Genomic DNA, 72089 nt, shown 5'->3' with positions numbered 1-72089 from the left:
TGAGCCAGTGGACCCAGCTCAGCTGCACCTGAATTCCTGACTCACAGACACCCTGAGATAATACATGTTGTCCTAAGCCACTAAGTTTTGGGGTAATTTTTTACACAGCTATCTATAATGAATATAGCAGAGAGCTGAGAGTTCTATCAAATTAAGCATCATTTCTGGAATGGTTCAAGCCTTGCTACTCCCCTACCAATGCATAACACGTAAAATAACAATCTCATTTATGGCTGATCAGCACCTTTTCCTCTTTTTCTAGCCACTCTCAGGCACTCCATTTGTTTAGGGTCTGGCTTTGATCATTGTGGTACTGTGTTTGATCCCTTGAATCTTCTGGATCGTTTAGATAGCTGATAGAGCCAATAATCACATGGATCATGGTGATGAAGAAGAGTTACCACAGATGGAAGAGCATCTCATTCCCAAAGTTCTCAAGAATTTTATTGCAGTTCCAGAGTGGTGAAAGCATTAGACCAAATCCAGGGAGTTCAACTCAAGAATTGAAAACCTCCTGCATTATCTCCTTGACACCTGTATATCTTGTGCCCTCCAAATGGAAGGCACCATGCTAGGTCTCTAAGGAACACCCAAACAAATAAAATAGCCCCTGTCCTTTATGAATGTCCAGTGTAATCAGGGAGGTAGACATATACATAAACAACTCTAACATGAAGGTGGAGCAGACATATGAATGAAGTAATCTCTGGCTGCATCTGATTAAATGAAAGAATAGTTTGGGGAAATTATTTTCTATGGGACTCTCATAACTTTGGGACAACCATGAGAGGTGTTTTCTATTAATAGGATTTAACTTTTCTGGGGGAAGTTGAATAGGAGGAGGTTCAAATGCAAGATATTGGTATACTTCTGACATGGTGTAGCTTGAGCCACAATGTCATTTGATGATCATTGTATAACCTACAGAAAACCTGATTAAATGCCAAAGCTCAGGATGGATTCTGAATATAAATTGGGATTAAGCTCAATAAATATTAGAGAAAGAAAGAGTCATAAACTTTAAAAGATATTATCCCAATATATAATGAGTATAGTTTGCAATGGGAAATAGAATGGTAGTTAAGTATTGCCCAGGATATAGTATGATCTTGGAGCTGGCTTAATTAATGTCCTGTTTCTCCACTTTTAGCAACTTGTGAGAGCAATAAGTAAAATGTCATTGGCTCTAATTCCTGGAGCACAAAGAAATAGAGTTAAATATCATAAGAGCCCTCATATTCCCTGTTTTCCTTCTCCAAGGAGGCACTCAGGCCTCTCATGGATAACGGGCTTTGGCTATAAATTCCCATATGCTAACAGGATAAAAAGATAAAAAGCAAGGCTTTTTCTGTCCCTTTCCAAGGTCATATGCCCGCTACTTCTTTAATTCACTCTAGGATAGAGAATACTGATCATATTGGTAGAATCACTGGATGATGATGATTATTAGATCCTTGCTAGATGGTTGGTTTGTTTTGTGTTAAATTGTTATTCATATACCTCAGACCCTTTTTCCTCAATCTCATTTCTCTATGTGACTGGGGGGTTAGGCTGAGGAGGGCTTTGTTTGTTTGTTTGTTTGTTTTTGTTTTTTAGAGAGCGAAAAAGAGAGGGAGGGGGCAGTTAGAGAGGGAGAGAGAGAATCTTAAGCAGGCTCCACACTAAGCTTGATGCAGGGCTCAGTCTTATGACTCTGAGGTCATGACCTGAGCTGAAATCAAGAGTCAGTTGCACAACTGACTGAGCCACCCAGGCACCCCAAAGAGGGCTTTGGGCCAAGACCTGCCACAAGGATCCCAACTATCTTGCTGACACTCTTTCTCCTCATAACCTTCTTGGAAGTCCTATTGAGACTTAGTTGAGAAAGGGCCTCCATAGGTCCAGGGACTAATCTATAAGCTCTAACCAAGTATTATCATAGTTTTGAACTGGGGCAGAATGCTTTGGCCCCATTGGTGATTGACACCTTTTTTATCTGGCTATTGGTCCTTATGTATGAATGAATGTATGTATGTATGTATGTATGTATGTATGTATGTATATATATTCCTTCAGAACTTCAAATTTACTGTCATGAAGGTATTTAGTGCTGTGGAGTTTTAGGGAGCAAGGAAATTAATCTTGATAAGGAGATTTAGGAAGACTTCATGGATATACAATGTAACTCTTGAAGAAGTGGTAAGATTTGGTTAAGTGGATATGAAGACTCAAAGCATTCCAGCCTGTTTCAAGTTTAGCAGGATATCTCTAGTGGCCATGTGGAGACTGTATCAAAGCTGGAAGCAACTAGAGGTATTAGGAAACAGTTGTCATAGTTCTGAGATGAACCTTACAAGATATGAATAATGCTATACAAAGAGTGAGTGGTGTCATCAGAAGTGGCATGAAATGAGTAATTTTTTGATAGAAAGGACAGCATTAAAACATCTCAAACTTGTGATTTTAAGATAGATATTAGGTTAGAAGGACATAAACTGTGTTTAAAGCATTGTATCAGGCAAAGAAGTATGATGAAAATGCTTGGAAACCTCCTTTGAGGAGACTTATATATAACCTATTCATACAGAAAATACCAAGATGTTCAAAATGAATGAAAAGCACTTCTGAAATAATTCACCTTATAAGTTCAAGAGATGTGGTTCTTCCATTACCAATTTTGAATTGTAAAGAACAGCACTGAATGGAGATGGTGAAGCAGGGGAGCTGAGGATGAATGTACTGATATGCTCAAGCATGTTCAAGGACATGGAAGAGTACATTCAATTGGTGAGGATTATTTAGTTTCATTCCCGGGCATACTATTTGCCTATGAAGATTCAAAGCTGAATAATAAAGAGTTCTTATCCATAAAAACTTTACATCTAATGTATGTCATCTGGAAGAATTAAGTTCTGAACAACTTTAAGGAGTTGCATCCTCAGTTCATGGAAAGAAATGAGTTGCTTGTTCTGCTAGGAAAAGAGGATCCTTAAGTGGAAAGGTTATAGAAATGACTGAATAGATACCATTGGTAGGAGATGAAGTTTAGAGAGTAGAGGTCAGATTTTAGCAGATTTAAGGGTCAAACTGAGGTATTGGTAGAAATCTTGGTGACAGATAGGTCATTACACATAGCGTAGCAAGTGGTTGCTTTCTAATAAAGTCTGCAGAATGCTAAGAAGATTCCTTCTTAAACTAAGAACATCTTCTTTGAAATGGACCATTACTTTTCATAGGCAATAAACTCTCTTAAACCACAACTACCTTAGAAAAGCTGATGTATTAAACTGGCCTTCAATCATTCACACCTATACTGACACTTGAGATACTATAATGCTTTTTCTTAAATGAACTTTTTCAAGGTAAAGTGTTTTCAGAAACCAGGAGATGACTGAAAGAGAGAGAGAGAGAGAGAGAGGGTATTGCCCAAGAGAGATATCCTCAGGTGGGTACCTCAGGAGGGCTTATTCCATAAAGAGAGAACAGATTGATGAGACTGAGCAGAGGTGGATTAGAAAGTCAAAGAAAAATGGAAGTGAGAGATAAACCAAAGTTTACAGAAAAATCTCTATTGGAGGAATACAGAAGAAGCACCAGCCAAGATGCCTCTCCTTTTAGAATCATTATCCTGAAAGAAAAGTCAACACAAATGTTGCTAATTGGCCTCTCCTACCTGGTCATCAGTGATAGCCAACTAGTGAGTTGTTATCTCTGGATAGGGCAGGCCAGGAGAGCTATGGATGGTATTGGGCCTGGCTGGAAGGTCAGGAAAGAGAGAAGAAATAGGAACAAAATACCACATCTGGAGTTTCTATTAGAAGAGCAGAGTGGTCAGCAAAGTTTTTCTTTAAATGTCCACATATTAAATACTTTAAGTTTTGTGGGCCATATGATCTATGTTGCAAATTTAAAAAACCCTCTTTTTATGATAGTGTGAAAGCAGCTGCAGATAACACAAAAATGGATTAGGATGTTTGTATTCTAATAAGACTCAATTTACAAAAATAGTTTATAAGCCAGATTTGGCCTATAGGCCATAGTTTGCCAATTCTTGACATAGAACAAAGTTTCCTATTGCTATGTATGTATGTATGTATACTTAAAATTTAGAGATAGATGGATGGTAGGTAGATAGATAGATGATAGATAGATAGATAGATAGATAGATAGATAGACAGATAGATAAAGTAACCAAGCAAGGCCAGGTTCAGCACATCCCGGACAACAAGTAGTTATAGGTAAGGTGAAGAGTCGAGAATCAGGATGTAGGTATCAGATATAATTAGGCAGGATGGCCTAGAAGAGCTGCTATGTCTGACCTTTGTTAGGACTTCTTGTTCAGAATTCAGACATGCCAACATAAAATGGATGAGGATGGTGACCAGGGCAAATCTCAAGAGGAATATTTAAGGAACTGCTAAGGAGGAGAAAGGACTAATGTGGCTTATATGGAAAACAGCATATAACCATGTGTATGTATATGGAACTAACATTAAATACCCTTCTCTATGGACCAGAGCTGGAAGATATGACATTGGCTGAATACTGGGTGCAAAATGACACCATACTAGAGCATCCTGACCATTCTAACAAGCAGCCATTTCTCATGTCTCTATGTTCCTCTGCCCAGGAGTTCAGCCCCCTCACTAGAAGTGCATTTATTGATATTCCACATGGTTAATTCATTTCTAAATTTCTTCATAGAATTCAAAAGAGCAGTTTGATTTGGGACATTCCATTTATACTCAGAGAATGAGACTGTAATTCATCTTTTATGCCTTTCTGCTTCGCATGCCAAATAAAACTCAAATTGTCATTTTTTGTTCAGAACCGAATGCCATCTTGAAATTGTTTATTCTTATTATTTAAAATAATTTTTATTCTAGATGGCTTCTATCTCAAGTAAATAACACACATTTCAGAAATTAAAAGTCAGATTATTTTTTCAATTGAAATAATTTTGTCTAAGACAGAATGTTGCTTTTTCAAAAATGGAGGTGTCTCAATAGCTTCTATGTCTTTTTCAGAGAATGCTAGATGGAATGTTAGATAATTGTCCAAAATCAGAGTCCTAGTTCTAATTCTGCCCCTTACTAACCTGTGAAATGTTGGGGAAATTGCTTAATTTCATTTTGTTTTATTTCTTTGTGTTGCTTCTCTTTTTCATCCTTAGAGGGAAAAAGAGATATTAACTCGTACTCTGTCTGTCTAGTAGGATTTTGTGACAATCTGCTGAGTAAATGTGTGCAAAGTATGCTGTCACAAAACTCTATAAGAATGGTAGGTATTACTATTGATCGAGGATTTTCCTTAGTTCTTATTTGTGCCAGGAACTGTGTAATGGAAAAAGAATACAAAAATGAATTAAGACTAGTCTCTTTTCTCCAAAATCTAACTATATCAAATAGATAATTATGATAGCTAGTACTTTTACAGTATTCACCATTTAATCCTTACAATATAAATAAGTACAATCATTGTTCCAATTTTAAGATGAGAATTATAACACAAAGAGGGGATAAGTAATTTTCTCACCATCACATAATTAGTAAGTGGCTGAGCTAGGATTCCAGTCTAGGGTGTTTGATTCTACCATCCATATGCTTCACCATTATGCTATACTGAATACTAGGACTGCAAATACCTCACTGGAGGTGATTAGAAGGCCATTATTGATTTTAGAAAGCAAATAATTAGGAGAAATAAAAGTAGGAATGATCAGAAGGAATAAATGTTTCTCTAGTGTGTGGGTGTGTCCTATGGAACACAAGTCTCTCAGATGCTCTATGAAAAAATAATTATGAGTCAGAAGTTTGGAAAACATCTTGACCCTCATTAGAGTCTTAATGCATGTGAGGCTGGTGAAGTCCTGCTTAGAATTCCTGCAGAAAAGAAATCTATCTCCTTTTGTTTGATTCAGTGTTTCCCAAAAATATGTGTCCAGAAGATTCTTTTTCGCCAACCTAGTGAACTGAGTTCTGCTGAATATACAATGTCTTCTTGAAACACTGGTGTAGAACTTACCTTTAAAAAAGTCTGACATAGAATAGAAGGATGCTGATTTGAAAGAGCTAAATGAGAATGGGAAAAGTTTCTCACTGACAAGGGGCAAAGTAAGGACCTGCTGAAGAACCTGTGGGCCCAGCTGGTCTTACAAACCATCCGTTGCTCATCATGCCAGTTGGCAGAGTTATGAGGTCATCTGTAGCTACACTCAGCCGTTGTGGAATAGGGGCCAGAGAAAGTAGAAGTTTGAGTGATCCAGGAATCAAGACTGGCAAGGCAGATGAAGTAGAAGATAAGAAGAGAGGAAATGAATTTACTATTTACATTTTTAAAGGAAAAGACAAAAATTATTTCCTTCACATTGTGCAACACTTAAAGTAACAAGCCTATGGTCTTCAGAAATGTCATCAAAGAAGACGGAGAAACATGTGTTCATCCATTTTCAGGGAAAGATGGCCCTCTCCCTAAGTTAANGGGATCGTCTCCCACCCTGGAGTCTCCGATCCCGGCCCGATTTTATCTTCCCCGGTTCGCACTCACGTTAGAAGGCTCTCTCAGTGGATTCTGCGTCCTTTGTCTCCCAATCTCTCAGGTTTTGTAAGGTTTCCAATGGCTTCAGATCTTTTCTGTGTGATGTATGGGCGCGAGTGCAAGTACGGAGCTCCTTACTTCTCCGCCATCTTGCCCCCTCCTCCGGGTTATGACTAAGACTTTCAAAGCACTGGCTCAGTCACCTCTGCCGTTATTCCCAGTACTTGCAGTAACTGTACTCCATTATATTAAAATTCATTGATTCATCTTGGACTTTGAGTGTTTTATGTATGTAAAACTTTATAACATCATGCATTGGCCATTTGGAAAATGTTGGTTCATGGAAATATGCAGATCTTCCAAATGTTTATAATATTTCCTTATTCAATATAAAACATCACATTTATTAATATCATTTCATCCTGTTAGAAAAAGCCTTTAAGTTTTATAAAGCTGTCAAATTCACAATGGTCAAGTTTACCAAATTTATAATTTTTGCTTGAAAGCTAAAAATTTTTGTCATCAACAACAAATACTATTAGTATTTTGATTGAAATGGCAGGTTCACTTAAGGTGACCAACTGTGTCACTTTGCCCAAGACTGAGGGGCTCCTGGGGACGTGCTAAAGTTCCAGCACTAAAACCAGGAAAGTCCCTGGAAAACCTGGATGAGTCACCCTCGGTTCATTCATTTTTGAGAATATATCCATCAACTATTCAAGTCAAAGTGACTTGTGTTTGGCATTCTTTCCAGAAAAAAAAAAAAANCTAAAAAAAAAAAAAAAAAAAAAAAAAAAAAAAAGATATTCCAAAACAAAAGCCACTGGTTCAACTAACAAGTCAAATAAACACATAAGTAATTTTCTCTCAGATAATCATCACTCTTCAGTACGCCGTCAATATGCTTTGTGGCTATTTCCCATTTTGTCATGTGGAATATTAAAAGACATGTATTCAAGGGTTAATGTTTAATAAAGATATTAATTTATACTGCCCACTAAAGCCATTCTTAAATAAAACTGGCATTTTTATACTGTAAGCATGTAGCTGAGAAGCATATCCTAACTACCAGTAGTTTGGTGCACTGCCCTGATTCATGCTTAGGAGCCAGCAGTTTGTCCCACTATGGCTTTTGCACCATGTAGGCAAAAGTGAAAAAAGGGGAAGGGGCAAATAACGTCTTACTATATAATGAGTACAGGTTTGATCTAATGGATTGCCTGTCCACAAGGACCAATGAACCATGTTTTGGGAAGCCCTATCCTGGGGGCATAACCTTGCCTGAGGATCTAAGAATTGATTCAAGTATCTGCCTCCATGTGATCCCAGAATTACCATCCTATTTTCTTTCTCTCCAAGGATGTTCCCATAGTTTGGGACTGTTTTCCTTTTAAATTCTCAAAGCAACAAATTTCAAATATACCTTCTTTCCTTCTTCTTGCTAATAGACTGATGACCCTAGGCTCATACTTCTGAATGAAGTTATTTTCAGTGATTTAAAAGCCTTCTATCTTCATTATTCCAGGAGACTCTACCCCCTATGACTCCAACATGATTTTCTGGCCCACCGAGAAAAATCTAAAGAAGAGTGAACACAAAACAGAAATTTAATCTCCATTGGATCATCATCCTGCCTACATATTTTAATACACTCTAATTTCTTTTTTTTTCTTTTCTTTTGGTGCAAAAATGTGATTTTATTATAGCACGGGACAGAACCCACGGACAGCTCCACTGGGATTTTTTTCTTTTCATTTTTAAAAATTTTTAAATAGTTTATTGTCAAGTTGGTTTCCATATAACACCCAGTGCTCATCCCAACAAGTGCCCTCCTCCATGCCCATTACCGCCCTTACCCTCTCCCCCTCTCCCATCAGCCCTCAGTGTGTTCTCAGCATTCAAGAGTCTCTCATGGTTTGCCTCTGTCCCTCTCCCCCACTATTCCCCCCCTTCTTCTCCCCCATGGTCTTCCGTTAAGTTCCTCCTGATCCACATAACGTGCAAACATATGGTATCTGTCCTTCTCTGCCTGACTTATTTCGCTCAGTATAACACCCTCAAGTTCCATCCATGTTGCTACACATGGCCAAACTTCATTCTTTCTCATTGCCATGTAGTATTCCATTGTATAGATAAACCACATCTTCTTGATCCATTCATCAGCTGATGGACACTTAGGCTCTTTCCATGTTTTGGCTATTGTTGAGAGTGCTGCTATGAACATTGGGGTACCTGTGTCTCTATGCATCAGTACTCTTGTATCCCTTGGGTAAATTCCTAGCAGCGCTATTTCTGGGTCATAGGGGAGTTCTACTGTTAATTTTTTGAGGAACCTCCACACTGTTTTCCAGAAGGGTTGCACCAGTTTACATTCCCACCAACAGTGTAGGAGGGCGCCCGTTTCTCCACATCCTCACCAGCATCTATAGTCTCCTGATTTGTTCATTTTAGCCGCCCTGACCGGCATGAGGTGGTATCTCAGTGTGGTTTTGATTTGTATTTCCCTGATGAGGAGGGACGCTGAGCATCGTTTCATGTGTCTGTTGGCCATCTGGATGTCCTCTTTGGAGAAGTGTCTGTTCATATCTTCTGCCCATTTCTTCACTGGGTTGTTTGTTTTTTGGGTGTGGAGTTTGGTGAGTTCCTTATAGATTTGGGATATTAGCCCTTTATCTGATATGTAATTTGCAACTATCTTTTACCATTTTGTCGGCTGCCTAATGCACTCTAATTCCTTAGTAGTTGTAATCAAGGCAAAAAAACTATCATTGAAAGGAAAAGAATGGAACCATTTTCAAATTAGTGAAAGTGAGGCCCTTGGGTAGTTCAGATCAATGAGCATCCAATTCTTGATTTCTGTTCAAGTCGTGATCTCACAGTTGTTGGGATTGAGCCCCACATCATTGAGTGCCATGCTATCAGCTTGGAATTCTCTCTATTCCTCTCTCTCTGCTCCTCCCTTACTTATACTCTCTTTCTCTTTCTCTGGAAATAAATAAATAAATAAACTTAAAAAAATTAGTAAAATTCTGGTTTTTATTATATCACTACAGATATTAACAGATTTTATTTTGGACTGTAACACATACTTAAGACTTGAGATTGATATTACCAGTAAGAACCCTCAGTTGGAATTATAAAAATAATGACATCTTGTAACCTTGAGGCCTCTGCATAAAAACATGGCGTGTAATAAAAAGTAGAAAAGGAGCCACTTTTTCTCGAGTCTTAGAGCTGCTCAGGGTTCTCGTTATCTGTCAGAACATCTGCCATAGGCTGATGAAGAATGAAATAAATGTAGTATAGTGGTGACATTTTGCTACATTTAGGGTTTGAAATAGCTTTTTTTTAACCAAAAAGAAAAAAATAAGTATAGATAAAAAGAAGTCCGAGACAAGATTGACAGGTAGACATATTCCCTGGAGACGTACATTGCTATTCTTTGGAGTCAGAAACATAAGCCAGAATTAATTTGTCTACACAGTTCTACTTTCACTTTGTGTGGCATTTTATAGTTTATTAAACATTTAACATGCACTATCTTATTTCTCTTCACAGTACTCATGAAGTAGCTATTTTTTTCTTTCTATTTGTCCAGGGGAAGCCAAGGCTGAATGATTTGCCCAAGGTCATGCCACAATAAGAATCCTACCCATGTGTTACATGTAAGTGATGAATCAGTGGGTTCTATTCCCTGAACCAACACTACACTGTATGTTAAGTAACTTGAATTTAAATATAAATAAATAAATTCTTATCAATGGACCTATGTTCATGTAATATCCATCCAGTGGACAACAATGGCTTTACAGAAACTTTGATGGTGGAAAGGAAAAGGTGGGGGTGAGTGGAAAAGTTAAATATGGCAGATTGAAATCACTTGCTTATCTCTGCTAGCTCTTTGCACTAGACTGTTGGCAATGCAGCACCATTCCCCTTCTCTACCTCTTCCCTGGGAACACAGTTAACAAAATCCCCTGCCAGTGTATTTCCAGGTGGAAGACAGAAGAGAAACAGACATGATTTTATACATCCTTTAGCAAAACTGTGCAGAGATATAGCCTCAGTGGGTCTGAGGTCTCCCAGTGGTTTGCAGTGCTGCACCTAACTCAGGGGTATAAAATAAGTGATCACTGCAGATAGTTTCCTGTGGTTCCTGAAACTTCCTGCCTCTAAAAGCTAATGATGAACCTGAGAACAAGCAGAGGCTTTACTTGATCTTTGAAATCTAGCCCTTACCACTGTGTTCTAAACATAGATATTTCCTAAATTAAATTCCTTTCTGCTTGAAATACCTGAGTGGCTTATTATTTTCTGAAAAGTACCAACTGATAAATTTCTGAACCTTACAAAAGTGACAGTAAGATAAGAAAAGAAACACAAACCTTTAGGAACAATGAAAATATGAGTTAAAATAGCAACAGAGATACCAACATTTTTTTGGGAAGATAAAGTAAGTGATAACGAATATGTTAGAGAGGAGAAAACTAAAATCAAGCACATGTCATAGTAAAATGCTGATAACAAGTTGATTCATACTGTACCACAGATTCCTGGAAAGTTTCAGGAATAGAAGTCATGGGGGTAATTTTGACATTGGTAATGCAAGATGAGTTAGAAATAGGTGGATTGATTGTTCAAGTGTAGGTTAGGGGCTGGAAAATTTTTTCTGTAAAGCACCAGATAGTAAATATTTTAGGCTTTGTACATCATTTTTTTTTTTAAATAGTTTATTGTCAAATTAGTTTCCACATAACACTCAGTGCTCATCCCCACAAGTGTCCTCCTCCATGCCCATCCCCCCCTCCCCCCACATCCATCAGTCCTCAGTTTTTGTCAGCATTCAAGAGTCTCTCATGGTTTGCTTCTCTCCCTTTCCCCCACCATTTCCGCCCTTCTTCTCCCCCTTGTTCCTCCGTCAAGTTCCTCCTAATCCTCCTATACGTGCAAACATATGGTATTTGTCCTTCTCTGCCTGACTTATTTCGCTCAGCATAACACCCTCAAGGTTGGACCTTGAGGGTGTACATCATTTTTTATATAGATTTGTACATAGATCTGCCATAACTATTAAGATTATAATTCAAAATCAGCCATAGATAATACTTAATTGATGGACAGGACCATGTTACAACAGAACTTAGTTTACAATTAGGTAGCAGGTCAGATTTTCCCTGTGGGCCACAGTTTGATGACTCCTATTTGGATCATTGGAATTTTTCGTCAGCTTGCATATTCTTTTCCCTTCAGGATAAGACATGATATTGATTACTCTCTGGAAAAATTGGAACAAAGAGGCCTCTTATAGTTGGGGATATAACATAGCTGGGGTGTGGATATAGAGTGAAGAATATACACAAACTAGAAGAACTGCATGCAGACCTGCAGGCTGAGCCACAGGACCCACAGACTGTACCTGGCCTGATGCCTGAAGAGAATGGTTGTTTGAAAAAATGGAGGTAAATAACAAGCAAATAAACATACTAGTGGAAAATTGAAAGTATTTGCCTAAGAGGAATGAGAACTGATTGTGGAGTGTTCTTTCTCTTTACAGGTATCATAGTAATTATTTGACCTTTAAAAACATTGCTATGCATTACTAAGACAGAAATAAAATAAAATTTAAATTTAAATTAAATTAAAACAAGTAGAAGAATTCCAGGTACTGCATGCATGTTTCATGACCCTATGGAGTCAACAGGACAGGTCATAGTATCATAACTTTCCATTTGAAGAGGCTGAAGTGTTAAATTCTGAAACTGAATAACATAGAAGGAAAGATTTTGCATTGGAGAAGAAAAATATATTGTGTTTAATCAGAAGAAGTAGAAAAAATTATCAGTAAATTAATTGGAGGTATGGGTAGAAACCCTCAAATACAAAGCAGTACAGAATGTTTAAATTTGGGGGACACCAAGTGTAAGCCAAGAGCATTGTTGGACACCATTAACTCCAAATGAGTTGAAAAGACTGAGCAATGCTGGCATCACTCCTAGTTGCCCCAGCTATAAGCACCCTCCTCATACTAATGATGTTATTATAACAAATGCAAGTGAAGTAAACAATAATTGGGTGCAGAGTAGCATGTGACCCAATTAGCTCCATCTTGAAGAATGTATTAGAATACAGTTTGCAGAGTTGGAATATACACGCAGTAGATAAAGGATGAGTTTATCTTAGGTTATAAATACATGGAAGCTGCAGACTCTCTTGGTTAATCTCATTTCATTTCATTCTGTTGTTATTGAAGTAGGTATATGTTGGTGATTCCTTAATACCTTTCCTGTTCCACCTGGAGCCATCACTTCAAGGAAGACAAATGCAGGATAGATAGATGACAGAGCTCATAAGCCACACACCATGGCTTTGGAAATTTACTTGGGTTACTAGGAATTATGTAACTGTCTTCACTAATTTCTCTTCCCATTTCTTGCCACTATTAAAAGGATAAAACCTACTCAAACAGGTATGGATAGGAGTGAATAAGAGCCAACAGAAAACTAGATTTTAGGAATAAATGCTTGGATATTGCTTCTCCTTCTCATTAGCTACATAACATGAGGAAGATGAGGTTTTAAGGAAGTTGTCTGATGATATGTAGCTGTTTGCTCTTTTTTATATATATGGGTCTTATCCAGTCTGTTGAAGGCCTATATAGAACAAAAAGGCTGAATAAAGTAGAATTTGTCGCCCACCCCCCACTGCCTGATTGTCTTCAAGCTAACATATTGATCTTATTTTGCCTTCAGACTTGGAATCAGACTGGAAAGTATACCATTCCTTAGCCATCTCACTACCCTCCCACCCCCACCCTGGTCTTCAGCTTGCTGACTAGATCTTGGAGTTTCTTAGTCTCTATAATCACGTGAGCCAATTCTATATGTATCTCCTATTTGGTTCTGTTTCTCTGGAGAATTCTGACCAATATAAGGATAATATTTTCATTTGTGTCCCTGAGAAAACATCTTATTTAGCACAGGACCTGACCAATTGTAAGTATATGCTCATGAACAAAAAGGTAAGCCTTATGATTACAATCCTTTGCTTAGAAAAAAATGAAGAAAAATCCAGAAGTAGAAAGAGTTGTTGATTACTCTTTGGAAAGAAGCAGTAGAAGGCAGTAGATTAGGATATGAACTTTGAGGTTAGCTAGAAACCATGCTCCCTACATATTAGCTGTAGGATTTTGGACAAGTTACTTAATTTCACAATAATTAGGTGCAGAGTAGCATGTGACCTAATTAACTCCATCTTAGAGGATGTATTAGAATAAAATTTGCATCATCCCACTTTCCTCTTTCAAGAATGAAAGTCAACACTTGTTTTTAATGTTTATTTATTTTTGAAAGAGAGAGACAGAGAGAAAGAGCATGTGCAAACGCAACAGGGGAGGGGCAGAGAGATAGAGAGAGAATCCCAAGCAGGTTCTGCACTGTCAGCACAGAACCTGATGCAGGGCTCGCACTCATGAACCATGAGTCGATGATCTGAGTCAACGATGGATGTTTAACCGACTGAGCCACTCAGGCACCCCATTAACTGTACATTTTTAATGAGAGAAAGAAACCGTCTGACATAAACAATTTCTTTTCCCTGCTAATCACTGGAGAAGGGCTATCCCCCAAAGAGAGCCTGTGATCTTATTTCTTGGGTTCCTTTTAATTAAAGCTCTGAATAGGCCAAAGTCCAGCCTGTGGGGTGTAAGGTATGACTACATCCACATGGAGTAAAATGCCAGTGGCTGCACAGACTATTACATACCAGGCATCCAAGATTGCTGTTCAAAATGATTTCTTGGACTTGGCATATATGTTGCAGTCACACACACACACCAAAAACTCTCATCTGTGTGAGGCAGTAATGCTGCACTTCCTTTTTCAAAAGGGAAATGCATTCAAGTCTGCATAGTCCAAGAAACTTGAACTTCTGCAGGTCAGCAACAAACAAAGATAATTTGTTTCTAGGTAAAACCCTGAATCTGTCATCTTGTTAAGAGTATTGCACATTCCCTGGAATGTAGGACACCGCTCTTCACAGTTCTGTGCTGTTTTCAAGAGTGGATTTGATATGCTGATATGATGAAGGGTAGCTCAGGTCACTCTTCCACGTTTGATTACAAAAGAGTCCCCTTGTTGCCTCGCCTCTGGGTAGATTAATGCCTTGAAAACTGTGGAAGCATTTTAAATGATTTTTATCTTTTCTCCCATCTTTGTATTTATTTTATGAAAATGAATTCATCCTTTATATTATAATACCACAAAGTATCTCGACCTATGGTTTTTAACTTCATTGGGGAGGCAAGGCTCACAGACTGCTTGGACCCTCTACACACACACACACACACACACACACACACACACACACACTTTTGTATTTGGTGCTAAAGAATCTATGTTCCAAGAACCATCAATTTGGGTAAAGGATGAGAATATACTAAAGTATGATATGTGTAGGGTGGTAGAAAAAGGATTCTTGGGAAGATAACCAAATCCTGGTATTCACTTTCATGACTCAAGCTCTTGAAGAATACACTGCAAGTTCTAGGTTCAGATCCTAGAAGACGGGAAAGAAGGTAGGAAAATTGGGTGGAAAGAAGAGAGGAGGGAAGGAGAAGGGAGAGACAAGGGGTGAGACAGGCAGGCAGGCAGAGGCAATTAGAAAAGTTCAACAAAAAATATTTATTCATGACCTCTTCTATACTAGGCATGATGCTAGAAATAGGCCACACAGATGTATGTAAATGTTGTTTGTGTCCAGAAGGGGTTCTCCGAATAGAAAGGGAGCAAACATTCAGGGGACATTGTCCTTAGAGAGGACAGTGGGGGACATTCTGGAAAGGCTTCAAAGCAGAGGAGATATTTGAGTTGGGTCTCAAGTATAACAATAATTTCAGCAGGCTACAAGGGTTTAAATATTTTTAGACCTCCTGAATGCCTGTGGATTTGTGCTGGCAGCCTGACTAATGTCATTGTTTATAACTCCTATTTCAATTGGAATCACTCAACAGATACATGTGGGGCGTCTGCTCTGAGTCAGGGACTGAGGGAGGCAAGGAAGCAACAACATACATGGTCTGCATCCTGTAGGGGCTTGGAATGTTGGGGACAAGGCACGGTGTCAATGTTGGTGAGCACAAACCAGAGAGGGGGGCCAGGTTGGGCAAATAGGAGCCTGGAACGGAAGGCCTCTTCTGGCTTCAAAGCATCAGGAGCAGGAGCTGGCAGCTGAACCTAGAGAGAAGGGTTCACCTGGCCCAACGTCCCACCACCCTGGATTTTTCCTAGCAGTGAGGACCTCCATTAACTCAGGTGCTGAAGATTTCCTCCTTTGCCTCTTCTTCCCGTTTTTCTCAGGGCTACCATTTTGTAAATAAAAAACGGTCATTTTTATTTGTTCTTGTCTTTGCTTAATCCCTGGAAAAGGTAGGCACGCTCATCTGGGATAGAAGATCCTTGGAACCCAGCCTATTGGTTAGGTCAGCAGAGGAAATAGTAACAATTTAAAAAATGCAACTGTGGTGGTTTTACATTTTGAAAAAATCTAATTTCAATGTGTAGGGGAGGGAAAACGTCTTTTTTCATCTAAATTCCTTCTATATTCTCAGCGGGTGCTCTGCAAAAAGGACAGATCAACAAGAGACTAGCATACAAATGTATTTAACACAAGTTTTTTGTGACATGAACCTGCATAAGAAATGAAGACCCTAAGAAGTGGTTAAACCTAGTGTTTTATGTGAGGTTTGATGAAGAGTGGAGGGTCATGGGAAGATGTGACCAGGACAAACAGTATGGGCTGAATGTGAGGAAACAGGAAACCTAGCAAGGCCTGTTTGTGTGGATTCATCTTGGTGTTCTGTCTTCTGAGATAAGAACACCTGTTTCTTGGGAGGAATGGGGGGCAGTGTGACTCTCCCATGAGGGCTGCTTCAGAGGAGGGTCAGAGAGTCTTCCCAGCACCTGCTGTTTCACAAATTCCTTCAGCTTAAAATATTCAATATTCCAAGGTGCCATATTTTGGGATACTGTGTCCTAAACCCCATCTGCTGCCCTCCCATCTTCTAATACGTTTTATTACACTTCACATGGGTTCTTGTTCTTCTTAGTCCTTGGCTCAGCTTCCTTAAAAGACAGGAAAATTAATCCTTGTGTCATTAGAAGGGTGGCTTAGGAAGATGAAATAAGAGTACTCGTCCCACCCAGGAACCATTTGAGCTTCTTCTAGGAATGTATTCACTGATTTGTCATTCCAGAAGTGTTTATTGACAGCCTATGCTATACTCACCACAGTCCCAGGAAATATGGAAAGAGCAGAGCAGGGGAAAAATCAGTAAAAAGCCCTGTCCTCATAGGTCTTACATTCTACCTGGGAGAGGTGCACTAAAAACAGATAATGAATTAAAATCTTATGTCAGCTGGATAAAGACAAATGAGGAGATGGAATGCCTGCGTGGCTCAGTCAGTTAAGCGTCCAACTCTCAATTTCAGCTCAGGTCATGATCTTGTAGTTCGTGAGTTTGAGCCCAGTGTCAGGCTCTGCGCTGACAGTGCGGGGTCTGCTTAGGATTCTGACTCCATCTTTCTCTGCCCCTCCCCTACTTGTACTCACTCTCTCTCTAAATAAATAAATAAATAAATAAATAAATAAATAAATAAATAAGCATTTTAAAAAGACAAATGAATAGAAATAAAGCAAGGAAGGGAAATGGAATGCTAAGGTAGGGGAGGGTAGCAATTTAAATAAAGTCATCAGTAAAGGCCTTACTGAGAATGGCACCTGAGCAAGTGGAAAGATCCTGAAGAACAGACCTCCGTAAGTACACAAAGCCCTGTTTCACCTCAAGAGATGCGTTTCTTTGGAAAGTCTTTTTTTGATGCTAAAATACATATAACATATAATTTACCATTTTAACCAATTTGAAATGTACAATTTGGGGGCATTAATTACATTCACAATGTTGTGCAACCATCATCACTACATCCAAAATGTTTTTTTCAAGTTTTATTTATTTATTTTGAGAGAAAGAGAGAGAGCGAGCACAAGAGTGGGGTAGGGGCAAAGACAGAGGGAGAGAGAATTCCAAGAAGGCTACACTCTGTCATCACATGGCCTGATGTGGGGCTTGAGCTCATGAACCATGAAACCATGACCTGAGCTGAAATCAAGAGTCAGACACTTACCCAACTGAGTCACCCATGTGTCCCTCCAAAACTTTATTATCCCAAACAGAAACTCTGTAACCACTAGACTATTAAGATGACCTCCTATTCTTCCTTCCTGCTGAACCCTTGGTAACTTCTAATCCACTTACTATCTCTATGAGTTTGCTTGTTCTAGATATTTCATATATGCAAATTGTACAGTATATGTCCTTTTATGTCTGGCTTACTCACTTAACGTGTGTTCCAAGTTTATACATTTCATATCATGTGTCAGAATTTCCTTGTGTTTTATGGCTGAAGAATATTCCATTGCATGATTATGCCATGTTTTGTTATCCATTAGTCCATTGATGAACACTTGAGTTATTTCCACCTTTTGGTGATTGTGAATAAGGTTAGAATGATTATTGGCTTACAAGTCTGTGTTCAAGTGGCTGTTTTCAAGTCTCTTGGGTTTATACTGTTGAGTAGAATTGCTGGATCATATGATAGTTTCATGTTGTGTTTTGAGGAAGACACCAGACTATTTTCTATAGTGGCTGTACCTTCTACATTCCCATCAGCAATGTACAAGGGTTCCAACTTCTCCACATCCTTGTCAACACTTGTTTTGTTTTTCCCCAATTATAGCTGCCCTAGTAGGTATGAAGTAGTATCTCATTGTGGCATTGATTTGCATTTTCTTAATGATTGATGGTGTTGAATATCTTTCATGTACTTATTGGCCACTTGTATATCATCTTTGAAGACATGTCGGGGCACCTGGGTGGCTCAGTCAGTTAAGCGTCCGACTTTGGCTCAGGTCATGATCTCACAGTTTGTGGGTTTGAGCCCTGTGTCGGGCTCTGTGCTGACAGCCAGCTCAGAGCCTGGAGCCTGTTTCAGATTCTGTGTCTCCCTCTCTCTCTGACCCTCCCCTGCTCGTGCGGTCTCTCTCTCTGCCTCTCTCAGAAATAAATAAAACATTAAAAAAATTTTTGAAGACATGTCTAATTAAGTCCTTTGCCCATTTTAAAATTGTGTTGCTTGCCTTATTGTTTAGTTTTAGGAGTTCTTTATATGTCCTGTTATATGTCTTGGATGTTAAATCTTTATCAGAATTTATGATTTGCAAGTATTTTCTGTTTGGAGAGATTGTTTCAAGAAAAACAAACAAACAACCCAGTGAAGAAATGGGCAGAAGACATGAACAGACACTTCTCGAAAGAGGACATCCAGATGGCCAACAGACACATGAAACGATGCTCAGCATCCCTCCTCATCAGGGAAATACAAATCAAAACCACACTGAGATACCACCTCACGCCAGTCAGAGTGGCTAAAATGAGCAAATCAGAGAACTCTAGATGCTGGCGAGGATGTGGAGAAACGGGCACCCTCCTACACTGTTGGTGGGAATGTAAACTGGTACAGCCCCTCTGGAAAACAGTGTGGAGGTTCCTCAGGAAACTAACAATAGAACTCCCCTATGACCCAGCAATAGCACTGCTAGGAATTTACCCAAGGGATACAGAAATGCTGATGCATAGGAGCACATGTACCCCAATGTTCATAGCAGCACTCTCCACAATAGCTAAAACATGGAAAGAGCCTAAGTGTCCATCAACAGACGAATGGATCAAGAAGATGTGGCTTATCTATACCATGGAATACTACATGGCAATGAGAAAGAATGAAATCTGGCCATGTGTAGCAACATGGATGGACCTTGAGGGTGTTATGCTGAGCGAAATAAGTCAGGCAGAGAAGGACAAATATCATATGTTTGCACGTATAGGAGGATTAGGAGGAACTTGACGGAGGAACAAGGGGGAGAAGAAGGGGGGAAATGGTGGGGGAAAGGGAGAGAGGCAAACCATGAGAGACTCTTGAATGCTGACAAAAACTGAGGACTGATGGATGTGGGGGGGAGGGGGGATGGGCATGGAGGAGGACACTTGTGGGGATGAGCACTGGGTGTTATGTGGAAACTAATTTGACAATAAACTATTTGTAAAAAAAAAAAAAAAGAAAAGGAAAGAAAAGAAAAACCATATGACAAAAGGTTAAGGAGTGAGGCAAAATAAAGAAGTTCAGAAATCAGACTATTCCTTGAGAGATTAATTAGTAAAAAGAAGGAGGTAACTAGCTGAGGGATAGTTAAGCATAATAGAAGGTAGAAAGGGAGGAAGGAGACCGCAGGAAGTGGAAGATTCAAAGATAGGATCATTGACAGGATGGGGGAGGGGGGGTTCCAGAGAAGTAAGTGGGTACAAGGATATAGATAGATATAGCTGGAAATAAGAATCTTGTAAAGCAGTAACAGTCAAAAGTGACCTCTTTTTCCTGATTTAAGAAGGAAAGTGACAAGGCAGGGCTCCATGTCCTCTCTGCCAACCTCATATATGTGGAAAGTGAATTTGAAATAAATCAAGTCAGTATCATCTAGGATTTATCATTTCTCTCTCATAAATTCAATATGCAGAATGAGCAGTTATTTATCTTCAAAACAGCCTGAAAGGAAGGCATAAAGCCTATGCCTATACATTACAAACAGGAAATCAAATGTCTTTTAAAAGTATTTAGATTTTCTGTGTATCCCACTTTCCAGGCCAAAATGTTTGTGCAAAGAATCACTTCCCATTGCTCATTGTTAATGGTGGTGATGATTCAACTTTTATTTTGATGAGACTATCTCTGTAATTAAAGATCTTGATTAGTTGTTCCTCCAAAACCAGACTTGTATTGCCTCCGCTCTTGCCCTCTCTTAGAATCTGATTGTCCATGACCATATTAAAAGGCCTTGAAGAAACCAATTTAACTTGGTTAACCCAGGTTTTAAACAACTCATTTGAACACAAACACTCTGTTTATGTTAGCACCTATTAACCTCTCAAGGACTGGAATTCTAGATAATACACTTTTGGAAATGCTGACCTGGATGGACAATTCCTTCTTTGGAATGTTCCACTTCTCATTAGTTTTATCTCATGAATCTTAGAAGAAAACCTGCTTCATCTCTGCCAACATTTTTGGTGCCCTCTCTAAAGTAACTTCGCTCTTTGCTTTCCTCTAGGAAACATGTACCATGGAGTTTCCATAAATGGCATTGTACAGAATTGAGTCTCAAGCTGAAAACTAAAATATAATGAAATATATATACAACACACACCCACACACACACATATGTATATATATAATTATTATTGGCTCAATTTTTTTTCTATTGTCCCTATCTCTGGCATCCCTATGGCAGTTTCATGGGCACTGTTCCCATCACATGGGGTTTTTAAGCAGAGATAACTCAGTAGGGGTGTCGAAATGTGCCCCAGGGATGCAAATTGAGCCCCATATGAACACAGCCTAGCAGCAAGGTGGTGTTGGCAGCAGGCTTCCAGTCTGCCCATATGTACTTCTAGAGAAAGGGGCAGTTGGTTTATAATGATCTGATTTGACAAGCCTATAGCTTTTTTTCCGGCTGCTGTGATCATGAGCCCCTACTGTAATCATAATGAAGTGATTCCATAAACATTATTACCATGTATTAAACATATGTGATAGCGTCAGATAGACACCATAATAACAACAGAATGTTAACAAGCACAAATGTTTTTGTGTTTGACAAAGCATAGCACAAAACTTCTTTAAGCAGTGCCTTTCCTTTCAAAGGATGCCAGTGAGTCTGGAACATAAGATTCATATCAGATAAACAACCAAACAAGGAATAATAGACCAGGAGAAAGAAACCCTACACAGTATGAACTTGAATTCCAATTTTAAGGAAACAGATTGAGTTTTTTATCCTCAGCCTGGAGTCAGAATGACAATGTAAAAATTGAAATTTAGTGTTAGAAGCAAGTACATTGAAGCAAGAAAAGAAGTTCTACTTGAGATATTTATTTAGAGGACAGGGAGAGATAGAACCAGAAGTCAGGTCAATATGAAATGGCAGGCATCCATTAGAGGACACGGATCCTGCTGCTGCCACTATAGTAGACCTTGCTAGGCATCAAAATAAATGAAAATGGAGACAAAGTATAATTTTATTAAGGAAGCAGTACATAGAAAACAGAGCCATTTGCTTCTGTGGTAAAATATAGAACTGATGGGAAATCAAATGACCAGAACTTGAGAGGCCTGTTTTGAAGAACCCATTCCGACTCAGTGTGCTGGGTGGTAGGAAAAAGTGTCCCTGGTAGGTTAACTCCTAAAAAAATAAGCCCGAGATTCAAGTGGATTAGCATAACAAACACTGATTGCTCACACATATCACAGACCAATGCAGTCAGCAGTGGGCTATACATCGCTAAGGCATTCAGAGGGTACTTCCTTCTGACAGATCCACAACTCCTAGGGACTCACAGTCTTCTCTTCCTTGTCTGATCAGGAGAGGAAGAAAGAAAGAGTGAGAGGGACTGTAGAGGAAGTTTTATGGGCCTGGAGTCTGGAAGAATACATCTGCATGTATTACTTCCATCCACATTTCACTGGCCAGAACTCAATGGTATGGGCCCATCTATTTGCAAGGGAAGCTGGGAAATGTGGTCTTCCTATGTGTCAAGGCAGAAAATGAAACGGGTTTATCTCTGCCACTTAAACCTACAAGTGAAACTTTTTTGTCTCCCTTTTCTTATTCAGTTTTCAGGTCTCAAATCAGACAGAACTGGGTTCATAGTTAGGTTCCCCTAGTTATTAGCTAGATAGCTTTGGGCAAGCTCCATACAATTTTGAGTCTCATTCTTTGCTTTTAAATTGGATAATAATATATACATTACAGAATGCCTGTAAAGTTTAAGTAAATGAATTATAAAAGAACTTAGCAGTTTCTGTCCTAGAATAAACAGTCATAAAAGTTAATTATACCGTAAAATTTATTTCAGGTCTGAAAGTTTAAGATTTTTTTTTTAAATTAGTTATTGGCAGGCCAACTCATAGCCATTGTCATCGGAGAAGGAAAGGTTTCCAGGCCTGGCAACATTTGAAATCTGAGTCACCGCGTTCCTCTTCCATAAACATGGTAGCCACTGCTAATTGACAGCCACACTTTTCCCTTTTAACAAGTCTTCAGAATCCTTATCAACGCAGCATTAGAGTTGACATGCTTGATGGAACCTATCTGCCACCATGAATTTAACTTTTATCCTAATAAGAAGTGAGATCAAATGCTCTGGGACCAGTTGCACCTTATAGGTAACAAGTTTGGATGCAATCGTCTTGGTTTCCAGACTGACTCTAGTGCAACCCAGAGAGGAGAAGAATGTAAAGGAATATCCGGTTGTGTGAAGTGTAACCGGGGTGGATGGTAAGCCTTCCACAGAAAAAGACAGTGAGGATAACGGAAGTTGATAAAGGGTGTTAATGACCAGTTGAACACCTAAATCAGAAGCTAGATTAAATAATATCAGGGCTGATGAAAACCTTTTTGATTTGTGTAGGAACTAACTGCTATTTGTGAGCTGTGACTAGCTCCAAAATCCAGGGTAGGGGAGACATGCTGAGATTGTTATGTGTCTGTAGAAAAAGAGGGTTGAGTTTCATCCTCAAGGAAGTAGCCAGAAATGCAAGTGAAGGAATTGGCTCATGCTTAGGCAGAAGATGATGATCCAGGAAGGATTTTTTTTAATAATAGGAATCAAAAACATGTTTAAAACTTTATGGAAAGAATTCCAGAGACCAAAGTTCTATTTCACAAAAGCAGCAGACAGAGATGGAATAATCCCAAAGAGAAAACCAGCAGGGGCACAGCCAAGTGACAAGAAGGTAGAGGAAATTAGTAAGAGGCCAGACACAGCCCTTGCCAACCGAAGAACTCCAAGCGGCTAGAGGAAAAATCACAGACTTTCTGGAAGTTTGGAATGGTGCCAAGATCCTGTGAAAATGAGGGCAAATGAATTGAAGCTGAACTTTTCAAAGTGAGGAACATAAACTTCATTTTAGATGAGGACAGAGCCTGCGCGTCATGCAGTGGGGAGACGCTGACCGTACATAGTGGCTCCTCCAGGCCGTGTTCTTTCATCTCTGGTTCTTTCTCTACCCCTAAAATCTTCTTTCCACTGTGATAATCCCTCAAGGACTGCCACACTATCCTTCCTTCATGCAGCTCGCATGGAGGAGAGGAACACAGGGGGAATGGACCAGCACCAGGAGTAAGACAGCCCTGGATCTGAGTCTTAAATCTAGTGCTTACTGCTCACAGCTGCTATTCCCTCACTTGTTAAGTGAGAATAATACATCTCTTTAAAGGCTATTATGAGAACAAAATAAGAAAAGACATATAAAGTATCTAGCCCTGTGCCTTATACTGATAGATTCTCAGTAACAGCTAGATGTTATTAAAAAGCAAAAGATTTCCACTCTATAGTCCTATAAATTGGTGCCCTAAATACTGTATTCGATTGCTTTGCACAGCATTGAAAAAATAAATTAGACAGCTTCTGTCTCTGGCCACAAGAGAGTAACAGGATCCAGACTTATCCTCCCACCATAAATAATGAGAAAACTGGACGAAATATGTAAACAACTGCTTTCAGACATTGGACCACAGGCAGCACAGGACTGCAGTCCTTGATAAAGGAAAGCAAGAGGTGAGCCCTAAGATTGCCCTGGCTTTTCTCCTAATGGTAATTTCGGTATCAATTTGTAGAGAAGAGGAACCAAAACAGAGCCCTGCAGTCTCTTGGAGTTGAGGCAACAGAGATCATACCTTGGACAGGCTGAGGGAACTGATATTTTCAGGGGAGGATGTCAGAAAAAAATGGAGGCACAAGTGAAAGATCCTGAAATCTACATGGGGTTCACTTTGAGTCTTTGGCTGAATACCTATCTGCTGTGAGTGACTTGAAACTATGAAATCCAACGAAGAACAATTTTCAAAGAAAGAATTCTGGAGAGTTATAAGCTAAAGTTCCCAGAGTTCACATGAGGCTAAAAATTTGTATGTTTCCAGAAGCCAGCCAATATGGAGAGATTGTATTGAATACACAGGGCATTCAGTAGACACTTCCGAACACCCACAGCTTACAAGTGGGACTATCTAGCCCTATGCTTACTATTAAAAAAAAAGAAGCTTAAAATCAAGTCTTACAAGGATCAAAATTATCCACAAGTTACTTAACAGCCTACCAGCACACTCAAGGAAGAACATAATAATAACAACAATAAGTGGCACTCAACAATATAAAATTTATAATGCCATTATTCAATAAAAAATTTCTGCTAGACACATAATGAAGGAAAATGAGTTTGTACAGGAAGGAAACAGTCAGTCAGTGTAAACAGATCCATTCATGACAGAGATAATAGAATTGGCAAAGATGTTAAAAATGCTTAATATGCTCAAAAATTATAAGGAAAATATAATGTAACAGAAGTATAAATAGATGACATAAAAAAGTACCAAATGAAATTAAAAATGGAAAAATATGTGAAATGAAATTTTACAGGACAAGATTTATAAGAGTTAGACACTATGAAAAATATCAATGAACTTGAAAATGTGATAATAGAAACCACTCCCAAATTAAGCATATAGAGTAAAAAAAACGAAAACAAAGCAAAACACCTCAAAACCTCATAGAATATATCTAGTGATCTAACTATAATTGAAGTCCAAGATAAAAGGTTTATAGGAAGAACAGAATATATACCTAAGGAAATTATGGCAAGAAAATTTCTTTTTTTTTTTTAAATGTTTTTATTTATTTCTAGAAGAGAGAGAGAGAGAGACAGTGTGAGCAGGGGAGGGTCAGAGAGAGAGGGAGTCACAGACTGAAACAGGCTCCAGGCTCCGAGCTGGCAGTCAGCACAGAGCCCGACGCGGGGCTTGAACCCACGAACCGCGAGATCATGACCTAAGCGAAAGTCGGATGCTTAACCGACTAAGCCACCCAGGCGCCCCAAGAAAATTTCTAAATTTGATAAAAATCATAAATCTATAGATCCAAGAAAGTCAGGAAATGGTATATAGGAAAAAGAAAAAACAGGCACCCCCAAATTTATTAAAACTGAATTGCTGTGAAACAGAGATAGAGAATAATCTTAAAAGTAGTCAAAAGAAAAGTGTCAAATAGGGACAGAAGAATAAAGAATAATCTCAGACTTCATGGAAATTGTGTAAACTAGAGACAGTAGAATGATGTGTGTCCTTATTTATTTTTAAATGTTTGTTTGTTTATTGATTGATTGATTGAGAGAGTGGGGGGTGAGGGGCAGAGAGAGAGAATCCCAGGTGGGCTTCACACTGTGAGCATAGAGCCAAGTGAGGGCTCTAACCTACAAACTGTGAGAACATGACCTGAGCTGAAATCAAGAGTTGGATGCTTAACCAAAAGAGCCACCTAGGTGCCCCAATAGAATGATGTATTTAGAGTTTTGAAAGAAAAATAACACTATCATTCTAGAATTCTACACCCAGTAAAAATATCTTCCAAAAATAAAATGAAAAGAGGATGTTTTTAGACACACCAAAACTAACGGAATTTGTTGCTACCAGACCTGAACTATAAGAAATATTAAAGGAGATTCTTCAGGCAAAGGGAATATAATAAAAGATGAAAATTTGAATTTACCAAAAGGAATGAAGAATGTAATAAGTGGTAAATACATTGGAAACATATAAAAAAAATTTTGTAACTTTTAAAATTCCTTAAAGAATACTCATTTAAGGTAAAAATATATACATCATGGGGTTTATAACATGTGTAGAAAAAATGCATGGGAACAATAGCACAAAACCTGGGAGAGGAAAAATAGATGCTTACATTATAGATAAAGTGGTATAATATGATTTTATATAGACTGTGCTTAGTTAAAAATGTAGATTGCAAACCCCAGAGAAACCACTAAAAAATAAAAACAAAAACAAAACAACAGATAAAGTTAATAAATAAATCATGAGGATAAAATGTAACCTTAAAATGCTCAATAAATCCAAAAGAAAGGAGAAAAAGCAAAGAAATGAGCAGAACCAAGTAGGACAAATAGAAACCAAATAATAAGATAATAGATATAAACTGTTCCATATTGATAATTACATTAAAATTGGATCTTTTCAGACTGGATAAGAAAGCTGCTATGGTCTGAATGTTTGTGTCCCCCCACAAAATCTGTATGTTGAAATTCTAAAGCCCATTGTGATGATTTTGTTTGGGGGGAGGTGCTTTGGGAGGTGATTAGGTCATGAGGAGGGAGCCTTCATAAATGGGAAGAGTGCTGTTATGAGAGATCCCGCAGAACTCCCTAGCCCCTTTCCCAACATGAGAACACAGAGAAAAGTCTACAACCTGAAAGAAGGCCCTCATCTGACCATGCCAGCACCATGATCTTGGACTTCCCAACCTCCAGAACTGTGAGAAATAAATTTCTTTTGTTTATAAGCTATCTGTCTATGGTATTTTATTATAGCAACCTGAACAGACTAAGACAAAAGTAAACCCCCAAACATGCTGGGTGTAAGAAATTGACTTTAAAGGGGCTCAGTTGGTTAAGCATCTGACTCTTGATTTCAGCTCAGGTCATGATCTCACTGTTCTTGAGATTGGCCCCGTGTCCGGCTCAGTGTGGAGCCTGCTTGGGATTCTCTCTCTTCCTTTCTCTCTAACCCCTCTCAAAATAAACATATAAATGTAAAAAAAAAGAAAGAAAGAAAGAAAGAAATGGACTTTAAATATAAACAAGATAGTTTAAAAATAAAAGTAAGGGAAAGATACACAACACCAATTATAGAGTAGCTAGAATAGTTAAATTAGAATCAAAGAAAGTGGAACAAGAGATATTACCAGTGGTAAAAGGGACATAACCTCATAATAAAGCATCAATTCATGAAGAAGACATAACAAATTAAAGGTATGTGCATCTAATAACAGAATTTCAAACACATGAAACAAAAACTGATGGAAGAAAGGAAGAAATAAACAAATACACAATTGTGGTTAGAGATTTAAAGATGCCTTTCTCAACAACTGATAGAATAGGCAAAAAATCAGGAAGGATATAGGAGACTTGAACACTATCAATGGACAATCCTATCAATCAACATGACCAAATTTTAAATGTTAGAATACTCCATCCAATAAGAATTAAACATGTATTCTTTTTAAGTGCATAATATATTCACTAAGATATTATATTCTGAGCCATAAAAAACAAAGATTGCAATCATAGGAAATATGTTTTAAAACTAAACAGAATTAAATTGGATATCAAAAATTATATCTTCAAATCTTAAAATATTTGGAAACATAGTAACATACTTATAAATAGTTTATTGGTTAAAGAAGAAATCACAAGAAAAATTGAAAATATTTGAACTGTAGGAAAATAAACACAAACTTACCAAATTTTCTGGATGCAACCGGAGCAATGATTAAAGAAAAATGAACATCTTTAAATGCTTACATTTGAAAAGAATAAAGGTCTAAAATAAATTATTTAAGCTTCCATTTTAAAAAGAAAACGAAAAAAGAACAGGAGCAATATAAATGGGAAAAAAGAAATAGCAAAGATAAGATAGAAATCAATAAAACAGAAAATGGATAATTAGTAGAGAAAAACCAATAAAACCAAAAGTTAGTTTTTTGGAAAGGTCAATAAAATTAATAAATCTCAGTTAGACTAACCTTTAATGGGGGGGGCAGTGAAGGAGGAATGGGAAATGAAAGGGAAAATATCACTACAGAAGCTATTGATATTAAAAGAATAATTAGGGAATACATATTTTTAAAATGTATTTATTTAAATTCAAGTTAGTTAACATACAGTGCAGTAATGGTTTCAGGAGTAGAACTCAGTGATTCATCACTTGCACATAACACCCAGTGCTCATCCTAACAAGTGCCCTCCTTAAAGCCCATCACCCATTTAGCCCATCCCCCAACCTTTCTCCCCCTCCAGCAATCCTGAGTTTGTTCTCTGCATCTAAGAGTCTCTTATAGTTTGCCTCCCTCTCTGTCTTTATCTTATTTTTCCTTCCTTTCTAATTAGGGAATATTTTAAACAATTTCATGCTACTAACTTGACATCTTAGATGAAATGGATACAAGACACAAATTACAGAACTTAGAAAGAAATAGAAAAGTTTTAAACTACTCAATCAATTTTAAAAACTGAATTCATTCATTAAAACTTTTCTCAAAAGAAAATCCCAGACCCAGATCAATTCACTGGTAAATTTTTACCAAAGATTTAAGGAAATCTTAAGACCAATCCTAAAACACTATAAGAAAGAAAATGCTACAGAATATTCTTCATGAACAAAGAATCAAAAAGTTCCTAACAAATATTAAAATCAAAGCTAGCTATGTAAAATAATAACATGTAATGATCAAGTGGAATGCAAGATTGGTCTAACATTCGAAATCAATAACCTTAATTCACTGCCATTATAATTTACCAATGCAATTTTTTTAATGAAATAAGTATATGGTTACCTTAATAGGTGTAGGAAAAGCACACAAAAATTCAGTATCCATTCATGACAAAAATTAGTGGAGTTAGATATAGAAATAAATCATTTTAATTTGGAGAGAGAGCATCTTCTGCTAACACTACTTAAAGATGAAAGACCAATTGCTTTCTTACTAAGAATGGGAACTAGGCAAGTATATTGACTCTTACAATTTATATTCGACATTGTCTGGAGGTGCTAGCCAGTCAATTAAGAAAGAAAAAGGATTTATAGGCACACAGATTCAAAGGAAAAAGTAAAGTTCTCTTTTTCCTTGGACACATGAAAGATCACAAAAATTTTACAGAAATGTTAGTAGAACTAAGACATTTTAACACCATTGTTAAAAAACACAAAGCGAGATATTAAACTCAAGTAGTTCTCCATATTAGAAATAAACAATTGGGATATTAAATTTCAAAATACCACACCACTTAGAATTTTATCACGAATATTCATAGCAGCTTTATTTATGATAGTAAAAGCAGGGGAAATAAGCCACATGTCCATAAATAGGTGAATAAATTTTTTAAAGTAATTTTTTAACGGTACAATCATACGATGGAAGACTACTTAGCAGAAAAAATAATAACAAAAAGGGGGTGAATCTAAAATACACTTATGCTAAAATAAAGAAGCTAGACATGCAACAGTTCCTACTGCCCAGTTCAACCTTTATGAAACTCTAGAGATGAATCTAATATACAGTGAATGAAAGCAGAGCAGTGGCCTGCCTGGGGCTTGGGGGTGAGGAGGATATTAGATGAGAAAAGAAATAATTAAATCTTTTATGTTAGTAAAAAGATTCTTTTCTTGATTTTGTTGGTGGTTAAAAATTTATCAAAACCCATTGAACTATATAATTAAAATGGTCACTTTTTATCTTATATAAATGCTACGACAATAAAGTAGGTTTGAAAATAAGTTGAACTTGTCATTCTTTCTCAGTGTAGGCCCAATCTTATGAATTCCTATTACTTCATGCCAAGCCCACTTCATTCTATGACAGAGCCAGGATTAGGATGAGGGAAGAAAGGAAAGCAGAAGGCAAAATTCCAGGAGGCATTCGCAGCCAGTGTCACGCACAACCCTGTTCTTTTGCATTACCTGCCTTGCTCTTGAAGGCATTTCTTTGCGATCCTTCCTTGTGGTCTGGCTTCTAATTTCACTGTTCTCCTAAAGCTCACCAAAGACAACAGATTTTTGATGCTTCTAACTTGCCATCTCTATAACTTTGAGCAAAGTCAACTATGCTATTCATCTTGAAACCTGTTATCTTTAGCTCCCAATTATACCAATGCCCAATTATAGGCATTGCTTTTCTGTAAACTCTCCATTGGCCTGGCCATCCACCACTGCTATAGTGACAATTATTCTACCCTCCAGGAAGCTTCTATAGCTTCCTTTGAACTTTGCCTTCTATCTTCAGCTCCAGACCCAAATGTTGTCCAGCTACTGTACAGTCACACAGGAAGTCTCATGTTTGCATTACACTTACTGTATAAGTTTTGAATTCATCCACTTTGCTCCAAATTACCTTCTGACCTCTCTCCTCACATGTTCTTCTGGTCTCATTGTTCCCTTCCACCACCGCCACATCCAGTTAGTCCCATGGCTTATGGATGTCACCTCGTTTCCATTTTCACTGCTGTCATCCACCTCCCTTCAAGCTCACGGCTCAGGATCTTTCACAAGTGTTGCTTAAATGGCCTCCTAGTCTTTCCTATGCTTATACGCCCTGCCCTTGACATCATCTTCTGGAAGGATCCATCTAATAATGCCACTCTCCACTCAAAATTCTTGAATGACACTCCTTCACGTGCAGAATAAAAGTTGGATTTCCTAGTTTATGTCCCAGGTTCTCCATTCTTTTGCTTAAATCCCCCTTTCACTTTTATCTCCCACTAATTCCCTACTCAGATCATCTAAGAGAAAAATTGTACTTTCCCTCACTATACATTCTACTATATTTTAGCCTTTGTTGTTGATGATTGTAGTAGTTTGCCAGGGCTTCGAGAACAAAGCACCACAACGGAATGGCTTAAACAATAGAAATTTGTTTCCTCGCTGTTCTGGAAGCCGGAGATAAAGTCAGCAGGGCTGGTTTCTTCTGAGGTCTCTTTACTTGGATCAAGATGGTCCACTTCTCCCTGTGTCTCCACATGGTCTTCCCTCTGTGTGTACCTGGGTTCTAACCCCCTCTTATAAGAACATTAGTCACACAGGAACAAGGTCCACCTATATGACTTCATTTTTATTTAATTACCTCTTTACAGACTCTGTCTTCAAATACAGTCACATTCTGAGGTACTGGGGGCTAGTATTTCACCATATGAATTTTGTAGGGGGGAATACAATTCAGTCCATAACAATGGTCATTGTTTTAGCACATATTTGTTCTATATTACAAGCAATCCAAACTCTACTCAGCCTCAAAGACCACATCAGATATTACCTCTGTCTTAAAGTTTTTCCATATGGACAAACCAGATAGGCTCACTTACTATTCTGAGCCTCTGTACCATTTGGTTTGTACATCTGTCAGTATATGAATCATAGTCATTATGCAGAAGAGCTACTAGTGAGCTTTTCTTCTCTCCTCTCCTCTAATGTAAGTTCTCTGTAGTCAGAAAAGATGGTATTTTTATTATTGTAACTCCCTTGACTACTAGCATTGTTCTGGTACAAATAAGCATTTGTGGTTGAATGTGATGCTTCCGGATAGGTAAGCCTTCAAGATAAGACTTTAGGAGCCAAGAAGGTCCTTGCCTTTCCCTTCTCCTCACTTCCAAATCTACTTCATTCGTTCATTTACGGCATTAATTCTAGATCAAGTATAACATCTTGGTAAGTGTAGTGATGTTTTGGGCTTCTAGAGTAGACTTTAATTGTGAGAAAGCATAAAGACCTTTGGGGGCTAGGGTAGAGAAGAAGGTAAAAGAGGAATATAACTATTTAGTGACCACTTACTACAGGACATGACTTGCAGAAGCCTTGTGTTCATTTAATCCTCATGACAGTGCTATGGAGTTAAGCTGTGTTTTCCACACTTTACAAAAGAGAAAACTGAGGCTCAGAGAAGTGACGTGACAGGTAGCTAGCACTGGGTACTGTGAGTTACTGGCACAACTAGAACTGTAATGCAAGCCCAGCAGCATGTCCCTGGGACTTAACTCTGACCTCTTTCTACCAGGTCACACTCCGTTTTAGCTTGAGCACATCTGATAAGAACATAGTGGTGTTTACCCTGTGGGAGGTACTGCACCCAATGCCTTAGGTATAGTAATCCATGTCATCTTAGCAATGCACTGAGGTATTACCACCATTTTACATATGAGAAAAAGATGTCAAGTGACTTGCCAAGATTAAAGGACTAATAAGTAGAAGGTCCAGAATTTGACTCACGCTGATTCTAGTGTCTCAGTCTCAAACTACTTGACTACACCGCCTCTCTCACAAGTTGCCTACTGCACAAGTATCCCAGCTTCCCTTGATTAGTGCCCCCACTTGGAGTTTCTGTTCATCAGCTGTCTGATTAACGGCCCCTTGGAGGACAGCCAGGCCTAGATGGAACAAGTCAGTTAAATCTTTTCTGGTTAACTTCTTTCTCAAACTTTTCATAGTTCAGGTAACTACTAAAATAATAGGCACGAGAATCTTGCTTTCTGCCCTTTGGGAAATGTATTTCCCAGTCCACATGCCAGCACACCTACCATCGCAGCCCAAGCTGGGATGAGAATTGGGTTTGTTTTATTTTAGAAAAAGTGAGTTTCACACATCTAGTTGATCTCCATGGGTTGCTTTTTGGTTTGGGTTTTATTTTTACCCTTTTTTTAGAGGAAAATATAAATTGGGAAGTTGTCCAAAAGTATATCAATTATTTACACTGCATTTGTGCAGACACTTTTCCCAGCTGCTGCTAAAAGGCAAGAAGACATTTTACCAAATGTTTTACCTGTGGCAACTCCCTCCTATTTGTTAGCTTTGAAGAAGAAAATTGAATTTTACCAAGAAGCGATATAAAATGTGTTCTGAGCACCACATTTCCCCTTCTGGTTTTGGGATAAGGGGATTATTTCAAAGACTCCCTTTATTCACTTTTCCCCAATGGGGATGAAATAATTTATCATCTAAATAATAATAATTGGTAAACTTAGAAAGAATAGCTGGATCAAATTCTGTTCCTCTTTTATATTGCCTTGAGCTGCCTGCATGGCTAAGAAAAGGAACCGACCTCAAATTTGTGCGGTTGGTTCATACCTCAAAAGATACTTTTCCTGGGGTGCCTGGGTGGTTCAGTCAGTTAAGCATCTGACTTCAGCTCAGGTCAGGATCTCGAGGTTTGTGAGTTCAAGCCCCGTGTCAGGCTCTGTGCTGACAGCTTAGAGCCTAGAGCCTGCTTCGGATTCTGTGTCTCCCTCTCTTTCTGCCCCTCCCCCTGCTCATGCTAGATCTCTCTCTGTCTCTCAATAAATAAATAAACATAAAAAATTTTAAGAAAAAAAGATACTTTTCCTACAGGATTTCAAGCTGACTTTGAGTTTAATAATTATATAGGAACTAGAAGAATTTTGGGGAGGAAGATCTCTCAGGACTAGCCAATTTCATGATAGGAATCATAACAGCATAAACCCAAAATGTTCACAAGATTTTGTGGAGGCCAAATACTAAACAGAGTTCATAAGGGACATCTGGGTGGCTCAGTCCGTTGAGCATCCGACTCTCTTGATTTCAGCTCAGGTCATGATCCCAGGGTTGCAGGACTGAGCTCTGTATCAGGCTCCCTGCTAAGCATGGAGACTGTTTGGGATTCTCTCTCGTTCTTCTCTCTCTCTCTCTCTTTCTCTGCCCCCCCTCCTTGCCCCTCTCCCCCAGTTGTGCTGTCTCTCTTAAAAAATAGGTGCACCTGGGTGGCTCAGTTGGTTGAACATCTGACTTTGGCTCCAGGCCATGATCTCAAGGTTTGAGCCCCACATTGGGCTCTGTGCTGACAACTCAGAGCCTGGAGCCTGCTTCAGATTCTGTGTCCCCCTCCCTCTCTGTTCCTCCCCCTCTCACACTCTGTCTCTGTCTTTCTCTCAAAAATAAATAAGGATTAAAAATTTTTTTAATGTAAAAGAATAAAATAAAATAAAAAATAAAGAATTCATGAGTGAACGGAGCTGTCACCATCCAAATCCCTAAACATTGCCAGAAGGTAGGAAGATCTCACGTGATTTTCTCTCGGAATGAAGTCAACATGGAGACATATTTGCTTTACCTCTAATACATGGTAAATGTAGAGTGCCAGAATTAAGCTTTTGCAGGAAAATTTCTGCCAACAGTGTTTAAGTTCATGGATTGTGACTTTGGGACAACTGAAATCCACTAGTTAACATTGGGTGAGGATAAAACTTTTCAGAGACCAGTAGTTTCTGGTACCATCTTTGCCAATACTAACTGAGGTGATGCAGAAGGCCTGCTAAACGTTGGGGTTTTGTTCTGCTCAAGTTTTGAATAATTTGAGAAAATGAAAGCGATAATAAATGAAAATGCTGATGGAGACTAAATTGGAGAGACAAATCAATCAGGTCTAGAAGCCAGGTGCACTTACAACCATCCAAGTTCAGAATTAGGCAGACCTATCTATTGGCTCACGCCAATGCTGGAGCCAATAGGCCTCCTGTCCCCACCCCTGTAGGAACAGTAGAGAAGCGAAAGCAATGGTATGTTCCTGGTGGGCAGCTTCTTCAAGAGGAGGAACAGTGATGGGTGCCTGGCTGGCTCTGTCAGTTAAGTCTCCAACTTTAGCTTAGGTCATGATCTCGCAGCCTGTAAGTTCAAGCCCCTCATCAGGCTCTGTGCTGACAGCTAAGAGCCTGGAGCCTGCTTCAAATTCTGTCTCCCTCTCTCTCTGCCCCTCCTCCACTTACACCCTGTCTCTGTCTCTCAAAAATAAATGAATATTTAAAAAATTAATGGGGCGCCTGGGTGGCTTAGTCGGTTAAGCGTCCGACTTTCGCTTAGGTCATGATCTCGCGGTTTGTGGGTTCGAGCCCTGCGTCGGGCTCTGTGCTGACTGCCAGCTCAGAGCCTGGAGCCTGTTTCAGTCTGTGACTCCCTCTCTCTCTGACCCTCCCCTGCTCACGCTGTCTCTCTCTCTCCTAGAAATAAATAAAACATTAAAAAAAAAAAATTAAGAGGAAGAACAGGGAGCTAGGATGAGCACGATCAGTTTTTCTCCTCCAATGTAAAAACAAAGAAGCTAGAGAAAACCTCCCATCCTCATGGGAGCCAAGAGTGAGAAAATGGTGTTTCTATGTAGCAAAGCCCCAAATAGTCCAATTTTCCTATTTCCCATTTCAGATCAATCTGTAAAGCATTTTACTGTAACTTATGTGGAGGAGATCAGTTCTTATACTAGTTTTTTGTACCGTCGTAGCCCCTGTGTTCTACATTGTGGCAACTGAGAAGAGCATTGGCCCTTCACGAATCTGTAATGGGACTGTCATAAGTTAAGGCCTTGCTTTTCCGTGGCTGACCTCAAACAATATGTGTATCATTTTCCTTTGTTTACATTTCTCTGTAGACCATTCCAGACTGTCATGTCAGAAACGGTGAAAAATTCCATCTCCTATTTATCAGTTGGGCAACCAATTTAAAAAAATAGCCTTCAAATCCAGGCATATGAGTAAGGAAGCAAGCATGTCACATTTGCCTTTTGTCACCAGGGAGGAGGATTTCTACATCGTTTTGTTCCCTGTGTTACTCATCTGTATCTTAAGGTCTTTCCATCTATATATACATATATGGTTTTGAATAATTGATATACACATATGTATCAATCCCTCCTTCAATAATCATACATTATTCTACCTTACTCATCCCACAAAGTCCTTTCTACAGCAAGTACACTTAATGTATTTTTAAATGGTTTATGCTGTGTTTTCACTGGTGAGTAGATAACATAAAAATAAGCTATAACTTTTTAATTTTTTAAAAATTTTTTATAGTTTATTTATTTTTGGGACAGAGAGACACAGAGCATGAGTGGGGGAGGGGCAGAGAGAGAGAGGGAGACACAGAATCCGAAACAGGCTCCAGGCTCTGAGCTAGCTGTCAGCACAGAGCCTGATGCGGGACTCGAATCCACGATCTGTGAGATCTGACCTGAGCCAAAGTCAGACGCTTAACCGACTGAGCCACCCAGGTGCCCCAAGCTATAACTTTTTTTAAAAACGCAATTGATGGGTGGGCTTACAGTCAATGGAGTATGTCTGCAGAGCCGTGAAACTTTGACTCTTGTTCCTCTCCACTGGAGTGACAGGATATAACCATTAGTTAGTTGACGGCCCATCTGGACATCTCACCCATCACACATGACAACTGCCATAGTATTTGCTAAGCTGATTTGCCAAAATAGAAAATTTAACTGATTTGATTGCTTAAATTTTGTTCCTAAGTTAGATCTTTTCAGGTAGATCACATCACTGGGCTTTGGAGAAGATAAACAACATGAAAGTTTGAATTTTAGAAAGTGTGCCAAGTTTTCTGGAGTTCTAGATGTCTTTGAAAGAATTTCTTTTTTTAAGACTGTTTTTTTTTTTTGAAAAACATCAACTCTCAGTAAATGTTTATCTTTAATTTTAACCTGAAACTAAGTTTGAGAAATCCCAATCCACATGGATTTTGTTTTTACAAAACTCATCAAAAAGGCTTACAGAAGACCGCCTCTGATAAAACATAGTGATGAAATTGCTACTTCAACTCCAAGAAAATCTGAAGTGCTTTATTTATTATGACCCCATTTACTGTCAAATCTCCAACTGGTTGAAATCCAATTTAAATAGATGCAGAAATGTCTACACTTTCCAAACCAAAATATAAAGAAAGGAAGGAAGAGAGGGAAGGAGAAAGGTTGGGAGGAGAGAAAGAGAAAGAAGAAAGGAAGGGAGAGAGGAAGGAAAGAAGAAGGAAGGGAGGAAGCTGGGAAGGAAGGAAGGAAGGAATGGAGGGAGGGAGGAAGGAAGGATACCGCGGACACTGCATTGACCTTCTGAACAGCATCCACAACAAACTATTAGAATGGGGGTAAGGAAAGTCACTGAGCAGGAGTTCTGTGCTAAACACCTAGAAAAAATCTCTCAGTTGGAGGACTCTCAGCAAGGGCTCACTCAGGAAGCCCCCAGCACCCACCTCAGTGCTTCTCTCCCCATCTCGCTACGTTCTCTCCTGAACACACTTCTGCTTGCCTCATCCTGGAAGAAAACGAGCCCTGTAGATGAGACAAATACAAATCATGGCTTCTAGCCTCCAGCTGTCCCTCTACTGGTCACCAGGACTTTATTTCTCTTTCTGAAGTGACCCCAGCACATTCCACAGTTCCCTCCCCGCCAGGCCTGAAGGTCAGACTGAAGAGAAAAGCCGCTGTTTTCAGTGAGGCCTTGGGCTCATCAGGCTTCACCAGGCTGCCTTCCCAGGAAGCACACTGCTGGTAGTGCACTTCACCTGCTGCAGTCAGCCAGCAGCAATGCCAAGAGCATGGTCTTTATCCCCAGAGAGCTCTAAGCTCAAAGTCTAGCTCTTGATTTTATCAGCAATACAGCCCAAACTGCAGTCAGAGTTTTCTTCCCAGGGAGCAGTTCTGGCCAGGTCCTTGCCCTGCTTAGAACTCCTTAGTGGCTCACGATTGCTCTCTGCACAAAGGCCAGAGCTTGCATTCTGCCTTGCAGGTTCTGCGGATTCTGGGCCCCAGCTCCCCGTGACTGCTCCCCACACCACTGTCTGCTTCACTCTCAAAACTCCAGTCCTCAGGCATCGCGGTATCCTGAGCTCTTTTGCTTGTTTCTAGAGCAGAGAACAACACACTTTTCCTGTAAAGAACCAGATTGTCAATATTCTTTCAGGCTTCAGGGGCCAAATGGTCTTAGTCGCAACTACTCACCTCTGCCGTTGTGCTGCCAAAGCAGCCACAGACGTATATCGACCAATGCGCTTGGCTGTGTGGCAATAAGCCAGCATATGGGAGGGTGGGGGTAATCGGTGGGGATGCAGATTCCGCCCATGAACTGCAGTTTGCTAATCGCTGCTCTACAACCTTCATTCATGCTATTTGTTCCTTCTGCCTGGGACATCTTCCATCTGCCCTTCACATGAGCAACCCATTTTTAGGTGGGTTTTAATTTTTCTTGCCTAAACTCAGATACCACTTCTTCCGGGAAACTTTCCTTATGGCCGACTCCTGGTCACGTGCTTCCTCCCCATCACCTTCCAAAGCACTTTCCCCACCCCTGGCTCCCCATTCCATATTATAATTTTCTGTTTACATATAAAATCCCTCCCTAGACTTTAAATTGCACGGCGCAGAGATCAAGTTTGCCTTGCTTATCTTATACCCAGTACCTGCACCTTGGAGGTATTCAATATATAATATCTCTTGGTGTCACCATCGTCACAGTAGGATAAGTGGACCATTGTGTGCAAGCAACTTAGCAACTCTTCTATCCAAAAAAATCAAACTGACAGACTCACAAAGGCAACATTTTCTCACATCAGCCTTTCCTCGGGGTCTGCAGGCGAGTGGGTTTAGCATGTGGGTAGGGGCGAGAGCCTGAGCTCAGAATCCCTGGTTCTCTGCCATCACATACATAGGAATCACCTGGGAGCACTTTATTTTTTTAAGTTTACGTGTTTATTTCTGAGATAGAGAATGTGGGTGCACAAGTGAGGGAAGGGCAGAGAGAGAGAGAGAGAGAGAGAGAGAGACGGAGCATGAGCATGAGCATGAGCATGAGCAGGGGAGGGAGAGAGACATGGAGATACAGAATCCAAAGCAGTCTTCAGGCTCTGAGCTGTCAGCACTGAGCCAGAGGCAGAGTTTGAACCCATGAACAATGAGATCATGACCTGAGCTGAAGTCAGATGCTTAACTGACTGAGCCCCCCAGGCGCCCCACCTGGGAGGACTCTAGAGTCACTGATGCTTAGAGCCTACCTATAGAGATTCTTATTTAATTGTTCTGTGATGCAGACTGGAATGAGAAGCTTTGCTCTCTCCCCAGGTGTATTTGTTCTCCAGGGAGAAGGCAACAAATTACCACAAATTACGTGGCTCAGAGCACTTGAAATTTATTCTCTGAGTTCCAGGGCCGAAAGTCTGCAATTAAACTGCTGGAGGCACTAGGGGACAACCTTCCTTGCCTCTTCCCGCCTCCTGCAGCTGTCAACATTCCTTGGCATCTTGGCTCGTGGTCACATCACTCTGACCCCTCCTCTGTCTCCATGTCACCTTCTCCTTTGTGTGTCTGACTTTAGTTAGGACACCTGTCCTTGGACTTAGGGCTCACTTGGATAATCAAGCATGATCTTATCTCAAGACTTCAACTCAATTACATCTGCAAAGATCTTTTCCAAATAGAGTGCATTCTCAGGGTCCAGGAATTAGGACATGGACCTATCTTTCAGGGGACCTACATTCAACCCAAAACACCAGGTAATTCTGACTTACAGCCACTCCCTAATTGGCATATCTAATTAATATGCACACATTTGTAGGTGGGCTTCAACATCTGTGTCCAGGCTTGTGTGGGAAACGACCACTTCTTCTGCCAGATGAGAATGGTCATTTCAGAGCATTTCCTAGGTGATAAAAGGAGCAAAGTGCTGAGGATGGGTGGTGAGGGAGTGCCAGGCGTGTGAGATATGGGAGTGCATAGGATGGGTTCAATAAGCAATTTCTCTTTCTCCTTGGTTTTTCACTGCTTTCTCCCTTGAAATCCTCTTACTCTCTATGGAGGGATCTGTAACATCCAGGCTTTTCTTTCCTTCTTTTTTTTTTTTTTTTTTTTTTTTGCTTTCCCCTTTCTTGGTTGAAACATTCTGTGTTAGAAGGACTATCTATAGTCATATCATCTCATATTGTTTCAAAGACCATGCCCTTCCTTTGGGTCAGACTTTTAGACAAAACTGCAGGAATGTTTTTGGTGTCTCTCTTTGGGTAATTGAGACATTCGTAATTATTAAAAAAGCAAGGCCTGCTCTCCTTTCAGACTAGTTGAGGATAGAAAGTTGGATGTATGCCTATATTTCAATGAAACCAGAACTGCCTTACATTGAGTCTGAATGCTTTAAAAGCTATAAAGGGGAAAGAAATCTGTAATTCTCATGAAACTGGGGCTCTTTCCTGCTTCTTCTGCTTGCTGTTTAATTTACAAAAGTCATTTCACTTTAGCTCTTATCGGAAAGAAGTTCAAAAATCTAACAGCAATGATTCCATGATGGAAGGTCATGAAGTTGGGGATCGAGTGCTCAATTACATTTTGATTTTTCCTCTCGGCCATCTTTGGGGAGCCAAACAACATTAGAAGTTCTAATAATTGTGGTACAAATTGTTCTTGCATGGCCGTCCCTTAGTGGCCTCCTTGGAGGGAAATATCTTGTCCTTATTTATAATAACATAATGTGGGGGTGCTTAGGTGGCTTAGTTGGGTAAGTGTCTGACTTCAGATCAGGTCATGATCTCATAGTTTGTGGGTCTGAGCCCCACATCAGGCTCTGTGCTGACAGCTCAGAGCCTGCAGCCTGCTTCGAATTCTGCGTCTCCTTCTCTCTCTGCCCCTCCTTTCTTCATGCTCTGTCTCTCTCTCTCTCTCTAAAAAATGAATAAATGTTAAAACTTTTTAAAAATGAGATAACATAATGTGATTTAGAAAGAGGCAGCGTGATTGTGGATTTTGTTTGGGCTGGAAAAAAAGTAGATGCTGCTTTTTTTTTTTTTTTGAAATGGAGGAATGTAAGGCTGTTAGATGCTGTTTGGGTAAGAAGTAGTAGAGAGAGCATACTCATTAATGCATCCTGCCGTCTGGCATGTGGGCTAATACTGACTGCTGGCACCAACTCGCCTCTGCTGTGTTGTTAGAAAATAGAAAAGAAAATACCCATTCTGCCTGTTTTCACTTTACTGTCTCTTTCTTATTCTAATCCCCAAATAAAAAGAGCAAAGTCTTTCTGCTGATTCAAGGGTTTTTGCAATTTGGAGAAGACTCCCATTTTTTCTTCCCAATTTTGATGGGATGACAAGCAATCCGGTAACTTTTCAGGTGTTCTTACTGAAACGAGAATTGCCAGAGAAATGCGAAAAATGCTGGCACTTATTGGAAATGCAAATGTAGCATTTGTTCGGCTTAATGTGAATAGCCTTGCCCAGGCAACAACAGTAGAGACAATTAGAATGCAGTAGTGGTTCCAAAAATTCGCCCTTTTTCCAGCTAATATGACATTCTTTCAAAAAGAAAAGAAAGGAAAGAAAGAGAAAGAAAAGGGAAAATACATGTGGTTTCGCGTGGTTTTGCGTCCGTTACCAACACAAAAATGCCAATTTGCTACGGGCTTTATTTTAACTAAAATAATCTGTTATTGTGCAAGTATGATCAGAACAAAGTAGCAATAAAGGAGTTTTATGTCTGTGCTGCCTTCATTATGGCTGGGTTTTAAGAGCAGTGGAACACAGGTCAACCAATGTTAAGAGTGACAGTGGGTGTTATTCTCCGCTGAGGACTGCCACAAAATAGCCATGTTTAGTGCCCATCATTTTTCAATGACTTTATGCCATCATTTGGGAGATGAATAAAATAACTCTGTAGCAGGCATGCATGTAAATAAATTAAGCATTAAGAACCAGCCAGTTGTAATCATCTTTCTTTGAGAATGTACTAAATAGTTGCAATCAGTGAAATGGACGAGAAATTGCATTAAATTGTGGTCCCAGTTACACAGCATGGTCACTAAAACAAGTCTCGAGGTGCAAGGGGATGTCTGAAGGAAGAGAAGAATGTGGTTGTCTTCTGGGTGTGTTTTAGGCTATAAAACCACACTGGGCAAATAACGTATGGGTCACTTAACCTTCCTAAGTGAAAGTATCTATTATTGATGAACAAACAATGAATGAAGTCTTTAGCAATATATTACCGTTGCCCTCATTTGAGCATTCCAGTCTCCTAGGCCTGAGAACCTTGGGCAAATATAAAACCAACTGTCTCCTTGTATCATAATGCCTCTTTCCACAATGACCACTTTAATTATTCAGAGGATCCTTTTAAAAATTAAGATTGATTGGGAATAAGAAGAGAGAGTTTGATGAAGAGATGTGGATTTTTTCCCTCTTCTTTTAGGAGGAAAACAGGAAATTTGTACAGAGAAGCATTTTCTTCATTTTCAATGAATTGATGGTTGGACCTCAGTGGTATAGATTTTTCAGCATCTTCTCCAGAGTAAAAAAAATGTGTGGCCTCCCAACTTTTCTTGATTTTTCAATTGAATGGGGATAAATTTGGCCTCCACGGATATGTGCCATAGTCAGGAGACATCTTTGGCTTATCATCTTGATTTCTGATGCCTATGAGCTGGTCTTTTTGGGGAGGATTTTCCACAAATGGGAAAAAAGCATAGGCCTCAATCATTACCTATTTGGGTTCAAATCCTGGTTCTGTCACTTACAGCTGCTTGTCTTTAGATAAAGTTTCTTTACCTCTCTGAGCCTTTTTCTTTTCCCTCGGAGGAAAAAAAAAAAAAGACACAATAGACCTGCATCATGTTAACCTCATGGCATAATGTCTCACACAGTATTTGCACAGTTAATGGATGCTGAAGCTGTTAGTCTTAGAATTCAGAAAACTGCCTGTCAAAATGCTCTTCTTGGTAAAGGGCAGCTGACCTACAGCTAATATTTTTTGAGCCCCTACTCTGCCAGGTACTCTGATAGATGCTTTCATGTATGTTATGTCATTTACAACACTCAAGGTCTTTTGCATAATTCCCATTTTGCAGTGGGACAAAATGAGGCTCGGGGAATGGACCCTCTGCTCAGAAACTGTTTGCTACCCGCAAGGACTAGAATTTGGGTCCAAGTCTTCTAATTCCATGCCAGGATCCTTCTCTCTCCAATGTGTCCTCAGCCATATGTGCCAGCAAAGTTCAGAGGTCTTAAGATTTGAACTTGAGATTTGAAAAATGAAGCCTTATGTAACTATGGTTTACTTGGTAACTTATTATATCAGCCAGAATTCTTTAGACATAAATAAGAGAAACCCAAATTGTACTGGACTATGCAAAAAGAACTAATCGGTTAAAATTATAGAAAAGTTCAGGAGAAATGGTTTTAAGCAGAGGTGGATTCAGGAACTCAGACAAGTTCCATGGCTCTTGGCTGGGCTTTATCCTTGTCGTGACCACCCAACCCCATGTCGTCAGATTCTCCTGCTCTTCAGTGGTTGATAAGATGCCAGCTAACAGTCACGGTGGAAATAAAGATCCTCTTTTCTCAACAGAAAAAGGTCCCAAAATTAAATCTTTTTCAGCAATTTGGGTCACATGCCCATCCCTGAACTGATTACTCTAACCAGGACAGTGGTTAGAACTGGATCAGAAGCACACTCCTGGATTGAGGAGTAGAGTTCAGTCAACAGTATGGTCAGATGTTGGGGGAAGGCCTCCAAAGGAAAGTGTCCAGAATTAGTGTGAGTGAACTAAGTTATAGTTGCACTTTGGGAAAGAAACCGAGAATCAAGTCTCTCATCTACAAGCCGTGTGATTTTGAGCCAATTGAGTGTCTGTTAAGAATTAGGGTTCTGGTGCCAGATAGACTGGATGAATTCTGGCTCTATCATTTTTCGCCATGTAACTTTTGGCAGGATTCATCAGCTCTCCATAACTCAGTGCCTTCATCTGTAAAATGGTGCAATTCATAGAATTTTTGGAGAAAACTAAATAGATTAAATCATAGATACATTTTTATACAATATATGTATTTTATACTATTATAGTATTTATACTATAATATATATATTCTAAAAAAAAATGCTTGGTGCATAGTAAGTGCTCATTAAATGTTAGAGGCAGGCTAACATTTTTACATTATTATGTTTAAGGTTCCTGAAATTTAACATAGGACTTTGTCTTCCTTGACTCTCCCACAGAATGAAAGTGGGAACATACACTTGCTGGCACGTTGAGAAACAGAAGGCATTCTACAGCTGTTGTCTGCTGACGGCATTGTGAGTGCACTTGCAGGAATTAGACGCCCTTTCTTCACGGTGCCTCCTTCAAGTAAAATTTGTCTAACCACATCCTTTGAAATTATATTGCTGGAATCGAGCCACACTTGCCATTTTCCAGTGGGCCGGTCTCCCAGGGCACAACTTCACTGCTGAGTTGAAGCGAGGGGAGGGCATTACAGCTGTTGGTTAGACCACTTCCCTCCTCTGCTCAAATTTTCCTATCGTATTCGAAATAAAATGTGAGACCCTTACCATAGCCTCAAGGTCCTATACAGCCTGCTCTCCTACCTTCTTTCTCTCTTCTCACATTACCTCACACCCGCCTCTTCTCTCATTGGCTTTGTCTGTACTGGTCTCCTTCCTCTTTCTGAAATGTGAACATGCCAGGTATACTACAGCCTCAGGGCCTCTGCATATAATTTTACTATTCCTGACCCACTTTCTCACTTCAGTCAAGTATCTGAGCAAATGTCACCTTGCCTGTGAAGCCTCTCGAAGGCTTCACCTGACCTAAAATTCACGCTTCCTGACACTCTAATTCACCTTATCTTTCCATAGCTTATATTTTTCTTTTTAAGTGCTCATCTTCACTTGCTGTCTTATATATTTTGTCATTTACTCATTTATAACGTTTTCCTTAACTCGAATAAAAGTTCCTTAGAGGAAGAATTGCTTTTGTCCATGGCTCTGTTCACAATGCCTAGAAGAGTCTGGCCATAGTATTACAGCTTCAGTAAATATTTTTCAGAATGAATAAATATATAAGGGATATAAAAGTCCCTGCTGCTAATCTAAGAACATAATCAGCATTCAGTAAATGTTGATTTAAAAACATATTTTCAGTTAACGCCTCAATGAGATTTAGTTGGTAGTTATTAAAAGTTACTGGAGACCTTATCCAGCAATTGTACTTCTAGGTATTTACCTGACTGCTTTAAAAATTATGTCCACACAAAAACCTGCAAGTGAATATATATGGCAACTTTATTCATAATAATCAAAACCTGGAAGCTCCCAGTATGGCTTTCAATAAATATATGGTGGTACATCCATACAGTGGAATATTATCCAGCAATAAAGAAAAAAAAGAGCTATCAATCCACAAAAAGATATGGATGAACCTTACAAATGTATTCTTACATGAAAGAAGGCAGTTTAAGAAAGCTACACTGGATGATTTTGATTATGTGGCGTTCTGGAAAAGGCAAAAATTAGTAACAGTAAAAATAAAAATCAGCAGTTACCAGAGATGTGAGGGGAAGGGAAGGGAGGGTTGAACAGGAGAAGCACAGGTGATTTTTTGGCGGCATGGGAGGAGAGCTGGGAGGTGAAACAATTCTGTATGAAATTGTCATGTGGATGCATGATATCATGTATTTATCAAAACCCAATGATTTTATAGCACAAAGTGAATTTTAATTTTTGCAAATTTTTTAAAAAACCATTTAGAAGGCCTGGTGACCGTAGGATGGAAAGCAGAATGTCACAAAACAATCCAACTGTAATGTGAGTGTTGGAAACAATCTCACCAGAGGAGGTGGAGGGGGGAAGGAGCAGACCAAAATAACTCTAGAATGAGTGCAGACAAGCACTGTATTCTAGCTGATAGAGTCCTACTCCAAAAAGGTAACAGTTAACAACATTGCTGTATGTGTAGACTGGAATTGAGCAATCAAGTTGAGTGGTGGTGGCTGATGAAAGCCAAGTTTATCGCTGCTGGAAGTAGAAGTTTACAGATATGCACAGGGAGGAGGGTCCGGTGATCCATGTTGCAGTGAATTAGATTGGAGACATCACTATGAACTCGTGCTTAGCTTAACATAGCCCACAGATGGTTACACATAAAAATGTGTATAGATATGTATATATCTATAGATTTATATACGCATACATGTCCTTGCTGTTTTAGCTGAGAGACCCTAGAAGCAATGATACCCCAGTAAGAACGAGCACATTTTAGCAGCCCCATCTTGGTTTCTAATACCATTCTCCAATGAAAGGAACAAAAGCTCCCTGAAGAAATGGCTGAAATGACCAATTCAATGCCAGAACACAAGTGCTAAAAATATAAAACTCCCCAAAACCCCACAATGATGAGTATATCACAAAGAGACATGGGAACCAATCAAAAAATCTCCCAGTTGGCAAAGCTGGAACAATTTAAGCAACAAAATAAATAGTGTAGTGTCAGATTATAACCTTAAATACAAAACAAATATTCATCAGTCATACTGATATAAAAAGAAATGAATAAACAAATAAATGAGGGGGAATAGGCAAATTTCCCATGCAGAATAATTCCAAATAATTTTAGACATTTTCCTCTCAAGAATTTGGAGCATAACTCCCAGATCCCTAAGTTACACTTAGGGATGCTAACTGTATCCTGCACTCAGCATCCCTAAGTGCACATCAGAGAGAAACCTGACAAAGAACTTTGGCCAGGTGATCCAGGTCAACAACCTCAGTGATAAGTCATGTTAATAATAAGTCAAATACCCTTGGTGTGATGTGATGAAAATAACACTTCCCCTCTGTGGTCTTCCTCTCTCAAATCCATAACCCCAGTCTGATCATGAGAAAAACTCCACACCCATCCCAGTAGAGGGACAGTCTACAAAGTACCTGACCAGTACCCTGCAACTTGTCAAGGTCATCAATAGGAAGTCTGAGAAACTGTTAGAAATCAAGAAAAGCCTAAGGAGATTTGATAGTTAAATGTAATGAAGCATGCTGGATGGATCCTGGAACAGAAAAATGACATTAGATAAAAACTACGGAAATCTGAATATAGTATAGTCTCTAGATAATAATAATGTGTCAATATTGGTTCATGATTATAACAAATACTAATATAAGGTGTTAATAATAGGAAGAATGGGTTCTGGGCATGTGAGAACTCTGTACTATATTTGCAATTTCTCTGTTAATCTAAAAGTGTTTTATTTTTTTAATTTTTAATTATTTATTTTAGAGAGAGAAAGTGTGAGTGGGGGAGACGGGCAGAGGGAGAGAGAATATTGTGAGCTCCACTCTAAGCATTGAGCCCAATGTGAGGCTGGACCCCATGACCCTGGGATCACGACCTGGCCAACGTCAAGAGTCAGATTTTCGACTGACCGAGCCACACATGCATACCAAATGTGTTCTAAAATATAAAGTTCACATATATAGGAAAAAGTTGCTGAAGATAGAGTCCCCTAAAGAGCACATAGATTAAGGATGTAATGAATAGGGAAAAAACGCTGAAGGGACACAAGTAGGGTGCCAAAGTTTAACTCGGACTAACTAATGGTTTTGTCTACCTCCATTCCTGCCACATAGATGGATCAGAAGTCTGCATTTACTAGCACCTGTGCTACAAGGTGGGACACAGTGAGGAACAAGGAAGAGGAGTGTCCACTGTCCTCAGAGAACAAACCAAATAGGGACACAAGCATTGCTAAAATAACTAGCCAAGTCAATGTCAAATACCAATGGTAGTGTTACAAAGGAGAAGTACCCAGGGCCACTAGGATACCAACAGGGGATTCTGAGTCTATCAGAGAAACTAAAATATGTATGTCCACCTGAGGGGCGCCTGGGTGGCTCAGTCAGTTAAGTATCTCACCTTGACTCAGGTTGTGATCTGGTGGTTCATGAGTTCAAGCCTGGCATTGGACTCTGTGCTGACGGCTCAGAGCCTGGAGCCTGCTTCAAATTCTGTGTCTACCTCTCTCTCTGCCTCTCACTCACTCACACACTGTCTCTCTTTCTCTCTCTCTCTCAAAAAATAAATAAATGTTCACTAAAAGAAATGTGTACCTGACCCAATATTAAAATCACAGTGGCCGTTTGAGAGGGTGGAGAAATACTGGAGCCATTCACCTTACAAAACAAAACTCTTAGAGATTTCTCACTTCATTTTGTCTGTTGCAGTCAGCCTGAACAGATCGACTGTTGTGCAAACAACTGCCATTTTGTTTAGTTTTTGATAACTGTCATTTTGTTATAGACAACTGTTTCTTGTTTGAAGTTGGAAACGTGGTAAGGATGAATTAAAAAGATTTTAAGACCACCTGACAAGGCTGCTTCATAATGACTAACAGAGCCACGTGAAGTGTTTGAAGTGTGAGACATTACCTCCTCTGGATTTTTGTATTTTTTTGTTTTTTTGTATTTACTGGGCACCCCCCCTTCCTAATGATTCTCCCATAGATAAGAAATAATTGCTTGTTTCTTGAGGCATAGAAAAAACAAGGAATATCCTAAGTCTGCTTTCCTCATATTTGGTATGAATATGACTAATGTCTATTCTAATCCTTGAGGCACTCTTAAAAAGAGCCAGTATTTGAATAAAAAAAAAATGCTTTAACCTTTTTCCTTTGCTCATTATGTAAATTCTATTGTTTCGCATCCCTTTTTTCCCTCAGGTTTCAATGCTTACTTCCCTACTCTTTATTTTTCTGAATGAGTTTTCTTCTCTTTTGTCTTTTTCCTTCGGGTAGATGTTATTATGCACATTCTTTTGGGTGGATAGGTATATATTAAGACTATTAATATGTTTACCTTTTTACCTATTTAGAATACAGTGGATGACAAGGAAAATAAAATAAGGGGGGGGGGCTTCTGAATAACAAGGAGCTCACAATAATGGCAAAGTCTTCTCTGAGCATTAAGTGGTAATCTGGCTGCATTGTGAGAGTAAGTATTCAGCCTTCTAATCTTTTCTATGTAACAACAGCCCAAGTAAATTAATTATTACTTGAGAAATCAACATTAGCATGTAACACATACGCACCATTTTCCTCCAGGCAGGATGAAACAATGTTAGCATAGAAATAGAATCATCCTCAGACTCACTGCTAACCTTTGCCCTCATTTTCATTCCTGGTTTTATGCAGGAGTAACTGAGCAGGTTAATGTCACAGAACTGGCTGTGATTATTTTTAGTTTAAACAATAGCGTCTGCCCAAGATAAATGCACATGCGAGATAGATTTCATCCCTGAGAGAGGTTCATCTTTCCTTTTGCATGTCATTTTCCCCTTACTGCCCTTCAAATGGGTTCTGAACATATAGATTACATTATCACATTAAATGATGATGGGTAAACTTCAAAGGGTTCAGATTAAGATGTACTTGGACTTTCAGATTCAAACTTGAAAGCAAGCTCACATTAACTGATCTATGAAGCCATGATGGGGACACCAAACGTTGTCAAGTTCCTTTGAGTAGTTTTAAAATGAGACAACCTAAATATGGGACTTCAGGGCTTTTGTGTTATCCTCTAAACTGATGTTGCAAGGGAAGGGAAAAGGATGATTTAAATTTTTTCTCAAGTCATGTATTAGAAAAGTGCATTTATAGCAATGTATCCACAGCCAGCCTTATATCTAGTTGTGGCTGTTTCATCATTAAATAAGAAAAATATGTTAATATGTACAAACCACAGTTTTGGGCACATGGAAACAATACTATATATAAATTATTATCATTGTTATTTGTTGGTTTATTCCTTCATTTATTCATTCAACGAACATGTGTTGGGCTTCCACTACATCCAGACACGATGCCATCAGATGAGTTCATGAGACTAACTTTGAGGCGAAGGGTTTGGGCTGAAGTAAACATGCATCATTTCTGGGTCAAAGATTGTGACTGCTGGTACAAGATTCCCCAGAGCTCCCCTCCCATGCTGGGGTGACCGAGAGAGCCTCCGTTTCCTGTGGCTGAGTTACAACATAGGAGAGACTGTCAGCCTGTGTGCCTGAGTACGGCCCTCACTAACCCATACTGCACATGGAGCATGAGTGAAAAACTTGGTTGTGTTAACCATGGGATTTTGAGATTGAGAATGATTTATTATTGTAGCATAACTTAGTTTATCTTGATGGAGAGATAACTAGTAATCATGATTATAAAATAGCATTTATAAAATCCATAGCAAAAAATCCTGTGAGGTAGCAATTATCATTTACACTTTAGAGGTGAAGAAACTAAAGCTCAGAAGGTCAAGTAACTTACTCAAGTTCACATAGTTTATAAGAAGCAGAAAAAGGCTTTGAACCAAAGCCTTGAGTCCATGAATATGCTCTTAAGTGTCGTAATTAGGGGCTAAACATAAGAATGAAGATCTTTTACAATATTAGGAAGATGTTTATTGATTCATCCATGTAGTTCGAACATTTTCAATATTCCTAAAACAGATATATGCTAATAACAGTGCAACCTAACATGTGTTCTACAAAATTCTGGATCCTCAAGATACTAATAAGATTTGTTCTGTGGTCAAGGAATTTTGTAAAACACTGTACAATTTAACCTCACCTGTCTCCCATGTGCCACCACCATCTTTATGGCTACAGCTGCCACTACCTGGCCTATGGCTTTACCGGCTCTTCTGCCAAGTATTGGGCTCCGGCAAAACCTCCATCAGCCCTGCTGTGGGGACTTAAGACATAGGTGATAGGTGTGTCAGCAGGACATACTGGCGCCTGCTGGAATGGATTGCTGCTGCATGAGAGTCGCACCACGGGTGAGCCCGAAGCCCTCCCAGTGTGCAGAGCCCCAGGTGGTAAACTACAGCTGGCCATGTGCTGAGTATGAAGGCGAGACACCTGGGGCTTGAATATAAAATGACTTCTGGGAGGTACACATGGGCTTCCTGGTTGGCGTGTGAACTGGAAGAAACAAGACGAAAGGATTGGTGACATGAAGGTCCAGCGTATAGCTACGTAAAAGGTCCTATGGAAACGGGCACAGATGAGCCAGCTTTGATAGCTTGAGAGATCAATGAGAACGTCTTTTTATAAGCTCAAAATACAGGCGACTGCAGTAAGACTTCCCTTGCTACTTGCTCACCACTATAGCTCTCACCATAGTTATCTATTTCTTTCTGACCTTAATACAGGTCTTATCTACACTAATTTGAAAAGCCAGTTTATGAAGTTTAATAAAGTTAATGCATCACTCTGCTAAGATGGCATTGCTATTTCAGTAAAGGCCTTCAGAAGTCCGATGTAACTAAATGCGTATTGGGGTGGTTTCCACTATAGCTGCAATGTAGTAGAGAAAAGAATTGTAAGCAAGAGAGCCTTTTGGTGCTTCTTATATTAGAGTCATCAACTTTGCCTAGAAAGTTCAATTATTCCATGGTATCAGTATCTCCCAGAAATATGCCCATTCTCCTTAATATAATAGGGAGATACTGAGGAGTCTGAAGATAGCACTGGGCCATGGAAGAGTATAGAAGGACTATAATGTTTGGTGGAAGAAGGGAGTGTAAGGGTAGAGGTGCTACTACTAGCATTTTCTGAATCACTGCCCCAGAGTTTTTCTGGGAAGTAAGCATTCCCAAAAATATGACAGTAATTCTATAGATAAAGTGGTGAAGTCCCCTCAGATGACCTGGACTTGAATCGAGGTTGTTAAACTTAGATTTAACTATTTCCCCAGAGATAATATATTAAGCCTCCATTCTCTCACCTGCAAATTGGTGTCATAAATGTCCATTCTGCACATATCAAGTTATCCTGAATAAGATCATGGTATTTCCATTCTTTGTATAATCTTGGGCAAGTAACTTAAATTGTTTGGGTCCCTTTTACTCCATGTCAATTCTATGTGAGAGTCTTAGTTTAGATAATTGCCAAGAACCTTCTAGCTCTGGTGTTATAGGTCCATGCATATCAAAGCATTAATTGGGAAGTACTAGATAAATGTAAAATTGATTGCCCTTATGATTTATATTTGTATCGGTATTACTATTTTGAATGCAGTAGTCCTTGGGAACCAGCCTTCTCTAAGAAAGGAAAAATCATGGTCCTTGATACCCTCCACATGGAACTATTGTCAGTGGCAAAGATTTGTCTCTGTAAAGGCCATTGGTAAGAAGCACAGAGCCCTTTGCTCTTCCTGCTCAAAATTGATGCCCTCCTGCTCTAACCACCAGAAGGGAGACATCATCTGTTTCATGTTCTGATTTACACACAGGAGCTTCTAGCGGCAGTTTTGAAATTAATGAACCCACAGCCCCCAGAAGTCAGAAGCAGCAGCATCATCAATTTCTCATCGATTTCAAGGAGGAGGAAGGAAGGCTCTGCCCTCTTAACTCCTCTCCTCTACTGTCCTTGGAGGATGGATGCAGTCCTGCAAAAGAAACCTGGCTTCCAAAGGGTCATAAAAATGCTCTTGGAAGTCACTGCACGTTATCATTCCTTTACAATGATGATAAACCACTTATTAAGGTTTGATTGTGTGCCTGGCACTGAGCTCTGTTCTTTGTCCATATTTCCGTATGTAATTCTCACAACTCCATGAGGTAAATGTCACCCTTCTGCCAGGAACGCTGAGACTTAGGAAAGGTAAATAACTGAAAAGTCCACAAAATGGGGATTTTAACCTATGTCTGAGTCCAAAGTCTGAATTCAAAGCAAGTAATTCTCATTTTTTTTGGTTTCAGGATGGCTTTCCATTTTTAAAGTTTATGAAGGACCCCTAAAAGCTTTTGTTTCTGTGTGTCATATCAGTTGATATTTACTTCATTAGAAATTCAAGTTGTGAGAAATTTAAAACACAAGAATGCATGAGCAAACACTCCATTAGCCGTTAGGGCAATGATGTCATCACATCATTTAGCCGGTGGAAAACTCCACTGTACACTCCAAAAAGAATAAGACTAAAAAAGAGACAAATCATAATATAATGTGAAAATAATTTTGACCTTGAGGGCCTTCTGAAAGAATTTTTATGACTAGAGAGGTCTCAAAACCATGCTCATGCTCAGAGAACTGCAATTATCAACTTTCACGTTCTCCCCTCTATGCTAACATGCCTTGCACGTCTGATGTAATGCTCAAGCTGACAGAAATTATCTTCTACAAAAAAGACAGAGCTCTACAATTCTCAAGCACTTTATCTCCATAGTGAGGAATTCAACCCTTCTGTCCCTTCTGAATATGCGACTTACTCTTTGAAGAGGGGGGAAAAACCTAATTATGAAAGTTCTATACAAAGGAAGGGTGGTTATTGTTATTCCCAATTTCTTCGTTACTCTTTCTCACTCCTTAACTTAGAGTCCTGAAATAAAAGTGTTATCTGATAACCTTACAACCATCACATCTCATTAAAAGAGATGCTGTTGGAAGCAGTTCATTGTTCCCTGCAATAAATATTTATCCAGTACATTCTATGTCCCAGGCAATGAGCTAGGCCCGAGATTTATAGCAAAAGAATGTAACTCAATCCCGATGCTCAAGAAACATAGTCTGATGAAGAAGGATAGACAAATCCAAAGGTAAGTTATAAAAACAATGTTGATAATCTAAGAATATGAGAGCACATAGGAGCAACACCTAATTTGTCTTTCAGAGATCACAGGAGATTAATACACTAGTAATTTTACTGCTCTATTTCAAAAGGCCATTTTTAAATTTGACTCCATTATCCCAACTTGATGTCACTTTCAACACTGACTTCTCGTTTTCTCCCCTTTATTTAAGTGTTGAAGTTTTCTTTTTTTATATTCAGACACATCGCTCTTCATTTTCAAAGTCAAGTCTCATTGTTATTCCTTCTCTGGGTCCTTTTGTATCATTTTTTTTCTGATATCCCTGGTATTCATAATATCTCCCAAATGAGTACCATCTGTGAATTTCATCAGTGTGCTGTCTGTTCCCTATTCTGGCTCGTGAATGAAGATATTAAATAAGAACAGACATTGTAGGGCATCTGCTTCCTGCAGCCCCTCACCAGGAGCCCCTTCAGCATTTATGGCACCTTCTCCCTGACATTCATCACATTTTGTTTATAGTCTTTCAGGTAGCTGGGAATTCCAAGTGATAAGGATAATATTCAAGTGAGTGTAAAGTTTTCTGATTAAAATTTGAGGTAAGATATGGCCTACTTTCTGCTAAATTCTGAGTTCTGGAAAGCAGCTACCTCATTTCCTCCCCTCTTTACCTCTTGCCCAAAATGGCTCCAGTATTTCCTGACAAGGTAGTCTCCACATGCAGATTTTTCAGTTTATTTCACCATACACGATGACAGAAGGGAAATAGGTGTCACATTCTAATGTGAGGTAAGAAACCACAAAGTAGAATTTGGAAGGGAATGATCAAAAATCAGTTAAAGGATTCCTAACCCAGTGCCCCAAGTTGAGTATCAAATGTTGGATTATTGGAGATTTTAGAGAGATTTTTGCAGGCAGCTCGTATACTGTAAATCCCATCTGTTCACTACAGTGTAGGAAAGGTATTTCCCCATTCCCCTCAAGCCAACAGAGAGGGAGTTTAGGTGATTCAGAGAGTTTGATAACTATGCCCTAAAATTTGGGGGATATAGGATTTTGAGATTTCTCACTCATAACAGTATCTAAAGGCAAAAAGGAATGACTGTGCTAGGCAGCCTACTCTCCTACAATTAATCTGAGCAAAAAATATAGGACCATGTATGGGATATGCACAAGAGAAATCCACGTGGGCTCATTGTTGTCTAAAACTGGTAAATAGAAATTTTGCAGAAAGAATCTAAAGGCACCACTCAGTTCAGTTTCTAATAATGATAAATGAAATGTAAGCATGTAGCCAGAACTACAACGAATCCATCTTAGTCAATGAAACTACTGGGTGGGAATTGTGCAACTTGGAAGAACTCATGCATATCAGTTAGCTTTTGCTGCATAAGAAAAAGCCCCAAAACTTAGCGGTTTAAAACAACCACTTACTTAGTTCATGGTTCTTTAGGTTACCAGTTTAGGTGGAAGCCCAGCTAGGCAGTCTTCATAACCTACTAACTCACTCAAGTGTCTGTGGTTAGATGTGGGTCATTGGGGGCTTACTGATCAAATGTAGCCTCAACTGAGATCACAAATCTCTCCTCCACATGGTCTTTCCTCCTCTAAAAGGCTGTTTTAGTGGCCTCAAAGTAGGTTGAGGCCTCCACATGTCACTGGGATATCTTGAATTCCTTCATATGCTATTGGTCATGGCAAGCCACAAGGCCAACCCAGATTCAGTGGGTAGAGAAATAGCCTCCACCTCTTGACAAGAGGAGTTAAGCCCTTTCCTTCACCTTCCCGTGTGTAACATGAACATGAACCTGGAAGAGCATCCCTGATCTAGTGACCAGGAGGTTATGAGTATGCTGAGAAAGGCCTCATCATAAGGGTAGCAGAGAGGGATGATTGGAGAAAAGAAAGGATCCTTAATGACATCACCAAGCTACCAACCTGCCCTTTGCTGCCTACTACTGTACTTGCATTGCATTTTAAAACAAATAAGCCCCTTTCCTCTTCAAGATACTGTTTGTTGATGTTTCTGTTACTTCAGGCAAACATATTCCTAACTGATACAATAATAAATTTTTATATAAGATGAGCTAAACTGAACTGCACAACTAAAGAGAGATCAAATTAAGAGAAGAGTCATAAAAAATGAATTAAGAGTTATGTGAGAAAATATCAAAGCAACTAGAATTTTTCTGATCAGAAAAAAAAATACAGAACTTGGAGAGAGTCTAGCAAAATCGACTGAATGGTTAAAATGGAAAACATTATGAATAAGCTGGCCTTTTTTTTTTTTATAGTGGGGACAAAACAGAAACTGAGATCACTCTGTAAGATAGTGAGTTTGGTAAATTCATCTCTGAGAGGGGCGCCTGGGTGGCTTAGTCGGTTAAGTGTCCGACTTTCGCGTAGGTCATGATCTCGCGGTTCGTGGGTTCGAGCCCCTCATCGGGCTCTGAGCTGGCAGTCAGCACAGAGCCTGGAGCTGTTTCAGTCTGTGACTCCCTGTCTCTCTGACCCTCCCCTGCTCATACTGTTTCTCTCCCTCTCTCCTAGAAATAAATAAAACACTAAAAAAAAAAAAAGAATTAAATTCATCTCTGAGAACAATGTAAACAGTGTAATTCTGTGTAAGCACAGCTCTGAATCTCCTTTTCTAGAAATCTTTGAGAATGGAAAATATTTTCCATCTGGGATTAGAAATGTTTTTATCCCTAAGAAAAATAAATGAGGCAACCCCATTTTGGTATTTTCAGCTCTATATTTCTTCAACAAATTCTTTGTTAGACATATAAGAAATAGATAAATGTTGGGCACCTGAGTGGCTCAGTCAGCTAAGTGTCTGATTCTTGATTTTGGCTCTAGTTGTGATCTCACTGTTTTTAAGTTTGAACCATGTGTTGGGCTCCTGGGCTGACAGCATCAAGCCTGTGTGGGATCCTTTCTCTCCCTCTTCTTCTGCCCTTCCCTGCTTATGCTCTCTCTCTCTCTCTTTCTCTCTCTCTCTCTCTCTCTCAATCTCAAAATAAATAAATAAACATTTTAAAAAATAGATAAATGTATTGGGCAAAACTGATTCCTCCAATAACTTGAGGTAGTCTTTTGAGAAGCAAAAAGGCATGCCCTAAATGCTGTCTTGGTAATTTATGCTTCTATTTTCCTATGTTCTGAGTCAGAACCTTGACTACCTGACTCTCCATGTCTCACAGTTTTATTCAATAAAAGAATCTCTTTCTCACAAGAGTTCATGGTGTTTCTATACCTCTCCTTCATAATATAAAAGTGGTTTATTTTACAACACATGGTGATAAAGCTTATAATTGTCATTTTAAACCTCATTTAAACTTTGTCATACAGCATATCCATCAGTTCCTTGAATCCATTGTGATCATTTTGGGTGTTTTCTCCAGTGTCTATGTGTCACCTGAAGAGCTGCCATACTTTAAAGTTGAAATTTTCAGCACAGGACACATAGTCTTCGCTACTGTAAATAGTATATACATAGTATAGGTGATTGTTTTGGTCCTTAGGATATTTTCTTCTTGTGTGACTTGTAGCGTACCCAGAAAATAAACCTCAGTAAAATCAAATTCTACGAAGACAACAGCAGAATTTGAGAATGACTGAATTCTATACAATTGGATAAAAAGATAATATGTGTCTTGAAACATACTGATATTCAAAATTTATGAATAAGATACTTTGGGTTCTGACAGCAACATAGAATTTCTCCTTAATAGAGAACTAGAGGATCTATGGGAATACTTCACTACCCTTTCAGATTTTTCTTGTAATCTGTTCCATGTCATTCCTATCAGTTGATATTTTCAAAGAGATGTCTATAGCTTGTTTTAGGACCCTAATTACCAACCATAACTTATCTCTAGCCTTTGATAATGCCTTTTCTCATAGGATGGTCTCTAAATACTAGGTTATTATCCATTAATTTTTATGGAGGGCTTAGCTTCCTATATTTTCTAAGCATTCAAGAAAATGCTGGCAGGAGTCAGAGGTGGATTTACCATGAAGCTAATGAGGTTAAGTTTCAGAACCCTTCAACCGCATAACCCCTTCCAAGGCTCTGGGAGAGGCCCTATAAATGTCTAAAGTTTGCATGAATAAGATCATTTAGCCACAAGTACTTAGAGCCACTCCACTCTACACTATTTTTATGCTTCCTTTCAAGTCAGGTAGAGTTGACTTGGCTGCAGGTATTTGGAGATGTACCTAAGGGCAGATTGAGTTCTTTATACATTAATTTGTGTTTAGTGGATATATTTATGTGGCTCACAGTCTCTTCCACAAATAGTTAAAGTATTGACGGTCTTCCTGAAGATTAAATGGCTTCCAGTTACCCTCCTGCCCTTCATTATGCTAATTCACTGAACTTTACAACACCAAAGTGCAAGGCTGTAAGTCACATCACAAAAGCACAGGAAGCATGTGGGTCCTGGAGGAGAAACATGGTTTGAAACATGCACAGACAAAAGTTGGTCTGTGTAAAATCTTTCAGTCAGCAAGTGTGTAAAACTGAAAATGTAGAAGGTAGTTCTCACTGGTGTCTGGTCAGAACCAAAATTCTCCCCTATAAGGAATATACTCATAATATGGCATGTACAGTTACAAATGTACCAAACATTTACTTTTTTTGAAGGTAATAGTGACAAATAGAATTTATCAGAATTCCTGCATTTGTAGGCCCCCAAATTACAACTGTATTACAAATAGTAGGTACATCTGCAATAGTTTACATGTAAAAGAAACTTGATAGAGTTGCTCAAATTTGTGAAATGTTACCAATAATTGATGTTAAAGGTAAAAAAAAAGTTCTAAGTTACTGATACTAAGAAATATTAAAAACATTAGAGGACATTTTCTATTTTCTCTAGAAAGGATTACATTTCAAAGTTATTGTCATATGAAGAAGCAATCAGAGAATATGCACCCAAAAGCAATAAAGAGTTATGTCAGGCAGCTAATTAATGAAAACCATTGTTCATTTTGCAATTTTTGTGGTATTTGGCAGCTGTCAAAAATTTATCATTTGTTGTGATTTCTATTCTTGTTCTAAATAAACATTTGTTGTAATAATTGAGTTGTCATTTATAATTTTCTGTTATTTTTCTTAAAATGGGCTCCCTAAATCATAAATGTTTCAGATTTCCCAAAATTTAAATTCATCTTTAACAGAAGCATCTCTCTCTTTGTGTGTTTTCTCTCTTTCTTACACACACACACACACGCGCACACACACACACACGCACACAGTTTAGTGAACTTGACCTGAGTATATGTTCTTTACAATACTGCTTTTTATTTATTTTGTAAGTCAGACTTCTTCATGTTGCAATGGAGAAAGATATTTTAAAACTCTTTCTTGGAGAATATTCACTTATTGGGGTGGGGGGGGTCTGGGCTGATAAAAGGCTTTCCCATTGGGCTACTCAATGAGATTTCTTTTCTAGCAAGCGGTCAGCCTGTTTAACCACATCACACACACAATCATGTTAGTGACCTTTGCAGCAATCCTTTCCTGCATGTTGCAAGCTTCATCTTCTTCTTCCTCCCTCTCCCCCTTCCTTTTTCTCCTCTTCCTGACTCCACTTCCTCTTCCTCCATTGAAAAACCCTATAGATTTAGTTTTCACTTTGTCTAAGAGAAAGGGATACAGAAAATAAATATACCAAGAAGAGTACTTCCAGCCAAAAAGAGGTCAGCCTGCATTCCAGGTAGGGCTGTTCTTTTGTGGAAACAGAGGATGGCACAGGGCAAATAGCAGATGTGGGGCCCCTGATGTAGACAAGGACAACATTGAGACCAAATTGCAAGTAGTGGGTTGGAGTTGGGAAAGTTCTTGTACAAGGGAGGAATTCAGATATACGTGTTTCCAGAGTCTAAGAACAGAGCCAGGGAAGTTTGGAGACCTGTCTGAAGTCTGAGTAAGAGATTGGAAGTCAAGTGACTGGGGAATGGAGAATGAGTCCACTGGAGATACTCAGAGATGTGGGTTCACTATAAGTTCTAGATCAAAATCGAAATGGATATAGTAACAGGGATGCAAAAATAAAGTCAAGGGCAGTGGCCCAAGGATGGCATCAAAGGCAAAGCTAGAAGCAGTGCCCCAACTGCTCCAAATCCAGTGTTTCCTACTTTGAAGGACTGGATCTGGCTATTGGCTTGGCTGGAAGAGAAATAAGAAGCTTTCCTCTGAGAAGCAGCGTGGACTCCAAAAAAGAGATTACATATGGAGTTCGTGAAATCCTCATTTAGCAATCATTCCAATTTCCAATAGGCATAAGTATGAATCTTTTCTGCATACTTTAAGGGCAGGTGCCATATTTGGAAGAAGATGAAAGATTCAAGGGTTCAAGTTGCAGTCCCTTCCCAATGATTCTCTCCATTAAGCTAATAGCTACATCTTCTCTTTATCTTGCAAGTTGTTGTTAAAATCATTCATTGACATTAGTAAGGTGAATTTTTACAAAATAATTTATTGTATTAATAGTGTTAGCCTGTTTAGAGTCTTTTATATTTTTTTCATTAAAGAATATGTAGCATGCACCCTAGATGTTCCAGTTGCTATTATTAGGAAGTATAGCAGCATCATTTAATTTTACTTACACATTTTATTATATTTGTCCAACTGAGTGCTATTATGTTCCAGAATAATGGAGGATATTCATAACGTTCTCCAATCTCAAAATAAACCAAAGAATTAAAGTTTTCCCCAGGTACCTCTAGCCTTGAATTCAAATACTATTCCTCCTTGTACATTCCTCCATTTTGTTCTATCAGACCTTCCAACTTTAAATATTGCTTCAGACCCCTGAGGGTTTTATAAGCTCAACCACAGGCTGCATTTAAACAGACTTCACTCATAATGAATTAGTTGAATGTGTTTAACTATTACCCATTGTCCAAATAAATGCAAAATAAAGTACCTCTACTTAAATGTAAAACATAGCCATCTATAAAATCATAAGCAATAAAGTTATAGAATTGGGATTGTTCCATTTCTTTGGCTAAGATAAAAATAGAATATTAGCTTCTTAATAACATTTTCTTATACTAAAGGAAGATATAGCAGTTTTGATTGCCTATCAACTTTAATATTTGCTGATATGGGAAAGTGCTAGTCTCTGCTAAATACGGAGAAGCCTTGACCTACTTTATTTGATTTTAACATCTTGCATTTTAAAATGCAGGATCAAGGACTGTAGATTTTTATCATCTTTCCTTAGCCTTCTCTACAATAAAGGGAACACAGGGATTCTCTGAAAGGAGAAAAGATGCAAGACTCTTGAGGCTAATTTGATAGAAAGGATTACTTTAAATAAAGTCTAAAGTGAGACCCATTGAGACTTGTATAAGGGTAGACATGGAACTTCCAGGGCCTCTCACTGCCTGTCTATCAGATCCTGAGGGGCATGATGGGGTTAATGGGAGAAAAGGCTGTGTTTGCCTTGGGGAGGAAAGCCTACTTTGTGTCAAATTTGGTTGATAAAATACTCCACAGACATGGGTACTTGTGTGGATTGGCCAAATCCAGACTAGAGAAGATAAAGACAATGACATTACTTTCAACAGACTCAGTTGGGTGACCAGACAGGACAGGAAATGGCTTTGCAGCTATCAGTCACCTGAGCAAGATATTGCATAAGAAAACTCAACAGCAGATAAAAGAGAGAGAGGTGTGGAAGGAAGGAAGTGTTTGGGGCAAGGATTAAGCATACCTGATCCTCAGGGCACTTATATAAATAGATATCGGAGAGTGAGAATTGATTAAGAAAGGAGTTGATGTTCCTGCAATGATGCAGAGCTAAAGAATCAGAGAAATGTGATTTAACAACAAATGTTACCTCTTTCAACTACCCATCACAGCACGAACTGGAACATGGTCCCAAAATTTGGGAAGAAATAATGGAATTCCAAACACTGCTTCCATATAATTTGCAGTATCTGGAGTACTGAGTACCAAGCTATTATTCAACTATTAACGTCTTTACATTTCTTCTGGTGTGTGTCTGAATGGTGATGGCATTCAAATAAAAATAGTCTATGCCCACTTGTCTAATTTGAGTTTCCCCCTAAACAGATACTGAGATAAAGACTTCCAAGATGTAACTCTTCAGCCTCCTTCAGTCAGCATAAATATTGCAAATGGATTGTTGAAGAAGTATATAGTGTAACAGTTACAGGCAAAAGTTTTTGAGCCAAACTACTTGGTTTATAGTCAGAATCTGCTATTTACTAGTCATGTGGCCTTTGAGTAGTTACTTATCTATGCCCTGGTGCTCTCATCAAAAAACGTTGAAGCTACTAGGATCCAACTCTTAGAGTTGTTGCAAGTATAAAGTCAATTAATACAAATACTGTGCTTAGACTAGGGCCAGATGCATGGCAAGTACCCAATAAACATTAGCTCTCTTTATCATGGATTTCTTTTTCACACAGCTTCAAAAATCTTTCTCAAAACAGCATCTCAGGCAGCCACTGTCAATTAATCAGGGTTGACACTGAGATGAAACCAATTTGTCTAGTCTCCATCCTCCACAAAGTGAGAAGATGATTCTATGTCCATATGGCTTTAAAGACTTGTGAAATCATAGAATCTCAGAAGAGAAAGGGACCATAAAATCAGCCACTCCAACATCTAAACCACTCTGGAAACGTCTTCTATAATAGGCCAGAGCACACATGTGTCTGGGCCTCTGCTTGCTACTCAATGCTCATTAAATCATTCAACTTTAATTTTTAGACATTGTCTTAGTTCAGGCTGCCACAATAAAATGTCATGATGGTTGACTTAAACAACAGATATTTATTTTCTCATGGTTCTGAAAGCAGGGAAATCCAAGATCAAGATTCTGACCCATTCAATTCTGGTGAGAGCTCTCTTCCTGATGGGCAGATAGCCACTTTCTCACTGTGTCTTCACATGACTTTTCCTTGGTGTGCGTGCAGGGAGAGAAAGGACTTTTCTCTCTTCTTTAAAAGGTCATCAATTCTGTAGGATTACCCTTATGATTTCATTTAGTCTTAACTACCTCCTAAAAGCCCTGTCTTCAAATACAATCACACGGGAGGCTTACAGTTTCAACATATGAACTGCAGGTGGGGGGAGGAAAGACACAATTCAGTCCATAGAAAACATTTTTTTTTATTTAAGTAAATTTGGCCTCCCTATAAGTCCTAATTTTATTACCAAGAGCAAGAGAAAGGAGACCCTCTTCCATATGACAGATTTCTAAGAATTTAAAACATTTAAAGTATCCTTCCTAGTTCTTGTCTTTAGGCTTAATATCCCCATTTATTTCAATGATTTTTCATCTAGACTTCTCACCATCACATGAGCACTACTGTATCGTTTGTTAATTTCTGTATCTAGAAAGGGTGTCTATAACTGAGAACAATGTTCTAAATGTGATCTGATCTGTATTAACTGCAAAGAAAATACTATATTTTCTGTTCTTGTAACTACTCTTGCTTCCATACAAGCTGAGGTTGTGTTTAACTGTGTTAGTTATTGGATTGCAATTTATAGGCAAGTAGTTTACTCCCTGGTATTTTAGGTATGCAGTAACCATTGTTTTAATTGAACTGGAGTCCACTCTGATGGGGTTCTTTGTTACATGGAGTCTTATATTTTTCTGAACTATCTTCAGTCTCAAGAGTACACAGAATACTGGAAACTGGACCATTTTGGAGTTCCCCTGATATTTTTATATATGATGAAAATAATAGTAAAGTCTGGGCCAGTATGGGCAAAAATTGCAATGGACCAATAAAGAGAATTCCTCCACTGAAGAAAAACTGAGAATTTTTTTCCATCTCTTTCTAGAACATGGACATAGAGACAGAGTGAACAAGGAGGGGCCATGTTTCTGTTATGTGTCTTTAGTAATTGCTTTAACATGTGACTTGCCATTTAAGCAATAAATGACATTTACTAAGGCTTTAGTATATGTCAGCTACTGTGCCAGGCACTCTCACGTTATCTCATTAATCCCCTCAACAGCCTTGTGAGGTAGGTCTTATTAGCCTCACTTTACAGAGAAATTATGGAGCTGGCTTAATTTTACATGCTCAAGATCATTCTTTCTTTGGCTGCCAAATCCCAAGTGTTTTCCATCACACCTAGTAAAACTGGGGTGTGCCAGGGGATACTGGAAACCACAGGTAATACATGGCATATCACCCTGGGACATTAATATTGCTGATGACAGGTATATTAGTTTATGAGGGTTGCTATAACAAATAGCACAGACCGTGGTGAAGAACCCAGAATAGTGCCTGGAATGTAAGAAGTCCTGTATATGTATTAACTACTATTACATTATAGGACGGATGAAGTAAAAATTCAAAATTCCTTTAATTTTAATGTTAAAACATATCATTGGATTTTTTCACTTATAGAAAGATGCTTCAATAGCAAATATCCATTTGTTATCCTCTTCTAATGAGATGGAGTTGAAGAAAAAGTCTGAGAAGCAATTAATTTACGCAACCATGCATTTGCTCTTCATGCTGGCCTGACCTCTCTGATGCCCCTCTGTGATCCCCACCTACCCAAGAGGAGTCTTTTCTCCTAAGCGTTGGGATGACTGAAGCCCCAGTTGGCTCCTTGGCTGCAGCTTGTGAGATACTCTGCAGCAGAAGATCCAACTGGGTTGTGCCTAGATTCCTGGCCTACAGAAGCTTTGAGAATATAAGTATTATTGATTCAAGCCACTAAATTTTGCAGTAATTTTTTATGCAGTGATAGATACCTAATATACTCTTTTGAAAGTGAAGGATGTTGTGGAAGAAGACAGACGATCATCATTCAGGTGGAAAACAAGATTCGATTCATGCTAGCACAGCAGAAGGACCCAAAGAGTAGAGGGCAAGAAATGAGCTGTCTTCAGAAGATTCCAACGATTTCCTAAGAATAACTCTGCTCAAGTAGATTTTCCCCATCAGCATGTCTGGAATCAACCTTTAATTGGATAGCTTGCAATACTTTTGCTTTGGACTCGTATTTCAAAGCACTTAAATTGCTCAACCTGCTCCAATACATTTACTCCTACTGTTTTCCTCATTAATGAGGCATCCAGCTTTTATAATCTAGGAGACTGACCTAAAGATCAGAGTTAATTTAATTTAAAATCCATATACTAGAGAAGAAAGCCCCTGCCTGCAGTATTGATGTCAAACTGGACTTCTGCAAACTCAGGAGCAAAGACTCACACAATGGTATATGCCATTTCCAACTGGTACCCATAGTCATGCAGTCACAAAGTTCTACCAAAAGAGATTCTGAAAATGGGTCCCCAACTGATTTAATACTACTTATCAGAGGCTTTTGTTTGATCAAGTGAGTGGCAGACCACTTCCTGGATTCATTATGAAGTCTTAAATCCCACGGAGCAGCTAATACCAATATCAAGGAATCCTACATCCCTGATATTTTGGAGAAAGTCATTCATGGCTGAGATAATCAAAGGCTTAGATTTATTAGGAGTAGTTCTTAGAAAATATGTGTGTTTTAACTGAATTCTCTATTGGCAAAATTATTTACTCCTACCACAGGAAGTAATAAGGCCCCGTGAAGCACTCTCTAGAGACATCTATTTCATATGTAATTTTTTTATCCTCAGTCTGTTTTCTGATTTGCGAGGGTCTACCCTGAGATTGTTTCGCAGTTGTTTTCTATTCATCCACTCATTCATGTGTTTATTCGGCAAACACTGCATATATTTTCTGTGCCAAGTACGATGCTTGGTCTCAGAGATTAAAAGAGGAATAATGTAGTCCTTCAGACAAAATAGACTAAGTTACGCTATTGTAACAAATAAGCTTAAAATAATCTTGATGGTTTAACCCAACAAGTTTATTTCTTCTTCACAGCAAGTCTCTGAGGTCCATGTGATAACTCCATGGCAGCCTGGGCTACATTTGCTGAGACGAGGAAAGACCAGGCTAGAAACTCAAGTAGCAATAATTAAATGCTTCCATCAGAAAGAGATGCTAGCCCTTCTGTTTGCATGACCATGTCTGCCTACAAGTAGAAGTGCAAACCCTCAACAGTTTCATTAGGAGGAGAGGCAGAAATGAAGCACACTGTTGTTTACCACACACAGACTTTTCCCCCAACACCCCACCTGCAGTCTGGTTTTGTTGGCCTGTGCAGACCTGTCATAGCCATTTGTAAGACTTTTTTCAGGCCTCGAAAATACCAAACATATCATGGTAATGTCCCATTGTTCCCCTCATAGACAGTTAAAGGAACAAGGGCTCTGTGTTGGAGATGACCCACTTCCGTCTCTCTAAATAGTAGCCTTTACTTCCCTTTCTTCCTCTCCAGCCTAAGCAGGAAGACCTGGTCACTCCTTGAGAGTAAAGAAATGAACAAAGGAAGACATAGCTAGGATTAAGTTAGACACTGAGAATCACCATTAAATTCGTATTTATTTATTTATTTATTTATGTAATCAGTAGCCCATTTGACAACTATGTATTAAACATCTCTGTTATGTGCTGAGTGCTAAGAATGAAATGTTGATCTAACTAGATCTGGTTCAAAAAATATAATGAGGAGACTGTCAAGCAAATAGGCAATCAGAATGCAGTATAGTAAGTTATGTTAGAGAAGTACGGAGAGCTCTGGGAACATGTTAATGGGGGAACACGGTGGGTGGGGGAAGCCCTTTAGAGGAAATAATGACTGGGCAGAGGTCTAATACATGCATAAGAATAAGCTTGGTGAAAGATCTGGAGGCAGAATGATTGTTCCAGAAGAAGAATAAAGGCCTGGAGGAGAGAGAGAGACAGAGAAAGTGAGTAGAGGAATCTTTTGACAGGATCAAGGAATTGCAAGAAGCATAGATTCAAAGTGAAGACGTTTGAGGAAGTGAGATTAGAAACATGAAGAGGAGCCAGACTTCTCCAAGGACATCCTAAGCCATGAACAAGAGTTTGGACTTTTTCTTAAGAGCAGTGGGAAGCCAGTGAAAAGTTTCAATCAGGAGAGAGTGATATGATTGGCACTTCAGATTCAAAGTAACAACTGCCCTTTACAAAAGTTGAGCAGCTATTATGTTGACAAAGGACCCACCCCAACACTTGCTCCCAGCGGTCTTGATCTTTGGCTGGTTTCCCTAACAGGGTAATTTGTGAGAGAGCAGCCTGGGGCTTTCTGTGTTTGGTATGACCAGGAACCCCAGGAGAGCCCCTATTACAAAACTACCCTTTCCACACGCTGCCATCAACACTGGAAACTCACTCTTGGTTCTGTCCTTTTTCTATTTATCTGTTAATCAAATATGCACCAAGCACCTGCTTTGTAAATGGAATAGAGCTTGAGCAGCAAAGAAAAGAAGACAAGAAAGGCGATCCAGTGGGGAAGATAAGACAAGTTTAATAGTACCGTGTGTGGGAGGAGAACAAAGCGGTAGGAACCCAGAGGAAGAAATAAACCTTTCAGGCTGAAGAGCCCAGGGGCGGCTTTGTGGAGAAAATACCACCATGGCTGGCCCTTGGAAGATGAATATGATGATCTTGGGGCTGAGCAGAGTTTTCACCAGAGGCATGTCAGCTCTCTGTGACAGAAACGTAACTCAAATGAACTTAAACAAAAAGAGAGCATTTATTGGCTCACAGACTGGGAAGTCCAGAGGTGCAGCTGACTCCAAGCCTAGTGGAATCAAGGACCCAAGATTATGATCAAAGCCCTCCCTTTTTCAATTCTTTTTTTTAAAAATTTTTAAATGTTTATTTATTTTTGAGATGCGAGAAGGAGGGGCAGAGAGGGAGGGAGACAAAATCCAAAGCAGGCTCTGTGCTCTCAGCATAAACCTGAGGTGGGGCTCAAACCCATGCCCCATGAACCCTGAGATAATAACCTGAGCCAAAGTCAGACACTCAACTAAGCCACACAGCTGCCCCTCCCTCTCTCCATTCTTAGGACAGATTCTCTCTGGTGCTCAAGATGGCTCTCAGCAAAGTCACTATATTAACTCTATAGGGCTGCTGTTACAAATCAGAACCAAGACTGGGTTGCTTAAAACAACAGAAATCTGTTCTCTCACAGTTCAGGTGACCTGGAGTCCAAAATCAATATGTCAGCAGAGATGATTTCTTCTGGAGGTACTGAGGAAAACTCTATCATATACCTCTCTCCTAGCTTCTGGTGTTTGTCAGAAATCCTTGGAATTCCTTTGCCTTTAGATGGATCCCACGTTCTTATCTGCATTTCTACTCTGTGTCTCTATCTGAAATCTCCCTCTCTTTTTTTCTTGAAAGGACACAAGTCACTGAATTTAGGGGTGACCCTAAATCTAGGATGATCTTTGTAGAGATCCTTAACTCAATTACATATGAAAAGAACTTACTCTAAACAAGGTCATATTTCAAGTTTCCGTGCAGATATGAAATTTAAGAAGACATTATTCAACCTGCTACACCCAGCAAAGCCCTCTTTCTCCTATCTATAGCACAAAGATCCCCCTCCAGCTGGCACAGCTTAGATCATGTACCAGATCTGTGATGGATGGGGTGGGCTGTGGAGTTCAGCTCCACCAGAATGATATGAATTGAGTTCCAAGAAAAAAAAAAGTGATACAGTCAATTAAGCATCTGACTCTTGATTTTGGCTCTGTCTGTGATCTCAAGTCCAACATCAGGCTCTGTGCTAACAGTGCAGAGCCTGCTTAGGATTCTCTCTCCCTCCCTCTCTCTGCCCTTCCTCCACTCATGGTGTCTTTCTCTCTCTCTCAAAATAAATAAAATAAACTATATATATATATATATATATAAACTATATATATATATATAAACTATATATATATATATATATATATATATAAAGAAATATCACTGAAAAGATTCTGAAACAAGCCAGAAGAGCTTTCTGAGCTTTCTGGTGGATGATAATGGAAAAGTGTTTGGAATTATGCTTCAGAACTGAATGGATTCTAAAGTCTAGTCTATTGGCTGCACTCTCTTCTACAAATGAGGAATAAAAAGCACAGGGAAGGAGTTTCTAAAGGCTCCTGTACCTAATAGTCAGTGAGGGGCATTCTGTTAGAGGACAGGGGCTAACTGACCTGAATATGAGGAGGAAGAGATACCCAGAGCAGGACAAAGCAGACAGGGAGAGGGCCAGTGTCATCAGACATGGAAGCATCTTCAGAACACATTTCACAATAATTCCTACATCTATCCCTGCCTTAATTTACTCAAGCATTTTATCTATAGAGCTAAAAGTTAGACCATCTTTTTTCAGAGGCTACTCTGAAAACCAGTTTTGAAGTAATATTTGCATCCATCTTCTGTAAAATTAGAAAAATAAGAATAACATGGAAAATTTTTTAAGCTGAATTAATTCCATTTGAAGGGTTCCATTTCCTTCCTGAAATTATATCCTCTCTACTTTTTTTTGATATTTGTTAAGCTATCATTTAATTTATTAAACTGTGATCATAGTAGAAGTAATTTTTATTTTGTGTCATTTAATTTATTGCCTGTATTTGGCAAATGAAAGTGTTGGCAGCCCTATGGTGCTTTTCCATATTTTGGGGCAGGAAGGAGATTTTACTGGTTCATGAGATTCAATGGCCTTGGATCCCTGGTCTCAAACAACTGCTTCTTCTCATTGGGCAGCTCCAGAGCTGAACAACCACAGTGAGAAATTACAAGAGACTTCTCAGAACATCCCGTTTTTAGAAAAGAAAGGTGGCCTTGATTTTGAATTGATTTCTACTATGTTTGGCACATTTTAACAAAGCTCTGTTTTGCTCAGGATGAGATGTAGCTTGTTAGTTGCATTACTGGTTGCTAGGGGACGTGCCACTCTGGAGTGAGACACTCATGTGGTACCTCATAAACCTCTGTAGCCTAGAGACCTCTCCGGCATTATCCCCAGGGTTCAGAAACACTTGTTAGTCAAAGAAACGGAACTCCTTGAAAGCCTCTGCTTCATTTGAAAATCTTTACAGGTACCTTTTCAAAAAGGAAAATTAGCAGGGCATTCTTCAGAGTAATTGACCTGTGAATTTTACTTGGATTTGTTTATCAACAACAGCCGTCACACCAAGTTAGCAGTATGCATGCTTCAGCCAAACCTCATGGTTGGTGATATTTGCATTGCACATCATCCATCACATTGCAAGTGCCCATGGTTCCTCCACCAGAGCCACTCCTGTTAGAATAGCTTTTGGGGAGTAGGGGGTGGGGTGTTGAGAAGGCTTATTTAAGGAGCCAGTCAGACATTAAACAATTCTTTTCTGGGATTTAGAAGGATGCGTTTTCTTTGCCTATGTGGAAAGCAAAGAGATATTCAAGAGTAGCATATTGGCCACTCTGTAGGGTACTGAGATTTTGTTAAGTGGTACTATTAAATCCACTTTCTCTGCTTCCCCCAGCTTTTTTGGATTTTGGTCAGTTCTGAAGAATGAAAGAGGCAAACAATGTGGAAAAGCCAGCAAACAAAAGAAATAAGAATGATCTAGAAGATCACCCTCTAGGCCTCAGAATAGAGAAGACAGTAAACACCTTTTATCCATTTCTTATTCATTCATTGGTTTATTCATTGATTGGCTGATTCATTCATTTATCAATCCACTATAAATCAAAGTTTTATTAGTGATCATTTTATGCAAGATATTCTTAGAACAGTGAGTTAGAGAGGTAATTAAAATGGACTGAAAGGAAAGGTAATTTTAGGAAACTCATTTTATTATTTTTNAGTGCGGGGGGTGGGGGTGGAGGGAGAGAGAAAGAGAGAGCAGAGGCCCAAAGCAGGCTCTACACTGTCAGCTCAGAATCCGATGCCGGGCTTGATCTCATGAACTCTGAGATCATGATCTGAGCTGAAATCAAGAGTCAGACTCTCATCCAACTGAGGCACCCAGACACCCCATAGGAAACTCATTTTAGCCTAGTGTTAAGGAGTTTGCTGGTATGCCAAGGACTCTTGGGTATATTTTTGGCCACAGAAGTGTTGAGCAGGTTTCAAACTTCTACTTCAGAAGAGGTGAAGCAGGCCAACTGGCTGATTAGAGCTTGCTCTAAGCCTAATATTTTAAGGGAGAAAAACACATATTGACACGTGCTTCCCAAGGACAGTCAATTCCCTAGGGAAGAAACGCAGACAAGGATATAGGGCACAGCATATTCTTGTCCATATGCTTCCCCTGGAAACTAAACACAGAGGAAAACTTGTTGGGAAAGAAAGGAAAAGAGACTAGTCACTAATTACCCTGATTTTTCATTAATAAAATTTGTACTTATTGATATTAAGAATGATTATTGATTATGGGATATTGCCAACCAACTCAAGCACAGGCTTAGTGGCTTCCCTTAATGATCACCACTGGGCTGGAGCCACAGAAAGACAAAATGCAAGCCTTATCCTACAGGATCTCATTATCTAGTCAGGAAATAAGATCGGTAAAGAAAAAGAAGACAGTCTTGGTTTCAACTGAGCTTGATGAAACCCATGAGGGAATATAAAATCGTTTCACCCTTCTGGCATCTCATTGAAGGGCTGGTTCTATCTATTAATGAAAACAATAATAGCCATATTTATTGCATACCTGCTATGTTCCAGGTGCGATTCTAAGTGCTTTACATATATTATCTCACTTACAACCCTATGAAATAGACAGTGTTATTATTCTGGATTTATAGATGAGGAAATTGAAGTGTAGAGCGATTAAGTGACTTGCATGACTTTATATGGCTATTAGGTAGTGGAGCTAACATTCCAATTCAGGTGAGTGTTGGGACAGCTTTTGTACATAAGTAATGTGCTATAGTACTCTGCATCTGAGAGATTGCTATGTCAGAACCAGGACTTGGTAGACACCAGAGTGGGCAAAACAAGCTGGGACTGGTTTTTAGAGATGAGACAGGGGACAGAGCAGGCGTTTCAGGACAGGTTCCATCCGCCAGAAATGTCATAAATAGAGGTGGTCATCCAATAGTCTGTGGGATGGGCTAGGCTGGGAGGGCTGAGCCTTGGAAACTAGACACCTTGACAGGGATAAAGAACGGGACTGAGGAGATGCTGATGTGCATAAGCGGTGAGCAAATATATCCACACTGACAGATCACAGAAGATGGAACCGGCACTCTAAGCAGGTGGATGATAATAAAATTAATGTATGGATGACCTGCAAGTGTCTGTGTATTTGCTGAGTTTTTATTTTGGTTGAAAATGAAAGAAATTTAACATAAACCGTCTTAAATAAACAAGGAAAAGTATTAGCTCATAAAACTAAAATGTTCATAGCTGTGTTTGCTTCAGGTATATCTGGATTTAACTGCTCAAATCAAGAATCTGTCTCTTTATCTCTGGGATCTGCTTTTTTGGTTATTGTTGACTTCGTTCTCAACCAGACTTTCTTTTTGTAATAGTTTCTGAGAGTTTAACCATGACAGTGTACAGAAAGTTTCTTTTCTCCATCATTTATTATTTAATTAAATTAAATATTTTTTTTAATGCCTACTATGTACCACCATAAGAAACAGAGTGGTGAAAAGAATAGGTTAAGTTTCCTTCTTCATGGAGATTTTATCAAGGAAGGGGAAAAAGAAAAATAAACAAACAAATACAAATACAGTATTAAGTAATGCTGAGTGCTACGAAGAAAAAACAAATCTAAGTAAGGGTATGATACTTTGTTATTGCAGCCCAAATGGACTAAGACAGTGA

At 39.1% G+C, this 72089-nt stretch overlaps 1 long non-coding RNA gene across 1 annotated transcript; it reads left to right on the top strand.

The window, feature by feature from the left end:
• Positions 1-26857: 26857 nt before the first annotated feature.
• LOC144238352 (uncharacterized) lies at positions 26858-44379 on the top strand. The gene is made up of 2 exons (XR_013337093.1): positions 26858-27000; positions 44048-44379. It is a non-coding gene; the product is annotated as an uncharacterized LOC144238352 (long non-coding RNA).
• The last annotated feature ends 27710 nt before the right edge of the window (positions 44380-72089 follow it).

Source organism: Crocuta crocuta, unplaced genomic scaffold, assembly GCF_008692635.1.
Source record: "Crocuta crocuta isolate KB4526 unplaced genomic scaffold, BGI_CrCroc_1.0 scaffold216, whole genome shotgun sequence".
Taxonomy (NCBI): Eukaryota; Metazoa; Chordata; class Mammalia; order Carnivora; family Hyaenidae; genus Crocuta; species Crocuta crocuta.
The sequence above is the reverse complement of the archived record's forward strand: the minus strand, read 5'-3'. Positions and strand labels throughout refer to the sequence as shown.